Source organism: Rattus rattus, chromosome X (assembly GCF_011064425.1).
Source record: "Rattus rattus isolate New Zealand chromosome X, Rrattus_CSIRO_v1, whole genome shotgun sequence".
Lineage (NCBI taxonomy): Eukaryota > Metazoa > Chordata > Mammalia > Rodentia > Muridae > Rattus > Rattus rattus.
Window position 1 is genome coordinate 125,893,053 of NC_046172.1, and position 72,089 is coordinate 125,965,141.

The 72,089-nt window shown below is 35.5% G+C and overlaps 1 protein-coding gene across 1 annotated transcript; it reads right to left on the reverse strand.

The window, feature by feature from the left end:
- Nucleotides 1-31,922: 31,922 nt before the first annotated feature.
- LOC116888196 (RNA polymerase II elongation factor ELL2-like) lies at nt 31,923-41,308 on the reverse strand. The gene is made up of 2 exons (XM_032889503.1): nt 41,236-41,308; nt 31,923-33,708 (listed from the first exon to the last, which is right to left on the reverse strand). Exons 1-2 carry the CDS (start codon nt 41,241-41,243, stop codon nt 31,923-31,925), a joined length of 1,794 nt encoding a protein of 597 aa, XP_032745394.1. The 5' UTR covers nt 41,244-41,308.
- Between the last annotated feature and the right edge of the window lie 30,781 nt (nt 41,309-72,089).

The following is a 72,089-nucleotide window of genomic DNA, read 5'->3' on the forward strand; positions in this document are numbered from 1 at the left end:
TCATGAAAACCAAAATCAGAGAAATACTAAAATCAAACAACATGAACAAGCCTATTTTATTCCAGAGATACAAAAATGGTTCAATATAAGTGAATGAATGAATGATTGAATGAATGATAGATAGATAAATAAATAAATAAATGACTATTCAAGTAATATAGATAATATAAAGGGAATTAAAGACTAGAGAGATGGCTCAGTGGCTAAGAGGGCTTATTTCTCTTACAGAGGATTCTAGTTTGATTTATAACACCCAATGACAGATAATATACAATTACCTATAACTCCAGTTTCAGGGGGATTTGATGCTTCTGGCCTCAACAGCCACCCATATTTTTGTATAGACATACTTCTACATATGCAATTATAATAAAATATTTTCAAAAGGAAATTATGTCCATATATCTTAAGTTGGAAAGTAATTCACTATGAATCATAGATGACTATTTTATACCACAAATATGAAACTTCTAGAGGAATAGACTTTAATATATAGACTTAGTCAATTACTGCATGAAAAAAAAGGGAAAAAATACTTCCAATAGGAAACCACACCACAAAATAACAAATGAAATTCTATGAAATTAAAATCTTCTATGAAACAAAGAAAGTATTTATAATCTTTATATCTGACATAGTAATAATACTTATAAATCTTTAAAGAACTTTATAAAGAACTCTGATGGTTTAAATAGGAATGGCCCTCATATACTCCTGTATTTGAATGTTTGCCTCCATAGGAAGTGGCATTATTAGGAGTCATGGCCTGGCCTTGTTGGAGCAGGTATAGCCTTGTTAAGAAAACTGTTTCACGTTGGGGGTGGGATTTGAGGTCTCAGAAGTTCAAGCCAGTTCTTTTCCTGCTTCCTACCAATCTAGATGTAGAACTCCAACACCATGTCTGCCAGCATGTGGTCTTGCTTCCTACCATGGTGACAATGGACTAAATCACTGAAACTGTAAGCTAGACACAGTTAAATGTTTGCCGTTTAAAAGTTGCCTTGGTCACAGTGTCTCTTCGTAGCAATAAAATCCTAAGACAGAAATTGGTACCAGGGACTGGGATATTGCTGTGATAACCTGACCATGTTTTTGTTTGGAGGGATGTGAATTTTGGGTTTTTCCTTAGAAGAGTAGTTGAATGTTTGAGTAGGGCTTAGAGGTAGATTTGAACTGTGAGAGCCTAACTAAAGATGTTCCAGAGGGGAGGAATTTTAGTATGTGCCCTAGAGTCTTTTCTTGTGATATTTTGGCTAAGAATGTGGCAGCTTTTTACCCTTGTTCAAAAAGTCTGCCTGAGGCTAATGTGAAAAGTTTGGATTAATTCCATTGGCACAGGAAATTTCCGAACATCTTAGTATTAACTCTGTTGTGTGTGGTTATAGTGTTCACTCTTATGAAGATTTATTATAAAAAAGGAGCAAACTAAGCAAATAAAGAGAGAGAGAGAGAGAGAGAGAGAGAGAGAGAGAGAGAGAGAGATAGAGAGAGAGAGAGAGAGAGAGAGACCAGAAAAAGGACACCAGGAAGTACAATGGAGCCAAATTCCATAGTAAAGTAGATGAGTAGATTAAAGAAAAGCCTTGTGTTAACTAGAACAAAGGAAGTGGTGACCTCAGAGAAAGTTCCCACTCAAATAAGGATCCAACAAGTGAAAATGAAGTAAAGAAAAACTTCGACCCAGGTATATTGCTACATGCCTTTAATCTGCCAATCCATGAGAATGGGAAGTCTTTTGATCTTTGGAGATCTTCAATTTCTTTCTTCAGAGACTTAAAGTTCTTGTCATACAGATCTTTCACTTGTTGGTTAGAGTCACACCGAGGTATTTTATATTATTTGGGACTATTGTGAAGCGTGTCATTTCCCTAATTTCTTTCTCAGCCTGTTTATCCTTTGAGTAAAGAATGCTACTGATTTGTTTGGGTTAATTTTATACCCAGCCACTTTGATGAAGTTGTTTATCTGGCTTAGTAGTTCTCTGGTGGAACCTTTGGGGTCACTTAAGTATACTATCATATCATATCAGTGATATTTTGATTTCTTCCTTCCCTGTTTGTACTTCTTTGACCTCCTTTCATTGTCTGATTGTTCTGGCTAGAACTTTGACACTATATTGAATTAGTAGGGAGAGAGTGGGCAGCCATGTCTAGTCCCTGATTTTAGTGGGATTGCTTCAAGTTTCTCTCCATTTAGTTTAATGTTAGCAACTGGTTTGCTGTATATGGCTTTTACTATGTTTAGTTATGGGCCTTGAATTCCTGTTCTTTCCAGGACTTTTATCATGAAATGGTGTTGAATTTTGTCAAATGCTTTCTCAGCATTTAATGAAATGATCAGATGGTTCTTATCTTTTCGTTTGTTTACATAGTGGATATTGAACCATCCCTACATCCCTGGAATGAAGCCCACTTGATCATGATGGATGCTAGTTTTGATGTGTTCTTCGACTCGGTTGGTGACAATTTTATTGAGTATTTTTGCTTGAATATTCATAAGGGAAATTGGTTTGAAGTTCTCTTTCTTTGTTGGGCCTTTGTTTGGTTTAGATATAAGTAATTGTGGCTTCATAGAAGGAATTGGTAGTGCTCTTTCTGTTTCTATTTTGACGAATAGTTTGGAGAGTATTGGTATGAGGTCTTCTATGAAGTTCTGATAGAATTCTGCACTAAACTCATCTGGGCCTAGTCTCTTTTTGCTTGAAAACTTTTAATATCTGTTTCTATTTTCTTAGGAGTTATGGGGTTGTTTAGAAGCTTTATCTGTTCCTGATTTAACTTTGATACCTTGTATTTGTCTAGAAAATTTTCCATTTCATCCAGATTTTCAGTTTTGTTGAATATAGGCTTTTGTAGTAGGATCTGATGATTTTTTTTAATTTCCTCTGATATTATTATGCCTCCCTTTTCATTTTTGCTTTTTAATTTTCATTTTCATTTATGATTTGGTTAATTTGGATATACTCTCTGTGCCCTCTGCTTAGTCTGGCTAAGCGTTTATTTATCCTTTTGATTTCTCAAAGAATTAGTACCTCATTTTGTTGATTTCTTTGTATACTCCTTTTTGTTTGTACTTGGTTGATTTCACCCCTGAGTTTGAGTATTTCCTGCCTTCTACTCCTCTTAGGTGTATTTGCTTCTTTTTGTTCTAGAGCTTTTAGGTGTTCTGTCAAGCTGCTATTGTATGGTCTCTCCAGTTTCTTTTTGGAGGCACTCAGAGCTTTGAGTTTTCCTCTCAGCACTGCTTTCATCGTGTCCCATAAGGTTGAGTATGTTGTACCTTTGTTGTCATTAAATTCTAAAAAGTCTTTAATTTCTTTATTGACTAATTTATCATTGAGTAAAGTGTTGTCAAACTTCCATGTATATGTGGGTTTTCTGTCCTTATTGTTGTTATTGAAGACCACCCTTGGTCTGTTGTGATCTGATAAGATGTATGGGACTATTTCAATCTTCTTGTATCTCATGAGGCCTGCTTTGTGAACAATTATATGGTCAATTTTGGAGAAGGTACTAAGAGGAACTGAGAAGAATGTATATTCTTTTGTTTTAGGATGGAATATTCCATAAATATCTTCTAAATCCATTTGTTCATAACTTCTGTTAGTTTCTCTATGTCTCTGTTTAGTTTCTGTTTCCATGATGAGAGTAGAAACAATGCTTTGAGCATTAATAAGGTTTCTTTTATGAATGTAGGTGCCCTTGCATTTGGAGCATAGATATTTAAGATTGAGAGTTCATTTTGGTGGATTTTTCCTTTGATGAATATGAAATGTCCTTCCTTATCTTTTTTGATAACTTTTGGTTCAAAATTGATTTTATTCGATATTAGAATGGCTACTCCAGCTTGCTTCTTCTGACCATTTGCTTGGAAATTTGTTTTCCAGCCTTTCACTCTGAGTAGTATACTGTCTTTTGTCTCCCAGGAATTGTGTTTCCTGGATATGGAGCAAGTACTAAATTTTATGTATCTGATCTTTTAATCTATATTTTTGTTGAAATTAGGTCCATTGATATTCAAGATATTGAAATGATGATTGTTTTTTCCTGGTTTTTTATTGTTGTTGTTATTAGATGAATTATGTTTTACTTGACTCTTTTTTCAGTTTTGTTGGAGAGGAGATTACTTTTTTGCTTTTCTAGGGTGTAGTTCTCTCATGTTGGGTTTCAATCTATTTATCCTTTGTAGAGGCCTGGTTGTGAAAGATATGATGTAAATTATGTTTTGTCAGGGAATATCTTGGTTTCTCCATGTATGTTAATTGTGAGCTTTGCTGGAGAGTAGCTGGGTGGGCATTTGTGTTCTTTTAGGGTCTGTATGACATGTGCCTAGCATCTTCTGACTTTCGTAGACTCTGGTGAGAAGTCTGGTGTAATTCTGATAGGTCTGCCTGTATATGTTACTTGACCTTTTCACTTTACTGCTTTTAATATTCTTTCTTTCTCTGTGCATTTGGTGTTTTGACTATTATGTGATGGGAGGAATTTCTTTTCTGGTTCAATCATTTGGAGTTCTGTAGGCTTCTTGTATGTTTATGTGCATCTCTTTCTTTAGGTTAGAGAAGTTTTCTTCTATAATTTTGTTGAAGATATTTACTGACCCTTTAAGTTGGGAGTCTTTGCCCTCTTCCATACCTATGATCTTTACACTTGATCATCTCATTGTGTTCTGGATTTCCTGGATGTTTTGGGTTAGGAGCTTTTTGCATTTTACATTATCTTTGATGGTTGTGTCAATGTTTTCTATGGTATCTTCTGTCCCTTAGATTCTTTCTTCTGTCTCTCGTTTTCTGTTGGTGATGTTTGCATCTATGACTCCTGATCTCTTTTCTAGGTTTTCTGTCTCCATGGTTTGTGCATCCTTTGTGCTTTCTTTATTGTTTTTCATTTCTCTTTTATATCCTAGATTTTTTTTTTCACTTCTTCATCTGTTTGGTTGTGATTTCCTGTAATTCTTTAAGGGATTTTTGTGTTTCCTCTTTAAGGGCTTCTAGTTGTTTACTTGTGTTGTCCTGTATTCCTTTAAGGGAGTTATTTATGTCTTTCTTAAAGTCCTCCATTATTATCTTAAAATGTGATTTTAAATCTAAATCTAGCTTTTCTGGTTTGTTTGGGTATCCAGTATTTTCTTTGGTGGGAGAGGGCTCTGATGATGCCAAACAGCCTTTGTTTCTGTTGCTTAGTATCCTGAGCTTGCCTCTCTCCATCAGGTTTTCTCTGGTCTTAGCTTGTCTTTCTGTATCTGACAGTGGTTTGACTCTCCTATAAGCCTGTGTGTCAATATTACTGTACACCTGTTTTCTTTCAGCCAGATCTAAGAACAGAGAGCTGCTCCTGAGTTTGTTTGTCCTAAAGCAACTATGAGGGTGCTTGAAGCAGAAGAGTTTGCCTTACCTTTGCTCTCACGTGTGTAGGCACTCCTGGCAACTGGCTTTCAGCTCTTGGAACAGGAAGAAACTGGAAGGGTCCTGCCCCTGACTGTTCCTAGGTCCCTGTGCCCAGAAGGCACAAAGGGCAATAGGCAGGTTCATCTTGGGTCAGGAATATGGTCAGAAGTAGTTGCCTCCTCTGAGCTCTCAGGATTGTCTGCAGTTCTGAGAGTCCAGCTCTCTCCCGTATGGAATTTGGGTGCCTATTTATTTTCTTTAAATCCCAACCACAGCCTCCTACCCTCTCCTCTGAGAAGTCACCCTCTCACAAATCCCCTTCTCTGCTCTCCCTCCCCTTTTTCTCTAAGAACAGTAAAACTATGTGACTTAAAGCTCATGTTAATATTTTAATGTAGTAAATTGAACAATATAAAATATTTAATTAATATTCACATGTATATAAAGATAAAGAACATATACTTATGTTCTTTAGTAATTTTTATTTGATGCTATTTTTAATTTTTTTCTTCTGTTTTTTCAACTGTTCTGGGGATTGAACCATGGGTCCTTTGCACGATGTCAGTATTCTACAATTTGAGTTATATCCTAATGCTAAATTTTAAATATTCCTATATTACCATATTTGTTCTCATGTAAAGAAAAATACATCATGATATTTGGAAAGGTTCTATGTATATATGATAATTGAGTTTCATTTATGAGTATTCTTGACACTATGTTAAATCTATTTTGACAATGATGAATGTCTTGACTAAGTCTTCAATCAAGGAATGACAGTCTGCATCCTACATGCTCTCCATCAAAACTAATTATTATGTGTTGGTACTTTCTATATATCTCAACAGTTTGCAGTTTTCTTTGATGCTACTTACAATGTCTAGTAATTGTTTATTTAAACTTGAGTTCTTTAAATTCCATTATTCTAACAAGATTCTCTCATGAACACTATTATATCAGAGTCAGAGACTATTTTACCCATTTAGTCACACTAACCTGCTATACAATGGATAATACTTTGTCATTTTCTCTATACCACATGGATAGAAATGGTGATCATAATATTAAGTAAAATAAGCTAAGCACAGAAAGACAAATGTCCCATAATATTTCTTTGAAATAGAATTTAAACAAGTTAATCTCTTAGACATTGAGGGTAGAGTGCTGGTTACTAGAGTGTGAGAACAGGAGAAGGAGAAATGGATTGATATTGATAATGAAGTCAATATTAATAGGTACTCTGCCATATGAAATAAGAATAAGAATCTAGTGTGATAATACCCAATATTTGTAAACATAGAAAATATGATATGGGGAATATTGTAAAAATTTAAAAGGATGGGTTATAATTTTTACTACAATGAAATTATGAATGTACAATATTAATCATATAGTATAAGACAAGCTATTAAATGTACAACATTCATGGATTGGTATTTAAGTTAATAATTAAAAAAAAAAAGTAAAACAAAAGAACAGGTACAGTACTTGCCCAAGATGTACAAGTGAAAGGCTGTACTATTGATGATTCTAGATTTAGGCTGATGTGTATCTTTTCATATTAATTTTTAAATTTTTGTTTGTGTATATATATATATGTGTGTGTGTGTATGTGTGTGTGTGTGTGTACATGCATACACACACATGTCCATGTCATGTACGTGTCATGTGTATGATCAAGGAAAGCAGAATGGTCTCCTGGAACTAAAGCAACAGGATGTTATGAGCTACCTGAAGTAGGTTCTGGGTACTGAACTCAGGTCTTCTGGAAGACAAAGAGCAAGTGCTCTTAGCTGCTAAACTCCCTTTCTAATCCTGTATTTTAGCTTTTAGCAAAGCAAAATGTTAGATACTGAAGTGTATTTAGAAGTATGTAGATAGACAAGAAAGTGTAGGTATAAACATTCCTAGATGGCTGATTCTTCTTCCGAGAAAACACTCTGCAGAAAAAACTGCTGAAATGCATATGGGCTAGTATCTAGACTGGATCAATAGGAAAAAGGGGAATACCTAATGGACTCCAATATAGTGACATCTAGAATTTTTTTGACAACCTTTTATAGATGGTCCTACAGATGAAATCTCAGATGTAATGATGATCACTACAGCACCCAGGACAAGCATCAGCAGCCTGGTTTATAAGAGTCCCCCTCTCTCTTCTACCTATGCTCTGTTCCTTCTCATCTATAAATAGTAAGAGTGGTCATTCCCCAACACTAGTCACTGTCAGTCTCTGAGAGGGAGAATAAAACACAGTTAGAGGGACATAGGTAGACAAGGATAGTGTAAGTGGGCTCCCTGTGGTAGCTACGTCTGGTGCCCAGAAAACATTGTGAGAAGAAGTAACTGGAAGTGATGGGGACGTGTATCTATAAAGTATCAATAGGGCATAGGTGATGATCAAGGGCCCTATAAAATAACATGGCAGCATTCTTTTAACAGAGTTGCAATATTGAGCTTTTCCCATCCTACATGTATAAAGCTGTTATTCTTCCTTTCTTTTATAGCTTGATCCTCTATCTTTCCAGTTTGTGCAATCATTTTTTCATGCCAAAGAACAAAACCAGCAATTTCTTAGACAACTACTATTATCCTATTACAATACCAAAAATTTAAAAAATATTAAGTATACTCTATATATCTGCATTTGTAGATATTGTGCATGATATATTTGTATAAAAGCATTTGCCATTTATATAATAACAGAATCATTTACTACTATATTTTTGGGACATATTCAGAATAATAGAAATTAATATTATTCAAACACCAATATAAAGAGAAAGTTTTTGCTTTTTACTTTATAAGCTATGATCTTACTATATTTCCTTGTTTAGCCAGGAATTTTCTATGTACCAGACTGCTTCAAATTTGTACTGATATTCCTGCCTCTTTCTGTCAAATGCTGAAATTACAAGCATAGGAGCACAGACAGTATATATATTTTATCATTATAAAATGTCATTTTTAAAGTCATTTAATGTATTGGATGCTTGAATTACACTTTTAATATTAAGTTATGTTGAGTCCTCATTCTTTATTCCTTTTATGTTTCTGTGTACTTGGTATGTATTCATCTTTTAGTTGAGACTTTTCAAATCAAAATATTTTACAACTGTTTCCTGGGTATATTGTATATTCAAGGTGATTTAAACATATACTATGACAATTTTGCTCTTAACTAATACATTACACACAATTAAACCCCATAATATGATAAATATATTTCGTATTTTATTGTCATTTTGCTTTCATTATGCACTGTACTTATTTTTTCCAAAATTGTATGCCTCTAACAGAAAGTAACATTTTCATTTTGAGATTTATCTTTACAAATAAACTCTTATATAATTATACTTGATGTACCACATTATTACAAGAAAAAAAATTCTATTTGGTAAATGTATCACTTTTATCTATTCATTAATATAATACAATCTAAATAAAAGCAAGCAGAGGTTTACACCTAGAACAAAACAAGTTAATTCTATTGTTCTTATGTAAACATTTTTTATAAAGATATTAAGTATAGTATCATATGAGTGGAACAATGTAAAGGAATTTCTAAGAAAAAAAAGGAGCACATTTTAGTTTGAAAAATTAAATTTTAGTAAAATACTTCAAAACAAATTCACACACACACACACACACACACACACACACATGCCCGCACATGCACACACACACACACATTCTCAGCTATATTTACCCTTGCTAGCATCCTTAGAAAAGACTAATAACCCAGTTCTTGGTTTGTCTGTGCTACTCTAACAAACCCAGATATGAAGTAATTTATAAAGTATGAAAATACATTTCTAACAGTCATGGAGGTTACAAGTCCTATATTAAAACACTAGAATCCAAGTATCTTCAGGAAAGTACAAAATGTGTGTTCTCATATGGTGGAGAGATAAGTTTTGGATACTTTTGCTGTATATGAATGAAGACAAAAATATCCTGTCATTATTCCATGTAACAAAGAAGGTAATTCTAAATAGCTGGAGAGAAGTTGTTAAAATCTCTGAAACTCTTAGAAGAAAGCATAAGTACAAAAGAAATTCTTAATATATAATAAGAAAGAATATAAGGTAAAATTTTAATATACCAGAAACATATAGCACATCCCCAGACAAACATCAACTATGATTGTTTTCAGTACTCCAGTATTTGGGAAAACAATTTTCTTTTTTGTTTTCATATCCACGAATTTAATCTGCTGAAGAAAAAAGTTTAAAGCCCCCTCTAAAATTTCAATATTGTTATCAGTAAATACATTGAAACTAGATTAAGTTTAAGATCTGATTCTACAAGCATAATTCCTGTTTGTGTCTGCCTTAAGCGTTCTTTTTGACTTTTGTCAGAGTCAACCTCAAGTGTCATTTTATTATATAGATATTAAAATTCCCATTTCCCCTTTTTGGTCAAAATTATAAAAATGTTTACAAAACACAACTTTTAAGATTCATTGACTGTAGGCTAGTGCAAAAGTATGATAAGATTAGAGATTTTAGGCTTTATATCTTCATGGTAATGTTAGATTTTAGATTAAAGATAATTTAAAAAGTTCAGTTTTTTCTAAGGATAATCAAATATGAGAATTAAAACCATATAGCAACCCATTTAATATGTTGCATTAGAATTGTGTTGTTTATATTGTTTGAAAGAAAGACATAATATAAACCTTCAAGTTAGTGGTCCAGTGATTCTTGGAATCAGTATCCATGTATGTATGCTATAAATTGTCTTCTCTAATATGGATGTAAATGTTGTTTCAATGTATCCAAACAAAACTGTGTTAAGTATCAGTATCTGACTTTCAAGATAGTGATGAAAACATTGAGATTTCCACATTGGAACCCTTCAAAACACTCAGCAGTCATGATAGAACACTGCTGCTACTTTGTGGAAACAATGTAAAGGGGAAAAAAGAATTTCAGGTTTGAAATTGTTGTAAACTCCAAGCCCTGTGTAAGTAGCCTTCAGATAAACCTTCGATGGGTGGTGGGCAGCTGTGATTAATCCCTAGGTGGTAAATCTGGAACCATAACCGTTCTATAAAATGTTTCTAGAATTCCTAAGGCATAGAAAATAAGAATTGATAAAAAACATTATAAGCAATGAATACTAGTTATTAATAGGTACCAATAAATCAATCTATAAGAAAATGTGTCTGATCTATCAGTGTTAGTATTCAATAACATTTTATGATGAATAAGTGAATGAATATTAGTAGAAATACTCTGTAAAATCTGTATTAATCTACAAAAATGACTTTTTCATAGTTTACTGCAAGTTTATCGAACAGTCTAGAATATATGAAGTTGGACAGCAAGATCTGGAAACATAATTGATTAGAAAAATTATGAATATATAAAATTTTAATTTATTATTCACCTGAAGCTATTATTTCCTTTGCTTTTTTGTATTTTGTTTTTTGAAAGGCCTTACCTTCTTTTTTTTTTTTTTTTTTTTTTTTTGAGCTGAGGACTGAACCTAGGGTCTTGTGCTTGCTAGGGCAAGCGCCTCACCAATGAGCTAAATCCTAACCCCATCTTCTTTTTTAAATGTTCTTTTTCTTAGTAATACTTTTCATATCTCTATTATATAACCAGTCATCATGTTCACCTTTGCATTTTAGTTTTTTGAAACTTGTGTTACCGTTTTTAGCCATGTATCATACCAAGATTGTCAAACTTGGGTCCTATATTTTATCCTATAGTTGTCCAAACCTTTTCAGCAGACAGGCTGAAGTTATTGAAAGATGTTTTTGTTTGTCCTTGAAATGACACAGCAAAGTCAAAACCATCTTCAAACGTTCTCTTGCTTCTCTTAGTCACTTAGAGGGACTTCTGGGTCTGACAATCTTTGGACAAAAGACCACAGCCAACCTTACCAGCATTGTTTGAATCAAGTGTTTCTTTCCTGGTCATCCCTGTCTTATTGTATCCATTTGCTGTCTATGATGTTGGAAAATATCTTAAATTTTATGGTCCTGAAGTACTTTGCAGGTACAATAAATGGTGCTTGGTTATTTTGGAAACTTTTTCTTCATTTGACTATTTTCTTTATTTAAGTTAAATCTCTCTAGTTTTGATAAAATTAAATTATTTAATGAAACTATTTTATGTGGAAGAGAATCTTTCCATTATTTCTAAATGGAAATATTTCCTCATGGAAAGCAATCACTGATACTCCATATTTACTGAAAATTATCCCAGAGTTCTAATATGATTATGAAACTTGCCTTAAAAGAATCTGAAGAATCAAGTCCCAAGATAGTCATTCAATAATTTGACTGAATAAAGTTGCCAACTCAACAAGTAGTCAATTCACCAAACCGATATTTTTGTTTGGGTTTAATGCTTTTATTAATCATAGACAAAGTCAACAGAATAGACTAGATGCTTACATTCACAAAAAAGACTACCTAAAATAAATAATATCTTAATTATACTTTAGTGATATCAAAATGCATATTCACTCGTAGACCTTTATTTAAATATTATACACTACATCAGTGGTTCCCTTCTTCATCTGGTATTTATTAATTTAATTTGTTATTTGAAATAAGCATACGAATATAAAATAAATAATATATCCATCAATCATCCTATTATAAATTGACATTTTATGTTGTTCCTGAGTTTTGGATATTCAGACTGATATGGTATGAAATCATAGAATATGCCTTAGGGGCAGTTTCCCAATATTTTTCAGAAATCATGTTCTTCAATACACAAGAATAACTGTTGAGAGGAGGTGTCTGTTTCTACAGTTCTGCTGTCCACCAAGGGCTTTCTGGTGTTGTGTCAGTCAATATCCTCATTAAAACATAGTTTGAATGGCTTATGTTTTGTTAATGTGGAAACAAATATTTTTCTCTTTAAAAGATCAATTATGTCCAAGAAAGAGATGCAATTTCTAATGAGGTGGTAAGACATTAAGAAATAATTTAATTATCTGTAAAACAAAAGGATATGTCATTAAAAAAACATTGGAAAATGGTTTCTGAAAAAAGGTTTAGTGGAGAGATTATTTGGGTTAGTGAACATTTAAAGATTTTGGTTAAGATATCTATTTAAGTTCATAATATGTTTCTAAAAATATAAGCAATTATAGCATGAAAAATGGTAAAGACAGGTGCTGAACTCCTTAACCGTTTCAGAACACAGTCCATGAGTGAAGTGATGAGATTTCTGAGAGTTTGTGGAAAAACTCCAAGTAAGCCAGACAAGAGGCTTGTAAACTCTGTTTTTTCCCTAACACGGATTTGTTCTTAGACTGTGCTGTTTTTCTCTACCCAGGTGTAACAATAAGAGTAGATTTGCCTCCGATTACATACTACTGTTTACTTTTGTTATTCAAAAATATTTCCAAGTAGAGTCTTCCCTTGTGACTGTATATAGCATAAACTCATGTGATTTTTTTGCCTAACCTTCAGAATACAAATTGCCTGATGATCTGAATGAAGTTGGCATGAGACTTTAATCCACCTCATTTTTAGGCTTAACTCTCTCAGGTTCATGCAGGCAACTTGAGCTGTAACACCCACAAGTTGCAACTATTCTTTGAAAGAAGCTCTTCAGTTACAGTATCATAAGGAAAAGCAAAAAGCACTTTTTTTGCAAGAGAAGTATACAGCCTGATATTTGTATCTTTAAGCAGTTATCTTCCTTCGTAATATATGTATTTGTACTATATGTGCAGCAAAAACTTCTGACCAAATTCAATTAACATTAATTCTACAATCATCATAAAATTTAAGTATGAAAAGAATATAGCTCTAAACAATATAGTTCATCTATCATAAGCCAAAGAACTATCATTGACAGTAAGGAAAACTTTATCTTTAAGAGAAGAGAAAGTACCAATCTAACTATTTTTACCCCTTGTTTTTGGCACTGTGTTTGCTGTGTTTTTCATTCCATTTTGAAGCACTCTTACTATGCAGTCCAGGGTGACCTCAACCTCTTGGCAATCTTACCACTTTTATTCAGCATTATATTCTAAATTCTAGCCAAAGAAACTAAGGTAATAAGAAAAAGTAAATGCTATTCTAATTAAATTGTTTCTCTTTTTAGAGAACATGTTTTTATATGTAGCCAATCCAACCCACCACCATCATCACCACCAAAAAACTAACCCAGCAAATAAATTCAGTAAAGTTACAGGATACAGAACAAATACAAAAACGGTAGCATTTATGTATACTAGCAATAGTTTATTCAAGAAGGAATTCAAGAAGACAGGACTTCCTAAAATTAACTTCCCTCTCCCCAAAACTTATTGGAATACATTTGAGGAAAGAGGATAAAGACTTGGATTACTCTTACTTTGTTTATTGAGGCAGAACCACTAGCTGAAAACTTTAAAATATAAAATATTTGTGGGTATAATAGAAGATTTAACAAAAATCAGAAAGCTACCTATTGGTACTCAACCTTTCTACAGTTGCAACCCTCTAATACTGTTCCTTATGTTATGGTGACCCCAACAATAAAATTATTTTTGTTGCTATTTCATAACTGTAATTTTGCTAACATTTTGAACCATAATGTACATGGTTTTAGAGATAGAGATTTGCCAATGGGGTGACAACCCAAAGAAGAGAACCATCGTACTGAAAGACCACCAGGGTGGGGAAGGCCCCTACTCAAATCTCGAGACGATGCAACCCCCCAAGAACGAACGAGAAACAGGTCTTGATGTAATAAATAAGAGGTGTATTTGAGGAACCAGAGCTCTGGGGACGACATGTATCTCACACAGGAGACAGAGGAGTCGACCCCGAGCCCAATTAGGGGAAGGTATTTATAGGGAAAATTACATAGGCAGTTGGCAACAGTCACACAAAGCACACAAAGTTTGTAACTTGGGCTCAGTTCAACTCTAGGCCACCCTGCTTCTGGAGCAAGCTGACCCTAATTCTCGTTATTCTCAGGACTGTTGAGTCAGGCCTTATCGAGGCCAGATGGTTTGTGGTGGCTATAGCCAGGCTACATCCCCAAAACATTCTATGTTATTCTTTGCTATGAGGTGCACTTGTCCTCACAGCAGGGTCAGTGGGGGAGAGTTTAAAATCTTTATTCTTTCAGTACTATACTATTCATAGATTAGAATAACTAACACTGCTAAAGTATCAATACTATAAAAGTAAATCTGTAAATTCAGTGCATACTCTATAAAATTTCATATCATTTTCTCTTAAAACATCATACAAATACATATACAAACACAAAAAAGACCTCAAATAATTAAAAGTCATCTTGGCTAAAAATAATAATGCCACAGACATCATATTATCTTTCTTCAAAACATTTGAAATCAAACCAGCACTAGACTGTTGGATTGAGTCAGATCAATAAACAAACCAGTACAGTGGTCTCAAAATTAAATCCAAGTATTTCTGGTTTTTGGATTTGACAACACTACCAAGAGATGGCAATAAATAATGTTTGGAAAATGAGATATCCTCATTCAGAAGATTAGAACAAGGACTTCATCTTACATAAACCAAACTAAACTGAAAGGGATTAAATGTTTAAACTTAAGACATGATCCTATAAAACTTCTTCAAGAAAACCAAAGGAACCTCTCCAACTTTGGTCCAGGCAAAGACTTTTGAAAGTGTCCAAAGAAACATTAACAATTAAAATAAAAATAAGATTATTCAAAACCAAAAAACTTTTGAACAGCCACACGGGGAAAAAATTGGCACTGGGAAGGTAGAACCCACAGAATAGGATACAATTACAATTTATAGACCTCATATGGGATGAATATCACAGAGAAGCCTGGAGAATTTTATAATAAGAAAAATTGGCTCAACAGAAGTGAGCAGGGTTCTTCAGTAAATATTCTTCAAAAGATACTAAACTACATGACCCCATCCCAGACATAGTAGATTATCCAGCTCAAACTTAATTGTTCCAAGACCCTGAGAAACTAGGAGTTAGACAGACTCTTTATTATGCAGACAGTTAAGGAGGGGGCCCATGGCTAGGTAACAAAGGTCTGGAACTTCCGAGAGAGGGCCTGGTTCTTCCTCAACCTCCTGACTCAAAGCAAAGACCTCCCTCCTGTGTGGGCTTTTGTCTCCCACCAGCAGCCCCCCTGCTGATGGACCTGCTCAATGAGTTCAAGACATGATTGCTACATATAACACCACAGCTCTGCACCAATCAAACATCCTATCTGTTTTCAAACTGATCAATTCTAAAGTAGGAGAAAGAACTCTTCAGGGACTTTAAAATCCCCAGCCTAAAAGGACAGGAGAGAGAGAGAGAGAAGAAGAGAGAGAGAGAGAGAGAGATTGGTTTTCTGAGTCCCTGCTCTGCCTTTCAGTCTTTTTTGTTTCTTTGTCTGATGTGTGCATACATTTCCTCACCCTGCTCCAAGACCATTGCACCCCTGCCAATAAAAAAGAAAACACCTTCCTTCAACTGCTGATTCTCTGTGTTGCGCTGATAGTTTTTCTTTGCTACGCGCCTTGCTTCAGATTTTTACTGACTTTTAGTTCTTTTTCTTTTTAAATCTATCTTTTTTAATTCATAAAATGAGATCCATTTCTTTTCAGCATTTGGCTACAGTCATGCATTGTTGGCAGGTTACAGTTCACAAAAGTGAATCGATATCTCTTACTCCAAACCTACATGCTCAGTTACCGTGCTTCCCTGTGACCACCCCACATGTTTCTCCTTTCTCCCAAGAGAGCTGTGGAGATACCTCAGTGGATCAAGTCACTATTCTAACCTGCAAACACTATAAGACTAATCATCTAGAAATGTGAAAGAACTCACCATGACTTCTTATCATTTTGGAAAAAAAATTCAAGTTAACGTTGCACTGTTAATGAGGTCAATGACTATGTATTTTCCCCCATTTTCAGTATTTCTAAAGATTATTTAAATAAACATAATAGGTGGAGTCTTTTTTAAATTAATGATGCATGTGTGCAGATTCATTTAATCCTAGAATTATTATCATGCTCCACTGGTTTTTAATCAATATTTCTAACAAGAGAAGTGCACCACAGAAAGCAATGGTGCCTATAAGCCAATAGCCTGTATAGCACACAAGGTCCACAGAGTTTGCTGCTTCCAAGTATCTTTTCCATAAAGAGTGGATTGTGGATCTGGCCTGACACGTTTCCTGTAACAATTGTAGTTTTTAATTAAAAATAATTAATAATTTATATATTTATACATTTATACACGCCAATGTCATGTACATGTGAATTCCCCATGAATGTATCTGTTGTGTGCATATGTGGAGGCTGGAGATTGATATTTTTCCATTGATCCTCACCTTAATTCCAGAGACAGACTCTCTCACTGAATTGAACTTGCTGTTTTGGTCCAATTGCCTTTCCAGCAAGGCCCAGCCATGCTTCTGCCTCTGTCTTCACTGTAGAACTAGAGTAACAGAGGAGTATTGCCACGCTACAGTTTTTTTTTTTCATCTTTATTAACTTGGGTATTTCTTATTTACATTTTGATTGTTATTCCCCTTCCTGGTTTCTGGACCAACATCCCCCTAATCCCTCCCCATCCCCTTCTCTATGGGTGTTCTCCTCCCCATCCTCCCCCCATTACTGCCCTCCCCCTTAGGTGTGTGCTAGCAATCTGATATCAGGGCCTCATGCTTACTCATCAGACACTTTCCCCTTCAACCCAACTTCCTAACCCAAGCATTAGGTTCTTTAAAAATATATTATGAAGTTATCAAATGCAGTTACTTTCAGATATGCTCTGTCTACTAAAAATAAAAATGTACTATCTTAAATTCTTAATTTCCCTTCTTTTTCTTTTATTGGATATTTTTATTTATATTTCAAATGTTATTCCCTTTCCTGGTTTCCCAGACATAAACCACCCCATCCCACACCCTTCTTCTATAAGGGTGTTCTCCTCCCCATCCACCCCCTTCCCCTCCCTTTCTACATTCCCCTGACTTTTAGTTCTTAAACTGGAAGAGAAAATGAACCCATTTCAAGATATCTAGACTATATCATTTCTACAGAGCTTTCATTTTCTTTTATTTGTAAGATTTAAGAAGTATTTCAGAAATGCTTCAATGACCCCAATAGTTAAAATGAATTCTACCCATGGAAGAATACTAGATATTTCATATTTGTTTTTTAACCTATTTAAAAAGAATTTTAACAAGAATTTTAGCCTATTTAACACAGAGACAGGGAAAAATGACTGCTGAAAAAAAAGCTGGTAAAGAAATAGAATGTTGGTCTCTGGAGTCCTCAGTCAACTGGGCTGTCAGTTTCATCACACTATTTCCAAGAGGCAATGTGACTCCACAAGAAATGTCAAACTGCTAATATTTGCTGACATTTGGGTCATAAACCACAACAACATCCATTTTTATTCTGTTATGAAATTTTTCTTCTTTTGGAGTTGCTTTTAAAGATCTTTGCTACTTCAGTTCCTCAAACAATCTATTTCAGTTTTATTTTATTTTCTGCTAACTCATGTGTTTTGTTATAAATCCCAAGGTACTCCATTAAATAATTGATTAGCTAGGGACTTTTTAATGTTTCTTTTATTATTGAAATTTTTATCTGATATATGCTGTTCATGGTTTCAGTTTTACAAATAAGCATCAAAAGTTAATGCCACATGGCAAATTCTTAAATTTAAACATTGTGTGGCATATTTATTATCTGTTACTGAGTTGACAAAACTCTAGCTAAGAATTGAGCATATGAATATGTATCTTATAAACTGTAATCATCCAAGAAGCAGTATAAATTTAATTATATTAGGTCCCAGGGATAAGCATTAGAAGCCCAGTGAAGATTATAACTTACAATGCTCTGCTGTTGAAATTAAGTTTTTGCAATTTACAAGTGCTTCCATTTTGTGATACAGATGAAAGATTTTAGAAGTATGTCATACCTAAGCAGTCAACTTTCTATGATAGGTTCACAGGAAGCAAAGGTTACCAGTTATCATCTCTATGTTGGAGCTGATTTATCCTTATCAAAAGCTAGATAAACCATGAAAAGTGTCAAAAGAGTAATTATAGGTTTTCCATGAAGTAACTGTACCAAATGCTTGGTTTTAATTAGAAATTTACTCATTATTTGATATTTTTAAAATGTTACTGGAACAAGTAGGTGAAACATAACTCTTTCTCATCTGCTTAATTTTTTGGTAGAAGTTAATTTAAGGTGATGTAAGAAATAAAGGCAGAAAGAAACTCTTCAAGTTCAACACCATTAATAAGCAAGAAAAATCAATTCTGTCTCAAATAAGCACCTAATTAGACATATGGACAATGAGGACATGGATCTAAAAATGGTGATTTTTAAGTCAAATTGTGAAATCTCATCTTGCTGAGAGGGTGACTGAGAGTGCATTTAGGAAGTTCCTTGCTGGACTAACAAGGAGATGGCAATGCTAAATGTAGTTATATTTGGGAAGACTCTATTCACCAAAGAGAGAAGACAGTAAAAACTGCAATTGAATTTATTACAAAACAAGTGAAATTAGGAATCATTTACTAAACTCTGATGCTGTACACAGAAAGCACTGAATTTTCATATCATTCAAAAACTATCACAGTTTACAAAACAGAGAAAAGCAGCATGCTTGACTGGTTTAGATTGTTCACCACTGTGATGGTTTGAATATGCTTGGCCCAAGGAGTGGCACTATTAGGAGGTGTGGACTTGTTGGAGGAAGTGTGTCACTATAGGAATGGACTTAAAGAGCCTCATCTTAGCTGCCTGTAAGCCAGTCTTCTATCTGTCTTTGGACAGAGATGTAGCACTCTCAGCTCCTCCTGTACCATGTCTGCCTTAATGCTGCCATGTTCCTACCTTGATGATGATGGACTATACCTCTGAACCTGTAAGCAGCCCCAATTAAATGTTGTCGTTCATAAGAGTTGCCTTGGTCAGAGTGTCTCTTCACAGCAATGGAAATCCTAACTAAGACAAACAATGAATATAATATTCAATCAGCTAATATCTCATAAGTTTTTATTAATTAGAAAATGTATGATTTATTTTTTCATTTACACTCAGGCTTAGAAATTTTCAAACATTGTTCAATGAGTATGATAGCAGCAAAATTACACATATTTGTAAAAATGGAAGTATAGTGATGAAATTTATTCATTACCAAAATAATAAACAAAATCCTGATTAAATTATATCAGACCAAACCTTTTCCTTTCTAATTTGTTGGGGTCATAGTATTTTATCACATCAATGGAAAAATAACTAAGATATAGATCAAATAGACTTAACAGACATCTACAGATGTCTGTTCATCCAAATGTGAGAAATTAACATAGTTTCTAGTAGTTCCTGAGATTATTCTAAAATAGATCATATCGCGCGTGTTTTAAAAATATAAACAAGATTGATTAACCATTGTCAAAGTAACCAAAGGACCAAAACTTTTAATTAGTCATAGTGAACACATTGTCACATATATGAATGAAATTCAGAATATCATGAAAACATGTATTAAAACCATATACCACAGAAAATTGGAAAATCTGAAAATATAGGTAAATTTTTCAGGTGTGCAACATACCAAAATTTTACCAAGTTTTGATAAAATTTAAATAAACATATAATAAGTAATGCTTTCAACAGTAAATAAGTTTCCTGTCTAAAAGTCTAGATCCAGATGGATTTTCTATTAAAGTCTGTGGAATCTTCAAAGAATAGTTAAAACTGGTGATTCTCTAATTTCATAAATTAGAGGAGGAAAGAACATTTCTAATGTCTATTAATGGGGCCATGATTGTGTTGATACCAAAACCAGATAAAGGCATAATAACAATGAAAACTATAAAACAATCTTCACGATAAAGGCATAAAATATATAAATACATTTCTTTTCAGCTAAATACAAGACCATTTCACAAAGTAATAATGCAGAAAGGTAACAAGATCTTACAGGGTCCTACTGCTAGACAAAAACAAAACAGCAGCAACAAACCTATAGGTAACTAGTGATGGCTGAGAGTCGAAATAACTAAGGACGAAACACCTGATTGGTTTTCCAATAAAAAAAAAAGTGTTGTGGGATGTTTCTGTACACTGTGTATTTGAATGGTGATTTCTATACCCCAGAGGTTAGTTTGTATTTGAACTTGGTATTATCAGTTTTATGAAACATTTCCTGACTCAGTATTTTGTAAAACATTGTTTTTATCATCTTCTGATTGGTCAATAAAGAGCTGATCAACCCGTAACTGGGCAGAAAAGGGTAAGAAGGGACTTCAGTGCCCTTAATGGGGGAAGAGCAAGTGGGAAGTCACCATAAGAACATATATGAATGAAGAAGGTACCAGAGCAGGACTATGATAGTAGGTAATGCAATGTGGCTGGGAAATGGATTGTAAATAGTTTAGGGCAGCATAGGTTTATTAGAATAGACCAGAAAGCCCCCATCTATAGGGCAAGAAGCTTAATCATAAAATTTTCATGTCATTATTCAAAACAAAAGAAGGTATAGAAAAGCCCCTTTTACAAAATAGTATGCCCTGAAATTATATACACATAAACAATAAAAATGGATTCAGCAGGCTATATTTATATATTTGTGTGTGTGTGATCAAAAATTATTATCAAAGAAAACTTGATATCAAAGTTTTGCTATCAATTTAGAGTGAGGAAATGTAGGATGACTTAGAGCAAAGGGCTATAGAAGGGTCTGAAAAGAATAAACAGAAATAAGTAATTTAATTACATTTTAATTAAATGTAAAAGTAAAGGAAGAAAGAATAGAGAATGATGATAAGTATGACATGCATGTGTGCATGCACAAACACACACACACACACACACACACACACACACACACATGAGCGGCTAACATGGTCAAGTTGCCCTCATTTTCAGAGATACAAACTGTTCAACATGCATACATCAGTTAATTAATTCAACACATAAATGGCTTCGAGGACAGAAATTAGTGATATTTGAAGAGATACAAAATTTATTTTTTAAAGATAAAAGTATCTACAAAATAAAATCCATAAAGAGATAAAGGAGGCAGGTAAAAGCAATATGACAAACTCACAGTAAACATCTTGCTAAATACAGATAACAATGAATTTCCGCTAAAATCAGGAACAATATAGGGTGTCCACTTTATTGAATCTTACTCTGTCAAGGACTAGCCTTGGCTTGAAGAGGGATTCTGAAAAAATGATTGTCTGGGAGCAGTGAAAACAAACTTCTGGAAGTCTAATCCTGGGTCCAAGTTGATGGCCCATGTTCCGCTTTTTCTGCTTGTTTTCTCTCTGTTCTGCTTTCTCTGGAGATCTCTAACCAGCTCTCTTTAAGTTCAGCTTGAGACAGTTCTCCAAGCAGTTCTCTCTTGCTGTTCTTAGAAAAAGAAAAAAAAAAGAAAAATAATTCTCTGGATTGCTCATCTCTTGCAAAGCATAAGACTAGTCTTTTATTTTACATATCAATCCACTTATTTACTTCAGGTTTCTTTATTATTATCCTATAAAATCAACGTCTGGTTGACCCCAGCCCATTAGTTATTAGGGGACAGCAAGCACACATTTTCTTTTAACATTTCAAAATAATACAGAAATCTGTCTGCCTCTGCTAAACACAAATGCTAAGCTAGCTGGGTAGGACCCTGTCCCGAAATTATAATCTAGCACACCTGTGACTAACCTTGGCGTAGTCAAGGCTGACCTTGAACAAAACACTTTGCCTGCCTATGTATCTAAATACTTTTGTATTTTTCTAGCAAGCTGACTCATTAATACAGTTGTCTTTCATCATTTAGATTCATGAAGTCACTCACAATTCATATTGCATCCTTCTTTTTTTTTGCATAGTTGAGAAATTATATATTTTTAAACATATTTTAGAGTTCTTTTTTTGACAAGGCATAATCAATATATTCCTGTTTCAATTTTTTGGCTTATTAGATAATTTTTATTTATTTACATTTCAAATGTTATCCCCTTTCTCTGTTTCCTGTCCCATTCCCTCCTATCCCATTCCCTCCTATCCCTTCTTCTGTGACGATGTTCCCCAACTCTTTCCCACCTCCCCACCTTCCCACCCTGACATTCCCCTACACTGGGGGCTCCAGCCTTGGCAGGGCCAAGGGCTTCTCCTCCCATTGGTGCCCAACAAGTCCATCCTCTGCTACATATGCAGCTGGAATCATGAGTCTGTCCATGTGTACTCTTTGGGTGGTTGTTTAGCCCCTGGGAGCTCTGGTTGGTTAGCATTGTTGTTCTTATGGGGTTGCAAGCACCTTCAGCTCTTTCAATACTTCCTCTAACTCCTACAAAGAGCATCTCAAGAGATATCAATATCAGGCATGCACTTCTTGGCATCAGCAATTCTATCTGGGTTTGGTGGCTGTATGTCTATGCGGGCTGGATGGCCAGATGGGGCAGTCACTGGATGGTCTTTCCTGCAGTCCCTGCTCCAATCTTTGTCTCCGTATTTCCTCCAATGAATATTTTTGTTTCCCCTTCTAAGGACTGAAGTATCTGCACTTTGGTCATCCTTCTTCTTAAGCTTCATGTGGTATGTGGGTTGTATCTTGAGAAATTTGAGCTTTTGATAATATCCACTTCTCAATGAGTGCAAACCATGTATGTTTTTTTGTGATTGGATTACCTCACTCAGGATATTTTCTTTTTTTTTTTTTTTGTTCTTTTCTTTTTACTTTTTTTAATTTATTTTTTATTTGATATTTTATTTACATTTCAAATGTTATTCCCATTCCCGGCTTCCTGTCCATAAACCCTTATCCCATCCCCACCCCCTTCTTCTATGAGGGTGTTCCCCATCCCCAACCACTCACCCCTTTCCACCTCCCTGCCCTGACATACCCCTACACTCGAGGGTCCAGCCTTAGCAGAACCAAAGGCTTCTCCTCCCATTAGTGCCCAACAAGGCCATTCTCTGCTACAAATGCAGCTAGAGCCATGGATCTGTCCATGTATACTCTTTGGGTAGTGGTTTAGTCCCTGGGAGCTCTGGTTAGTTGGCATTGTTGTTCTTATGGGGTTGCGAGCCCCTTCAGCTCCTTCAATCCTTCCTCTAACTGCTCCAACAGGGATTCCATTCTCAGTTCAATGGTTGGCCGCTGGCATCTGCCTCTGTATTTGTCATGCTCTGGCAGAGCCTCACAGGATGTCTCTATCAGGTTCTGCCAGCATCCACTTCTTGGCATCGAGATATTGTCTGAGTTTGGTGGTTGATATATGGGCTGAATCCCCAGGTGGGGCAGGCTCTGAATGGCCATTCCTTCAGTCTCTATTCCAAGTTTTATCTCCATATTTCCTCCTATGAATATTTTTGTTCCCCCTTTTAAGAAGGACTGAAGCATTAGCACTTTGGTTGTCCTTCTTGAGCTTCATGTTGTCTGTGGATTGTATCTTGGTTATTCTGTGCTTTTGGGCTAATATCCACTTATCAGTGAGTGCATACCATGTGCGTTTTTGTGATTGGGTTCCCTCACTCAGGATATTTTCTAGTTCCATCCATTGGCCTATGAATTTCATGAAGTCATTTTTTTAATATATGAATAGTGCTCCATTGTATAAATGTACCACATTTTGTACAGGTTGTCCTAAAGCTCCCTGTGTTTACCACTTTGATAAGAAATTAGCCATACCTTCACCTCCTAGACTCCTATTGTCTGGTTATCATGGAGTCATTAACATTAACAGGGAGGACATTACTTAAAGCAGGAATGTAAAGTATGTGCACCATTTATGCAAACAAGCCTCATGCCCAGGGCAGTCATTGATACTCTTGGAGGCCAAGTCTGCTGGCCCTGTCCCTGGGGTAGGCACTATGTCATTATGTTCCCACCAAGGCCATGCCAGACCCTGAATTTTTCAGTACCATTTGTGAAGTCAGAACAACAATGAGACAAGAAGAAGACGTTCCATGGATAACAATAGGAAAGAAAGAGTCAAAGTAGCCTCATTTGTAGATGTTATCATTCTGCAAGTAAGAGACCCTACAGACTCCACCAGAAAACTTTCATGAAAATGTAAGAACAAAAAATTTTACGGGGTTACTGGGAGATGTGACTATAACCACCAGGAGCAGATGCTGGGAAGTGAGCAGAGTCCTTAGCAAGAGAGATGCAAGAGAGCAGCTGCTGCCAAGCTCAGAGAGTAGTCAGTGGCAGTTTATGAGGTGGGTTGATGAGTTGGGTTGAGACACTTTGCTCTTTAAGATGAAAATACCCTGCAGGTGCCATGTGGCCCAATGGAGCCCACACTAGAGTGGGATGATGAATTTCTTTTTTAATATTTATGGCAATAGGTGGTGAATTAATATGTTAGGCAAGAATCTACTAAAAAATTAATATCAACCTGAGAGTTAGACTTTTTTTTATTATTTGAGTATTTTTATTTACATTTGAGTGTTATTCCTTTCCGGTTTCGGGCAAACATCCCCTAATCCTCCCCCCTCCCTTCTTTATGGGTGTTCCCTCCCCATCCTCTCCCCATTGCCGCCTCCCCCCAACAATCTAGTTCACTGGGGGTTCAGTCTTAGCAGGACCCAGGGCTTTCCCTTCCACTGATATCTTACTAGGATATTCATTGCTACCTATGAGGTCAGAGTCCAGGGTCAGTCCATGTATAGTCTTTGGGTAGTGGCTTAGTCCCTGGAAGTTCTGGTTGCTTGGCATTGTTGTACATATGGGGTCTCGAGCCCCTTCAAGCTCTTCCAGTTCTTTCTCTGAGAGTTAGACTTTTATTTTATTTTATTTTATTTTCTAAGTCAAAAAGGTGATGCTGCCAAGACGAGTCACGTGGACTCAAGCGTGGGAATCTTGAAACAAAGGAACAGAGGGGGAATCTGTTCACAGATTCTAGGTCCCCGGCTGTGAAAAGAAGTCTCTGTACCATCCCATACTACCAGGATTAACTGGGTTTACATTTTGCACCAACCCAGTCCAGCTGAATGTACAAGCTCATCAGCTACCTGTGTCATCCCTACACTTTCAGAAGGTCCAACTTGAGACACATAGCTTTGCACACTAACTCCGCCTGGTGAGTGACCCCAGCCTCCAGATGCCATCCTTAACCTTCCAGGCCTAGCTTGGATAGTACAGCTTGTATATTAGCCAAGGCAGATATAGCCAGAAATCACATTTGGACATTTTCTGTGTTACCACTAAAATGAAATCACCCCAATCTTATTCGATTAAAATATCAGTACTATGAAAGAGATTGACCTAACAACTCTTCATATATGTTCAGAAATCAAACAAACTTGGGAAAAACCAAAAATAGAACCTAACTTCCATTTCAGAATCAGGTTAGACTCTTAGAGTTGACACATACCAATGAAAGAAGTCTACATGCCCTGGCACATAAAACACACACACACACACACACACACACACACACACACACACACACACACACATTATGACCCACTTTACCCAAAAAGTGCATTAGTCTTTATAAATGTTTCTCAGTGAGAATCATCTATATGAATCCAGGACATTACTCTTAAACAAAAGAAAACAAACATGATCAAAAATTTCAATGAGTTTAAAGAAGGAATGAATATAGAGATGTTAGGGTATGTCTAAGAAAACAAAATTATATAGATGAATGACATGATGATAACAATTCTGGTTTTGAAAACATAATTTATTAAAGAAAGTAAATACTGAAGAAAATTGAAGCTAAAATGAAAGCGGAGCTAAAACGTTTAATAACTCAATTTGAAAACTCAAGTAAAGCCTTAACAGAAATACAGAGTGAGAAAAGCCTAGATGAGCAGGACTTGAAGATAAAGTAGAGGAACTGAACTACTCAAGTAGAGAGGTAAAATACACGAAGGGACATTGGGCAGTTAGAGCTTGATTTCTATTTTGATTGTGACTGTGTCCTGATACATTTCCCTCTTGAAGGAAGAAAGTATTTTACTGGAGACCACAGTTAAGAGACTTTGAATTTTGAAATGACTTTGAATTTTAAAAGATAATAGAAATTTGAAAAGGATTGAACTTTTAATATGCAAAGACTGTGGGACTTTTAAAGTTATTTATATCTTGGGGATGAATAAGAAAGTAAGGGTTGAGGCTTAATAGTGATGTGTTTGTGTGGCAAGTTGACAAGGGTTGTACTGGCTGGTTTCATATGTCAACTTGATACAAGCTGAAGTTATCAGGGAGAAAGGAGCCTCAGTTGAGGAAATGCCTCCATAAGACTCAGCCCTAAAGCATGTTTTTCAACTAGTGATCAAAGGGGGCAGGGCCCAGGCCATTGTGGGTGGTGCCATCCCTGGGCTGGTAGTCTTGGGTTCTATAAGAGAACAAGCTGAGCAGGCCAGAGGAAGCAAGCTACCAGTAAGTAACATCCCTTCATGGCCTCTGCACCAGTTCCTGCTTCCTGAGCTGCTTAAGTTCCAGTCCTGACTTCCTTTAGTGATGAACAGCAATGTGGAAGTGTAAACTGAATAAACCCTTCCGTCCTTGACTTGCTTCTTGGTCATAATGTTTTGTGCAGGAATAGAAACCCTGACTAAGATAATATGGAAGCTCATTACTACAAAAAGTAAAAATATGACAAAAATCTTTTAAAGAAACAACTTAAATGTTTTGATAATTTGGTAATATTGATCTAGAAGCTATACTTTCTTAAATACCCCAGTTCTGGGTATAGTATATTTCCCTATGAGTTGTTGACTAAAGAGACCCAGAAGCTTTCCAATCAATTATTTATTGTTGTTACTCTTTGTTGTATATCAGGATTAGATAATAAAAATTATCTAATCTTATTGCTGAAAATACAACATACACTGGGTACAGGACATCTTGAGAACTCAAGATGGAACTGCGCTTCATGACTTGTCAACTAGCAATCATAGTGTTAAAAGGTGTCAAGAAGTCTGGAGATAGAGGACAGAGTACAAAGAGAAGTATCATTAGTAGTCTTATCCAGCAAACTTTGAGGCATATTTTCTTACTGCTGAAATAGAAGTGCAACTGTCATAGGTATGGCCATCACTTTATGATTGAGTTTGTGGTCTAATATACTTCATACTTTAAACCTGGTTTGTAATCTTAAGGTAATTTTTAAATATAATACAAAAATATATGACTGTATAGGTAACAGGTCCTCTTAGAGGATGTATTTCAATTGTTTCACTAAGCGAACATGTAACCAAACTGTCTCCTAAATATTTATGTTTATATTTATAGTATAGTGCTACTGTGAACCTGAATCTAGAAAATTTTGTTTTTGATTGCATGCTATATTTAATGCATAGGCTTGCAACTGTTGTGAATGCTAAGAATAAGTGATGGTTAAGCATTTAGTCTTAAAATAGACATCTAAAAAATTCAATCTAAGGCCCAGGAGGCATCATAGAAGAGAAGCCAAAAAGATTATAAGACTCATAGGAAAGAGAAGAAAGAGGCTTACATAACACTATCTTCTGGATGTAGCATAGCCATCACATTTACCAGCACATAGTAGATGTGGTTACTTATAGAAGGCCCACACAAAGATAAAGACATAGGGTAGAAATAGGAATATTTGGAAAGTATTTGAGCCAGTAAGAGCAGAAAAGGTAAAAATTTGGGCCATAGAAAGGTGAATATGATTTTAATACAGTCTATAGATGTATATAATTGTCAAAATAAAAATAATGTAAAATTAAATTAAAAAAAGAACAAGAAATACATTTTAGATTGGCTATTAGGATTCGGTTTTTATACCTCAAATGTTACTACTTTTCCAAGACAACACTAATTATTTGCTTATTTCTCTACATTGTCTCTCTCAGCAGTTACATTTTCTTATTTGATACTTAAGCAATCCACCATGATTAGTAGAAAATCTGTCATCTTTCTTTTCTGTATAATATAGTCACCACTACATTGTCAGGTCAACATGCCCTTATCAAATGGCTCACTTGAGAAAATTCAGCAAAAGAAAGAGATCATTGGCTCACTAATCAAAAGGCACATTGCACCTAAGAGATGTGAGAGTGTAAGAAAATGCATGGCTTTTATGCATTGTGTATTCATTGATCATAAACTAAAACTTGTTTACAGGCTTTTCTCTGTATAACTCTAGGGAAGATTCCTTTCACAAAATTAAATTGATTTCACAGACATCAATCATACAACTCCATGTTATCAATCTGTTTTATTTTTTTCTAAGGTGTTCACTCCACTGTCTCAGTATAAATCCCAAATTATAGTAAATATTTTTGTTTTAAGGAAAATTTTGGAGCCAATTCTACTGGCAGCTGGTGTGCAATTTATATTTAGCCATCTTTGTTGCCATAAATATATCTGTGAAAGAGGTAGTAACAAAATCAGCTATATAACACTGCATATTATCCTTGTATCAAATACAACATATTATATATTATTACTATTATTATAAAAATATAGGTAGGAAAATTAATCTTACATACATCAAGTAAAAATGTCTCAATTTTCACAGACAGTAACAAGAGTTAGGAATTAGTTCACTCTTTAGTACAACATCTAGCTTCTTGCCACAGTGCTGGAATAGTTGTTTATTTCAAACTCATTTGAAATCAGTAGTATTCCTTCTTTGACTTAGTGCTTTCTAATGACTTTGTACTGGAAAATAACTGAATTTATATTTTAACATGTAAAATGTTGTTTTAATTTGTGTAGTAAAGATCAAATCAAGTTTAATAGTGCATGTACCACCTCAACACATGTATTATTTAATTGTAGTGACAATACCAAGCAGTTTTTAGTCATTTTTATGTAAATCTAAAACCACTGATTTCATAGAAGTTGATAGTAGAGTATGAGCTATGAGGTGCTAGGGGGAAGCTGAGAAAAAAATAATGAGAAAAGATTGGTCAATGAGGACAAATTTAGACAAGAACAAGAAGTTTAAGTATTTTGTACTTCACACTAGAGTGGAATTGGTTAGCAGTAAAATCAGTGTGTACCTAACTTAATTTTTGTAGAGAATGAAGTCATGAGTGAATATATTGTTTGGCATGGACAAAGAGATGTCAATGGCTGAAATGACTCCGTGCCATAGGAATGATGAGGTTCAGTGAAATGATAAATAAAGCCTTCCTCTTGTCCAAGTGAATACATTAACAGTAACTGAAGAAAATACCCACCATCACCTTTCTCCTTCTCCTATCAATGTTAATGGCCTGAAGACTGTTCTTCTATAGAGACAGCTCCTGTGAATATTATTTATATCTAAAAATTAAGATGAATAATTTAGCTTAGTACCAGGAACAAACTCTGTGGAAGTCAATTTTTACAAATATTCTTCCCTACCTTTCCTGCTTCCCTAGTAAAACATGATGCCCTTTTGATTACAGCAGTGCAATTCATTACTACTTTAACCCATGGAAAGGCTGTGAATTAGCAAATATTGTTGTTCTCTTAAGCACCCAAACCATTGACAGGCATAGAAAACTTTTCGGAACAATTTTCCTTGCAACTGTAATAAAAACCTTTATGTAGGAAATATGTTTTTGCCTCCATTTACTGACAGTTTAGGCTATATCTGCATTTTCATGTATTTAATAGCTATACAGCCCTATATTTTGCCTCAATTTTTGTATTATTAAGTATTGATACTCCCCCTTACCTGTCCTTCTGAACAGGCTACTAAAATTAAGTAAAGAAATATGCATTCCACTTTCAGATAAAATACTTCTTGTTGAAGAAATCCTCAAGTAGGTTAAATATGAGCTTTGAGATGCACACATAGACGTCAGAAATTGGACTCTCAGGTAAAGCTTCTTGGACTGAATGTATAAAGATTGAATGACATTGGCTTCAAATCTCATCTTGGAAAAATAAGGTCAAAGAATATGGCTTGTCAGGCAAAACAAGCTACCTTGCCCTTTTGGAAACAGCACAGATATTTTGTTAAGTGTATAGATAATTTTAGTATCACTTTATGGGATATAAATACAATTGTCAATAAATAAATATTTAGCCTGAATACATTCTTACTTTTAATGAGTCTAGCATGATAATATTTTAATAGTTTCATTCAATGAGTGAAAATATTGTTTTCATTTTAAGAGGGGACAAGGAGTTGATTATCTACAAAATAAGAAATATGTTGGTATTGTTTTATACTGATTCTCAAAAACTAAGCAAAAGGTACAAGTCTTCAAAATTCACATTCTAGGTGTTCCAGGACAGTCAGAGCTACACAGAGATGTCTCTTTTACCTGATTTTGGGACGCTTTTCCTCCTACTGGGTTACATTGCCCAGTTTGAGGATTTGTGCCCAGTCTTATTGTATTTTTTTATACCAAGGTCCATTGATATCTCTGGTTGACTTGCTCTCTTCTAAAGGGAAACCAAACAGCAATAGAGGGAAAAGGATTGGGTGTGTGGGTGTGGGGGATTGAGAGGAGTGGGTGAAGAATAGTCTACAATCTGGATCTATTCTGTGAGAGAATAAATAAAAAGAAAACAAACAAATTATGTCCTGTAATACAATAATACAATGACTTAAGGGCTGGGTAGAAGCTCCTCTTTTTTTTTTTTTTTTTTTTACTTTTCAAAGCTAAAATAAATGATACACTGTCCAAAAACACTTTTAGAAGAAAATACATTTATTATTCAGGTGAAGTTTAAAGGGATGCTCTAATAAGCTGTGGTTAAAAGAAGTACAAGTAAAAATGAGAATTGTTTTCACTTATTAACTATTATAGAAAGGACCATAAGAGAAATATGCTTTTATGTGTTAGAGAATGTTTACTAAACATAAAATTCTAAATTTTTAATTATTTTATTTTAGACATAAAAGGGCAATCATGTATACTTTGGCTTATTTTCATCTATTACATCATTGTTGATATTGTTCATCCTATGACAGGATTCAGTGTTGGAAGATACATCCCTAAAAGAATAAGTATTTTTTTTTAAAGAAAGTCGGACAGTTTCATGGAAGTGTAAACCAATTGAGCTCTTTCCTCTCCCAAGTTGTGTTTACCAAAATATTTCTTCTTGCCAATAGTAACACTAAGATAGCCTCCATAGTTCAAAATCTTTAGGTGTTTGACTATGTAACTCATGTTCTCTCAGAATATAAAGGAGTACTATGAATAATTTCCAAACCTCTATTTGAAGTTTAAGACTGTCCAGAGAAAAGACTAATTATCCAAAAGTATTTCAACTTGCTCATTTTATTTTCATATGTGTAGAACTTTATTTCATAGACATTGGGTTCACAATATTATGGGATATGTAGCAGACACACAAATATTGGTGGTTTAAGAACCGTATAATGCAACTTCAATATTGTAGGAAAGCACAAAAAGAATATAAAGACAAATTACATACTGTTACAAGGATTTTTAAAAAAAATGGCAAATGCCATACCTTTAGAAACTTGGAGCAAGTTATTTGTAATTTCAGTAAACAATATTTATTCTTGTCTAAACCCTCTATTATTGTGTTGATTTTACTTCTTGATGGTCAAAATCATTTATTAATTTTTAATGTGAACCAGCTTGTTGTAAAGAAACACACATTTATTTTTTTCTTCACAAAATTTAGGATTAAGCTGTCGCATTTTCTGATACTCTATTGAGATTTTTTTTAGTAATATCTTGGTATTCTTTTGATCCTGGGGAAAATCCCTTCCTTTCTGAATCTAGGTCAATGATTGGTGTACATGAAATCTGTATCTTGTCATACATGGCCTGATATTCACTGTAGTCTGCCCGGAATTCATCCTCATAATACTGATGTTGGTCAGAGGAAACTATTATGGAATAATTAGACAAATACTCTGGAGTCCCACATGTAGTAACAAACTTTCCAGAATCAGCAAAAGCTTTTTTAACTTCTTTGTTGGAATTTGACTCCATAATTTCGTCTTGTTTGTTAAAATCAATCTTCGGTATTTCCTTCATGCTGGTAATGTAATTTGGGATGGTTGTTTTGCGCTTTGCAAATGCACATTTGAACTTCTTGGGCATAAAATGTTGCATTTCAATCGGCTTTGAATGCTTTTTTTGAACAGAAGCACAGGATGAGGTTTCTGAAGACGTGCATTTATTCATCTCTCTTTCAATTGTGCTGCCATCATGGTGGATGCTGTCACATGTGTATTGACTCTCAGATCTTTCTGGAGAACAGGAAATATTACTATTGGATTTGATGAGCAGTGGTGAATTCGAAATTGGCAGGTGAGAGTTAGGCAGTGGTAAAGTAACATATTTGGTAGGAGCTGCAGAGCATGGCAGAATCATAGACGTCTCACTGCTTACATAGCCGTTTGATGCTAACTGCACAGCAGATTTAGGGGAACAGAGTCCTCCTTTGTTTTTAATTAAAGGGTCAATATCAGATAAATGAAGAAAATGATCCTTTGAGGATGATGTATCATCTGTTTTAGAAATTACAGATGTTTCTTTGCTATGGGTGACCTCGGTAGCATTGTGAAATGGATGCAGTTTTCTGGAAAGTACCAAATCCAGTGACTGCTTGTCTTCCTTATTATAACCAGGCCAATCTCTCTGGACCTCTTTAAAGATACTGTCCTTTAAAGTATACGACAAAGTAGTGGCATTCAGATTAGCCACCTGCAGCAGAATCTTTCCAAGAAAATTGGTGTCATTGATTTTGATGCCATCTTTTTGCAATTGAACAAGAAGTTCTGGTTTCTTGTAGTCTTTCAGTGCCAGTAGGTGTATCACCCTATCCCTAAATGACCGCATATGGATACCATTAATCATCCGTGACTTTCGGATGGCATATGCAGGATTGAGGGGGCTTGTTTTTTTCCTCTCAGGTGCTTGATCAGGAACAAAATGAGGCACTTTTTGAGCTGATACTTTTTTCTGTACATATGATTTTCTAATGTTCTTCCATGTGTTGCTGGATTTCTCTTCTGCTTCTGTCATTCTCTCTGGAGTCATCTGAACAGACATCCCAGATCTACTTACTGTCATTTGGTCTTGAATTGATTGCAGGCAGTTGAATTGTGGGCGAGAGTTTGAGATATTTGGTTGGGGGTTTCCAATTTTCTCTTCTTGGCTATCATTACTCATACTAGATAATTGAAAGTTAAAGGCTTTTATGTCTGTAGATGAATGGGTTGGTGTGGTTTTGTTAAGCTGTTGAAATCCTTGAAACTGAGAAACTTGAGAAGGGGATGGATGCTTATTGCTCTGGTACAGAGGACTTGCCTGGAAGATTGACCTTGAAATCCCCATAGGCAGCCTACTGACATTGACTAGCCCTGGGTCTATGTTGTCGGCCTCCATCACAGGCATCTGTCCTTCTGGGTGCATGATTTTTCCTGTTCCTTTTCCTCCAAAGGCAGCCACATAGTCATATCTGTGAAGATTAAAGTTTGAAAGAAAAAAATGATTTTACTCTCCTTAGCATATATGAAATATTATTACTTTTGTTTATAAAAATATACTTATAAAAGATTTTTATTGCAGTTGAACAAATAAGAGAAATAGTTGCCTGAGGAAAATTTGAAGAAGGTAAATTTGTTTGTAAAAAAAAACGTCTTTGATTTACCTTTCATCTTTATAGCTTTTCTTCAGGAGAATCTTTTGCCTTAAACTGAAAATTATGTGTTACTTCCTGATTCTATACGTAAAAAGTATCTCTTCCTCAGAAACTCAAGTAAAAGTGGTTGATAGTGGAATCCAGAGGATCTACAAATTATAGGAAAAGGTTTCTCTGTGACATGATTAAATCAAGTTTATGCTACACTTAGTCTCTTCTGCAAGAAATACTTTGAGTATTTGTGGAATTGAAGCAGCAAAGGGAAAAAGTCAAGTAACATATAAAGGCAGACCTATCAGAATCACACCAGACTTATCGCCAGAGACTATGAAAGCATGAAGATCATGGGCAGATGTCATATAGACACTAAGAGAACACAAGTGCTAGCCCAGGCTACAATATCCAGCAAAACTCTAAATTAATATATATGAGGGAAACCAAGATATTCCATGACAAAACCAAATTTAAACAATAGCTTTCCACATAGCCAGCCCTACAAAGGGTAATAAAGAGTAAAACTCCAACACAAGGAAAGAAACTACCCTAGAAAAATCAATAAATTAATCTCCTTGCAACAAACACAAAAGAAGAGAGACACACAAACAATTCCACTGCTAACAACAAAAACAACAGGAAACAACAGTCACTATTCCTTAATCTATCTAAACATCAATGGACTCAATTCCCCAACAAAAAGACTAACAGACTGGATACATAAGGGGACCAAGCATTTTGCTGCATACAAGAAATACACCTCAGAGACAAAGACAGACACTATCTCAGAGGAAAAGTCTGGAAAACAACTTGCCAACCAAATGGTACAAAGAAACAAGCTGGATTAGCATTTCTCATCTTGAATAAGATCAACTGTCAACCAACAGTTATCAAAAAAGATAAGGAAGGACACTTCATATTCAGAAAAGTAAAAATCTAACAAGATGAACTCTCATTCCAAATATCTATGCTCCAAATTCAAGGTCACCTGCATTCATAAAAGAAACCTTACTAAAGCTCAAAGCACACATTGTACCTCACACAATAATAGTAAGAGATTTCGACACCCCATTCTCATCAAAGAAATCATTGAAACAGAAAGTAAACAGAGACATAGAAGAACTAATAGAAATTATGAGTCAAATGCATTTAACAGATATTTATAGAATATTTTATCCTAAAGCAAAAGAATATACCTTCTCAGCACCTCATGGTACCTGCTCTAAAATTGACCATATAATCAGTCACAAAAACAGCCTCAACAGATACAAAAAGGATGAAATAATCCCATGCATCCTATCAGATCACCATGGACTAAGGCTGGTCTTCAATACCAACAATAACAACAGAAAGCCCACACATACATGGAAGTTGAACAAAACTCTACTCAATGATAACTTGGTCAAAGAAGAAATAATGAAAGAAATTAAAGACTCCTTAGAATTTAATGAAAATTAAGGCACAGCATACCCAAATTTATGGGACACAATGAAAGCAGTGCTAAGAGGAAAAGTCATAGCTCTGACTAACTCCAAAATGAAACTGGAGAGAGCATACATGAGCAGCTTGATAGCACACCTTAAAGTTCTACAACAAAAAGAAGCAAATACACCCAGGAGGAGTAGAAGGCAGGAAATAATCAAACTCAGGGCTGAAATCAATCAGTCAAAACAAAACCATGAGCTGGTTCTTTGAGAAAATCAACAAGATAGATAAACCCTTAGCCAGACTAAACAGAGTGAACAGAGAGTATATCCAAATTAACAAAATTAGAAGTGAAATGGGAAACAAAACAACAGAATCTGAGGAAATTGAAAAAACCATCAGATCCTACTACATAAGCCTATTTTCAACAAAACTGGAAAATCTGAATGAAATGGACAATTTTCTAGACAAATACCAGGTACCAAAGTTAAATCAGGAACAAATAAACCATCTAAACCACTCCATAACTGCTAAAGAAATAGAAGCAATTGTTAAAAGTCACCCAACCAAAAGAGCCCAGGACCAGATAGGTTTAGTGTGAAATTCTATCAGACGCTCATAAAAAACCTGATACCAATACAGTCCAAAATATTCCACAAAGTAGAACAGAAAGAACAATAACCAATTCCTTCTGTGAAGCCACAATTATGCTTATACCTAAACCACACGAAGACCCAACAAAGAAAGGACTTCAGACTAATTTCCCTTATGAATATCAATGCAGAAATACTCAATAAAATGATCACAAATTGAATCCAAGATCACATCGAAATGATCGCCCATTATGAGCAAGTAGGCTTCATCCATGGATACAGGGATGGCTCCATATACGGAACTCTATTAGTGTAATCCACTATGAAAACAAATGCAAAGCAAAAAACCACATGACATTTCATTAGATGCTGAGAAAGCATTTGACAAAATTCAACACACTTACATGATAAAAGTCCTGGAAAGATCAGTAATACAAAGTCCATACTTAAACATACTAAAAGAAATATAGAGCAAACCACAAGACATTAAACTAAATGGAGAGAAACTTGAAGCAATCCCAGTAAAATCAGGGACTAAACAAGGCAGCCCACTCTCTCCCTACTTATTCAATATAGTACTTGAAGTCCTAGCCAGAGCAATCAGACAACAAAGGGAGGTGAAAGGGATACAAATTGGAAAGGAAGAAGTCAAATATCACTATTTTCAGATGATATGATAGTATACTTAAGTGATCCCAAAAGTTCCACCAGAGAATAGCTAAGCCCAGTTAACAAGTTCAGTAAAGTGTCTGGGTATAAAATTAACTCATAAATCAGTAGCCTCCTCCTACTCAAAGGATAAACAGGCTGAGAAAGAAATTAGGGAAATGATAGTCACGAATAACATAAAAAACCTTGGTGTAACCAAGAAAGTGAAAGATCTGTATGACAAGAACTTTAAGTCTCTGAAGAAAGAAATTGAAGAAGATCTCAGTACATGAAAAGACCTCCCATGCACATGGATTGACAAGATCAATACAGTAAAAATGTCCATTTTGCCAAAAGTTATCTACAGATTCAAAGCAATCCCCATCAAAATTCCAACTCAGTTCCTCATAGAGTCAGAAAAAGCAATTTGCAAATTTATTTGGAATAAGATAAAACCCAGGAGAATGAAAACTAATCTCCATGTTAAAGGAATGGATACAGAAAATATAGTACATCTACACAACGCACTACGACTCAGCTATTAAAAATGACTATGAAATTCATAGGCAAATGGATGGAACTAGAAAATATCATCCTGAGAGAGGTAACCCAATCACAATAAAACACACATGCAATGCACTTACTGATAATTGGATATTAGTCAAAAATTCTAATTACCCAAGATACAATTCACAGACCACATGTAGCTCAAGAAGGACAACCAAATTGCAGATGCTTCAGTCCTTCTTAAAAGCAGAACAAAAATATTCATAGGAGGAGATATGAAGACAAAGTTTGGAGCAGAGACTGAAAGAATGGCCATTCAGAGCCTGTTCTACCTGGCGAACCAGCCCATTTACATACAGCCACCAAACCCAGACAATATTGCTGATGTCAAGAAGTACATGTTGACAGTAGCCTGATATAGCTGTCTCCTGAGAGTCTCTGCCAGAGCATGACAAATACAGATGCAAATGCTCACAGCCAACCTTTGAACTGAGAATGGGGTCTCTGTTGGAGGAATTAGAGAAAGGCTTGAAGGACCTGTAGGGTCTTGCAACCCCATAAGAACAACAATGTCAACCAACCAGAGCTTCCAGGGACTAAACAACCACCCAATGTCTACACATGAACAGGTCCATGGCTCTATCTGCTGCGTATGTAGCAGAGGATGTCCTTGTTGGGCACCAAGGGGAGGAGGAGCCCATGTTCCTACCAAGGCTGGAATCCCCAGTGTAGGGGAATGTCAATGTGGCAAAGTGGGAAGGGGTGGTATTTGGTGAGGGGGAACTCCCTTAAAGAAGAAGGGAATAACATTTGAAATGTAAATAAAAAATATCCAATAATAAATGAAAAATTAAACCAGCAAATAAAAAAATAAAATAAAATAAAGCTTAGCCTATCAACGGAGCTTACTTGAGGCCACATAATTTATATTATTAGTAATAGATAAAAAAGAATTTAGAGGTGCTTATTTTTAATTCTTAATTCACCATACATCACTAATAAGGGGAACTGTTTTGCTTAATTTTTCTTCTATCAGCCTTTTACTTGATATTGTTTTTTCTCTCTATTGCTCTTTTCCATTATTCTTTCTTGCATTATTCCTCATCTTTATTTAGACTATTCATGCAACCATTCTACTCTAAGATAGTGTCCTAACACTCCACTCACTATGGAATTCTCTTTTTCATTGTCTTATATAGAGTACCTGGAATCAGATTACATTTGCTTATTTGTTTCATGTAAGTTAATTTGACCAGGATATGAATTTAATAAGGGATTGGGTTTTGTCATTTTTTACATTGCTTTGACTCTAGAATCTAGAGTTATCCCTCAAAGATATAAGAAGGCAATTCTTTAACAAATTAATGTCAATTATATTCCCTATTAAGTCTTACTTTTCATAAATTTACTCTGCTAAATTTCTGTTCAATATTAGAAATCTAGCTCAAAGTTAAGTTCATTTGTAAAATCTATCTCTCATCAAAAAGAATTATTTCCTTCATTATTATCCCAGAGAATATTGTAAAAGTTTTATTAAATATAGCACATGTTATATCATTATCATTTACATTTTTGTAGTTCTACTAGTCTATAACCTTTAGAATCATAAAACTTAATTTATGTTCAATTTTATTGACCCTTGACTTTTTGTCCCTAATATATACTTTTTAATCAATAGGTGCATATGAATGGTAATTTTTAAATGTCAAGAGAATGACTAGTAGTACTTTATGCATTTCTTAAGCCAAAGATGTAGTAGTAGCATATTAACAAGTATATGAGTTTATTAGTGTCAGAGATATGCTTCATTCCTCCTTGATCTTTTCCATGCTCCCATAACTTCACAATACACTTCTATAAATAAAGGAATGAAATGCCTGATGCAGAGGTAAAATAAAACCAGCGCAATGCAGAGGTACACTCAGAAATATCATGACTTCATACATACATAAATATTATTTCATACTTGATGAAGATCCTTAGTGAATATATACAGAAATGAGTTGTATTTCCTGTACTTATGTCTAAAATCTTTTAGATATTAAAAACATATCCCACTTATTTCCAGAAAAAAACAAGATGTCTTCTGGAAAAATAAAATAAAACAAGATTGGAAGAGAGTCATTTTGTGACAAAATATAAAATTTTATATAAATAAAAAACTTGAATATGGACAATTCAAGACCTCCAAGAAGAAATTGAACAATATATGTATCTCAGTTCAAAATTACCACATATCTTTAGTATAATTTTAATAAAAATCTCCACAAGGACTTTATTTCAGTCTACCAAAACTGTTCTGAGAACTAAAAGAATTTGCAAATGATAATGAGAGTGGAGAGTTTTTTTACCTAATAATAGAACATAACCCAGCAATAATTAACAAAATGAGGAATTAGGAGACAGTCCAGACAAATAGATGACAATGTGCAAAGTGCCAGAACTTACTAGAGGATAAACAAAACTATTACCATCAATGGATACATGGTAGATTATTAGAGAAGGCTTATTAAATACAACTTATAAACATTTTAGCAAAGATATCACATTAAAATTTTCCTTTATAATATGGGTACATTCTGTATATTTCATAAGTTAAATATAAAATTATATTATATGACAACAAAGGACTTTATATTTCAAAGGGTGCTGTAATTATGTAAAATATATATCTTGCTATATAAAATTGTTTTTTCATATAGTGAATACTCAAGTTTCATTTCATCAACCATCGAAACTTGCTACCAAATTATAAAAAGGCAAAAAATGACAAGAATTATATAACATAATTTTGAGTTGTGAAGAATTGACTTATTTGCACAGATCTTAATGCTAATTATTCAAATTATTGAACATATTTCTAACAAACTCCTCATTAATCTGGTGGCAAAAATGTTGTTGCAGGAATGGTGGAGCCACCTCTATGGAAATTCTGGGGGTCGTGTAGCTGCAAAAGCATCTCCTGCATGAGGACCTAGTTGAGGACTGCCCAAGAGACCAAGGAATCCTGGTGCAGAAAATGCTAGCCAATTGGGAACTGGTTTAGAAGAGATGCTTTATTGGGGCCAAGGGCACACAGATAGAGGGTATTAAAGGAGTTTGCAGCAGTGCTCAGAGAGAGGATTTCTCACCTGTTCCGGGAAGTTGACTCTGTGCCAACTCGCCTCCAACCCCCAAGCGCAGGTAAGGTCAGGCAGCAAGTAGTCCAGGGTACAGGCAACAAAATATATTTTTAAAATATATAAAAATTTGTCATTATTAAAGAGGTCTAGTTTGTCACATTGTTACTAATACATTAAATGTGTATCTCTGAAGGGATTGTGGGAGTGAAAAAGAAAAACATAAAAAATGTCCCTGTGCACATGTTTAAAGGACCTTAAATAATTTCCAGTATCACATGTAAGTTTTATCTAGATACCATTTTGTGTCTGATGAGAACCTTCTTTCTGATTCACAGGCTGTATCTAGATAGTTTGTGCTAGGATATCAAAAAGTGCATAAGGATCTATTTGGAGCTCCCTTTATAAGAACACTAATATAATTTATAAGGACTCATTGTGTTCTGTAGCAGTGAGAATGACAAAACTTTGTTCATCAATCCAACTTATGTACTATGAAACATGTACCAACATTTGTATAACACTAGCTTCCAGTTTGACAGTATCTCAAAACATAGCTTTGATCATTATAGACACCCTGTGTAAACTAACAAGACCACTGATACCCAAACATTGAGCAATTTTATGTGTGAAAGGAGGAGACATTTATAGCAGGTGTCTAGTTATCACTTGTATCCATTATATAGCACATGTTCTGTTTTCAGGGTCAAAGAAGGAACTTCACAAACACAAGTTCAAACAACTGTTGTTAATTTTCAACACCCTTGATATCTAACAAAATTTAGAAATAGGTCCCAACCTCTATTTAAGTTTCTATCCTTATTTCAATCTGGTGTGGATATAATCTTTTTTCAAACTCCACCTCACCTTTGGTAGCCTAGATTATATAAAAATATCCCATAACCTATAAATTATCTCTAGAGACTTGCAAAAACTGAAGTCAAACAGAGCCAGATGTATGATAACCACACCCACAAACATGTGGGAAATGCAGCTAAAATAAACTGAGCTAAAAAAAAAAAAAGAAAAGAAAAGAAATAGGTCTACACTTTTCTTACCTGTCCATCGATCTTTGTCACCATCTAGGTTATGAGCTTTCTGGAGCACTATATTTTCTGTGGTGTGCCTTCACACTGCTCTTAAAGTTCTTTGCTCTGTAACTAACAACATATCGATGCTTCTAGAACTCTGACACCACAATCACTAATCTCTAAAGTTCTCTATCTTAAAGTAACATTCTCCATCTTAAGGTAAAACTTCAGTTTCCTTAAGAATACAACTTTCCTACAGCCCTATCAAATCAGTGTTTTTGTTGCTGTTTTATTTTATGTGTGTAGGTGCTTTGCCTCTATGTATGTCTATACACTACTTGCATACCTGGTACCCTTTGAGGCTGGGATATAGTCAGATTTCCTAGAACTGAAGTTGTAAGTAGTTGGGAGCCAAAGTTTTGGTCTAGAGAATTGAACTGGCATCCTCTAGAAGAGGATCCTTCTCTCTTAACCATTCAGCCATTATCTCAACCCAATATAGATTTTGTCTTGTTTAAAGGTTTTTATAAATCAGCTTGAGTGTCTTAGCTAGAGCTGCTATACCAATCACAGATTAGGTGGTTTATAAATAACAACAATCTGTAGGTGAGAATGTGTAGAAGTTAAGCCCCACAGACTCTATTTTGTTCTTTCTCTTTGGCAATTTTGTGCCTGTGGCCTAGAACTGGAATTTGTTCTATGGTCACTGCTATCTCACGACTTTCCACAACAACGCAGTGCCTTGATTTAATACCTGAGAATCCTCTAGGCTGACATAGTATAGTTATAGTTAGTTCTACCTAAGTGTGACTCCTGACCACACTATATATAGTACCAACAAAATGTACTGGTTAGTTTTTATTGTCACCTTGATGTAAGCTTGACAAACCTAGGAAGACAGAAAGTCAATTGAGGAATTACCTAAATCAGATTTTCCAATGGGTGTAACTGTAGGGCATTTTCTTGATTATAAACTGATGTAGGAGTGTCCAGCTCAATCTTTTTTTTTTTTTTGCACTTTCATTAAATTGGGTATTTCTTATTTACATTTCAAATGTTATTCCCTTTCCCAGTTTCCAGTCCATCAGCCCTCCAACCCCTCCCCCTCCCCTTCAACATGGATGTTCCCCTCCTCATCCACTCCTCATTACCATGCCCCCCAACAATCCCCTACACTGGGGGTCAAAACTTGGAAAGACAAAGGGTTTCCCTTTCCACTGGTGCCCCAACAAGGCTATTCACTGCTACATATAAAGTTGGAGCCCAGGGTCCATCCATGTATAACCTTTGAGTAGTGGGTTAGTCCCTGGAAGCTCTAGTTGGTTGGCATTGTTGTTCTTATGGGGTCGCAAGCCCCTTCAGCTCCTTCAGACCTTACTCTAATTCATCCAATGTGGGTCCCGTTCTCAGTTTAGTGGTTTGCTGCTGGCATTCGCCTCTGTATTTGACATGTTCTGGCTGCGTCTCTGAGGAAAGACCAATATCTGGTTCCTGTCAGCATGCACTCCTTAGCTTCATCCAGCTTATCTAGTTTTGGAGGCTGTATATATATGGGCCAAATGTGGGGCTGGCTCTGAATTGCCATTCCTTCAGTCTCTGCTCAGAACTTTGCCTCCCAATCCCCTCCTATGGATATTTTTGTTCCCCCTTTAAAGAAGGAGTGAAGCGTCCACATTTTGATCATCCTTCTTGAGTTTCATATGGTCTGTGCATCTTGGGTAATTCGAGCATTTGAGCTAATATCTACTTATCAATGAGAGCATACCATGTGTGTTTTTCTGTGATTGGGTTACCTCACTCAGGGTGATATTTTCTAGTAACATCCATTTGCCTATGAATTCCATGAAATCATTGGTTTTGATAGCTGAGTAGTATTCCATTGTGTAGATGTACTAGGTTTTCTTTATCTATTCCTTTGTTGAAGGGCATTTGGGTTCATTCCAGCTTGTGGCTATTATAAATAAGGCAGCAATGGACATGGTGGAGCATGTGTCTTTGCTATATGTTGGAGCATCTTTTGGGTATATGCCCAGGAATGGTATAGCTGGATCCTCAGGTAGTGTAATGTCCAATTTTCTGAGGAACCTCCAGACTGATTTCCAGAGTGGCTGTACCAGTTTGCAATCCCACCAACAATGGAGGAGTGTTCCTCTTTCTCTACATATTCACCAGCATCTGCTGTCATCGGAGTTTTTGATCTTAGCCCTTCTGACTGGTATGAGGTAGAATCTCAGGTTTGTTTTGATTTGCATTTCTCTGATGACTAAGGATGTTGAACATTTCTTTAGGTGTTTCTCAGCCATTTGATATTCCTCAACTGTGAACTCTTTGTTTATCTCTGTACCCCATATTTAATAGGGTTATTTGGCTCTCTGGAGGCTAACTTCGTGAGTTCTTTGTATATTTTAGATATTAGCCCTCTATCGGATGTATGATTGGTAAAGATCTTTTCCCAGTCTGTTGGTTGCCGTTTTGTCCTAATGACAGTCTTTTGCCTTACAGAAGCTTTGTAGTTTTATGAAGTCCCATTTGTTGATTTTTGATCTCACGGCATAAGCCATTGGTGTTTTGTTCAGGAAATTTTCCCCAGTGCCCATGTGTTTGAGACTCTTCCCCACTTTTTCTTCTATTAGTTTTAGTGTATCTGGTTTTATATGGAGGTCCTTGATCCACTTGGAATTGAGCTTTGTACATGTTGATAAGAATGGATCAATTTGCATTCTTCTATATGCTGACCTGCAGTTGAACCAGCACCATTTGTTGAAAATGCTCTTTCTTCCATTGGATGGTTTTAGCTCCTTTGTCAAAGATCAAGTGAACATAGGTGTGTGGGTTCACTTCTGGATCTTCAATTCTCTTCCACTGATCTATCTGCATGTCTCTGTACCAATACCATAAATTTAAATGGCTATTGCTCTGTAATACTGTTTGAAGTCAGGGATGATGATTTCCCCCAGAAGTTTTTTTCTTTCTATCTGTAAAGAATTGTGTAGGAATTTTGATGGGGCTTGCATTGAATCTGTAGATTGCTTTTGGCAAAATGGCGATCTTTACTATATTTATTCTGCCAAACCTTGAGCATGGAAGATCTTTAAATCTTCTGAGATCTTTCTCAATTTCTTTCTACAGAGACTTGAAGTTCTTATCACACAGATCTTTCACTTGCTTGGTTAGAATCACAACAAGATATTTTATATTATTTGGAACTATTGAGAAGGGTGTAATTTCCTTAATTTCTTTATCAGCCTATTTATCTTTTGAGTAGAGGAAGGCTACTGATTTGTTTGAGTTAATTTTATACCCAGACATTTGCTGAAATTGTTTATCAGGTTAAGTTGTTCTCTGGTGGAACTTTTGGGGTCACTTAAGTACACTATCATATCATCTGAAAATAGTGATATTTGACTTCTTCCCTTCCAATTTGTATCCCTTTGACCTCCTTTCGCTGTCTGATTGCATTGGCTAGAATTTTGAGTACTATATTGAATAAGTAGGGAGAGAGTGGGCAGCCTTGTCTAGTCCCAGAATTTAGTGGGATTGTTTCAAGTTTCTCTCCATTTAGTTTTATGTTAGCTAGTGGTTTGCTGTATATTGTTTTTACTATGTTTAGACATGAGCCTGGAATTCCTCATCTTTCCAGGACTTTTATCATGAAGGGGTGTTGAATTTTGTCAAATGCCTTCTCAGCATCTAATAAAATGATCATGTGGTTCTTATCTTTGAGTTGTTTATGTAGTAGATTACATTGATTGATTTTCATATATTAAACCATCCCTGTATCCCTTGGATGAAGCCTACTTGATCATGATGGATGATCATTTAGATGTGTTCTTGGATCCAGTTTGCAAGAATTTTATTGAGTATTTTTGTGTCAATATTCATAAGGGGAATTGGTCTGAAGTTCTCTTTCTTTGTTGGGTCTTTGTGTTGTGTCTGTATAAGAGTAATTGTAGCTTCATAGAAGGAATTTGGTAGTGCTCTGTCTGTTTCAATTTTGTGGGATAGTTTGGACAGTATTGGTATGGTGTCTTCTATGAAGGTCTAATAGAATTCTGCACTGAACCCATCTGGACCTGGGGTCTTTTTGGTTGGGAGACTTTTAATAACTGCTTCTATTTCTTTAGGAGTTATGGGGTTGTTTAGATGGTTTATTTGTTCCTGATTTAACTTTGGTACCTTGTATCTGTCTAGAAAATTGTCCATTTCCCCCAGATTTCCCAGTTTTGTTGAATATAGGCTTTCGTAGTAGGATCTAATGATTTTTTTTAATTTCTTCAGATTCTGTTGTTATGTCTCCCTTTTCATTTCTGACTTTGTTAATTTGGATATGCTCTCTGTGCCCTCCAGTTAGTCTGGCTAAGCCTTTATCTATCTTGTTGAGTTTCTCAAAGAACCAGCTTCTGGTTTTCTTGATTCTTTGTATAGATCTTTTTGTTTCAACTGGTTGATTTCAGTCCTGTATTTGATTATTTCTTGCCTTCTGCTCCTCTTGGGTATATTTGCTTCTTTTTGTTCTGGAGGTTTTAGGTGTTCTGTCAAGCTGCTAATGTATGCTCTCTCCAGTTTCTTTTTGGAGGCACTCAGAGCTATGAGATTTCCTCTTGCTTTTGATTTGAGTGTATCCTATAAATTTGGTATGCTGTGTCTTCATTTTCCTTAAATTGTAAAATGTCTTTAATTTCTTTCTTTATTTCTTCCTTGATGAAGTTATCATTGAGTAGAGTGTTGTTTAACTTCCATGTATATGTGGGCTTTCCATCTTTTTTTTTGTTTATTTTGTTTTGTTTTGTTTTTGTTTTTGTTGTTATTTTATGTTATTGAAGACCAGCCTTAGTCCATGGTGATCTAATAGGATGCATGGGATTATTTCAATCTCCTTGTATTTATTAAGGTCTGTTTTATGACCAATTATATAGCCATTTTTGGAGAAGGTACTATGAGGTACTGAGAAAAAGGTGTATTCTTTTGTTTTCAGATGAAATGTTCTATAAATACCTGTTAAATCCATTTATTTCATAACTTCTTTTAGTTTCTCTATGTCTCTGTTAATTTTTTTCCTATGATGTGTCCATTGATGAGAGTGTGGTGTTGAAATATGCTACTATTATTGTGTGAGTTGCAATGTGTGCTTTGAGGTTGAGTAAGGTTTCTTTTATGAATGTAGGTGCCATTGCATTTGGAGCATAGATACTCAGGTTTGAGAGTCCATCTTTGGGATTTTTTCCTTTGATGTATATGAAGTGTCCTTCCTTATCTTTTTTGATATCTTTTGGTTGAAAGTCGATTTTATTGAGATTAGAATGGCTACTCCAGTTTGTTTCTTTGGACCATTTGCTTTGAACATTGTTTCCAGTCTTTTTACTCTGAGGTAGTGTCTCTATTGGTCTCTGATGTGTGTTTCCTGTATGAAGTAAAATACTGGGTCCTCTTTTTGTATCCAGTCTGTTAATCTCTGTCTTTTTAATGGGGAATTGAGTCCATTCATGTTAAGAGATATTAAGGAATAATAATTGTTATTTTTTTGTTAGAGGTGGAATTATGTTTGTGTGTCTCTCTTCTTTTGGTTTCATTGCAAGATTACTTTCTGGCTTTTTCTATGATCTTGTCTTCTTTGTGTTGGTGTTTTGCATCTATTATCCTTTGTAGGGCTGGATTCATAGAAAGATATTTTGTAAATTTGTTTTTGTCATGGAGTATCTTGGTTTCTCTATACATGGCAATTTAGAGTTTTGCTGGATATAGTAGCCTGGACTGCCATTTGTGCTCTCTTAGTATCTGTATGACATCTACCCAAGATCTTCAGGCTTTCATAGTCTCTGTGGAGAAATCTATTGTAATTCTGATAGGTCTGCCTTTATATGTTACTTGACCTCTTGCCTTTATTCCTTTAAATATTCTTTCTTTGTTTTGTGCGTTTGGTGTTTTGAATATTATGTGACAGGAGGAATTTCTTTTCTGGTCCAATCTTTTTGGAGTTCTGTAGGCTTCTTGTATGTTTATGAACATCTCTTTCTTTAGATTAGGGAAGTTTTCTTCTATGATTTTGTTGAAGATATTTACTGGTCCTTTAATTGGTCGTCTTCACTCTCTTCTACACCTATTATCCTTAGGTTTAATCTTCTCAGTGTGTCCTTTATTTTCTGGATGTTTTGGTTTAGGTGCTTTTTGCATTTTACATTATCTTTGATGGTTGTGTCAATGTTTTCTATGGTTTCTTCTGCCCGTTAGGTTCTTTTTTCTGTCTCTTGTATTCTGTTGGTGATGCTTGCACCTGATCTCTTTCCTTGGGACCTTCTTGTACCTTGACTCCTGATCTCTTTCATAGGTTTTCTATCTCCATGGTCTTCTTCCTTTGTGCTTCCTTTATTGCTTCTATTTCCTGTTTTATATCCTGGAATTTTTTTTAATTCCTTCACCTGTTTGGTTGTATTTTCCTTTAATTCTTTAAGGGATTTTTGTGTTTCCTCTTTAACAGCTTCTACTTGTTTACTTGTGTTTTCCTGTATTTCTTTAAGGGAGTTATTTATGTCCTTCTTAAAGTCTTCTTTCACCGTCGTAAGATGTGATTTTTAAATCAAAATCTTTCCTTTTTGGTGTGCTTGGATATTCAGTATTTACTTTGGTGGGAGAACTGGGCTCTGATGATGTCAAGTAGTTTTGGTTTCTGTTGCTTAGTTTCCTGCGCTTGCCTCATGCCATCAGGTTTACTCTGATGTTAGCTTGTTTTGCTGTCTCTGACAGTGGCTTGACCCTCCTGTAGGCCTCTGTGTCAGCACTCCTGTAGACTTGTTTTCTTTCAGCCATATCTGGGAGTAGAGAGCGGCTCCTGGGTCTATGTGACCAGAAGCCTCCAGGTGGGTGGCTTGAGGCAGAAGAGTTGGTCTTACCTCTGCTTTCAAATATTTAGGTTTTCCTGGATACTGGCTTTCAGCTCTAGGCACAGGTAGAAACCCAAAGTGTCGTGCCCCTGTCTGCTCCTAGGTTCCTGTGCCCATAGGATAAAGAGGGCTCTAGGCGGGTTGGTTAGGGAATGTGGGCAGAAGTAGTTGTCACTTCTGACGCCCCAGGATTGTTCGAACTTCTTGGATTCAGGAAGCTGTGGGACTGGTTCAGTTCAGTTCTGTGCACAGGCAGAAACCAGCAGGTTCCTGCTGCCAACTGCTCTTTTATTCCTGTATCCAGAGGCAACTAGGCAGGTTCCTCTTGGGCCAGGAATATGAACAGAAGTGACAATCTCCTCTGAGATCTCAGGATTGTTTGCATCTCTGAGGGTCTAGCTCTCTCCTCCTGGGGATTTGCTTACAGGGAGCTGTGGGAATGTTTCAGTTCAGTTTCAGGAACAGCCAGAAACCAGAAGTATCCTGTCCAAGACAACTTCTGCCTTTTTGTGCCCTGCAGCAACCAGGCAGGTTGCTTAGAGCAGAAAAGTTGATTTTACCTCTGCTCTCAGGTGTGTAGGCACTCCTGGTGACTGGATTTCAGCTCTTGATGGAGGCAGAAACCCAAATGGTCTTTCACCTGCCGGCTCCTAGGACCCTGTGCCCAAGGGCACAGAGGGCGCTAAGCCGATTGGGTTGGAAACGTGGGAGGGGGAACATTTTCATATATCATGAATGAGTGTTTTGGTCAAAAGTGCCATGAGACTCGTTTTATCTACTGATTATTATTTCACGGGGCCTCTCATGTCAAATCTGCGTTTAGTGGACATTGTATCTGTTTGAAAACTATGCATTTATTACTTTCAGGAACCCAAGGCATAAAAATGCATAAAATGTTCAAGGGCACTAATATTAGTCCCTTATGTATTCAAAATGAACACTGAAGTTAATACATTTGTAAGAATCTTGTCAGGAATTTAGAGAAAATTTAAATAAATGCCAAATTATATTCAAACAGTATCCTAGTTGCAGTTATTCAATACTTTTATTACCATTTTAAAAGAACTTAATAATGACAATACAAAAACAAAACTGATGGAATTCTAGAACAAAAGGAAGCTTCTATTCAGCCATTAAAAATTAAAAGAGGCTTCTTAAAAGTATATTTGTAACTTTAAAATAAAAGAGTAAAAAAATAGTTGAGAAAGTATATGGTTAACACACAAAAGTGCTTCAAATCTCAATATAGCACCAAAATTTTTCAATAATTTCAATATTATACAAAACATCAAAAACACTCTATCTTTCCTTTTTTTTTTTTTTTTTTTTTCGGAGCTGGGGACCCGAATCCAGGGCCTTGCGCTTGCTGAATAAGCACTCTACCATTGAGCTAAATCCCCAACCCCAAAAACACTCTATCTTAATGCCAGCATTATAATATGAATTTTCAACCTGTCTGTTCTCACTATCTCCCTAGAAGTCAAAAAGCCACTAAGGAAGAACATAGCTTTAATAATTAACATGAGTGTCTTTTGATATTCCAATTTATAGTAATCATAATTATCTCCTGATTGATAACACTTTATAAACCAATAGAAAATGCTTTACTTAGTAAATGGAATTGTCAAGAGAATGTTTTCTTAAAAATTTTTCTGGACACTATTTTTGAGATTGTAACTACAGTATGGAAGGTTTTACTAATCACTTTGTATCTACATGGAGTGAAATGGAAGAGTAGATGATGGTATTATAAACAATTCAGAGAAAGTTTTGGTTGAAAACAGAAATGTATTTAATTAAGCAGGAATTCTTAGAAATCATGATCAAAATCACTACTTAATCTAATCAAATTTCATTCTTATTTTTCTGGATTTCTCAGAATGCCCACCAAAGGTTATAGACTCTTTAACAACATCCCAAGTGTCAAGCATGGAAATCATCCATTTGATGGTCAAGGGAATCTAAAAAAACTTCCAAAACATACAGTTTATCACTATTGCCCTTGGTGGCCTCTCAGAGGTTGATCTAAGTCAATATTGTAGAAGACACTGTATTTCAAACACAAACCTTAAAGAGTACCTGATCTGATCTGAAAGCCTCTCTGAGGACTAGTTTTCATACTACCAGAAGATGCTATACAAACTGCCAAGGGAGGGAAGCAAATGACAGTCCTACCTCTGTTGCCTATACTCTCATGGTAACCAATGGCTGTCAGTTGAACTTAAATGCCTGCTCAACAGAAGGAATGCCATATCTGTAAGGCAAGAAAACAACCAATGGTTTGTGAGGTCACAGATCTCAGAATAAGATAAATGCCCACTCTTTAATAAACTAGTATAATCCCTTCCTGCATTCTAAATATTTACTCTTATATCTGCACATTACAAAGAAAGCTTTCTGATACTGGTCTTGGCAAACATTTAACTATTTATTTGTGAGTATGACACCAAAAGCACAATCAAAAATATGTGACAACATCATAAACTAAAAAACAAATTTTACACAACTAAGTATATGATTAAAAGAGTAGAAGACAACTTACAGAAGAGGACAAAATATTTGTGAGTTATATATCTGGTAAATTATTCACATTCAAAGTATATAAAAATGAAATAAAGTTATATGTATCAGTTTAAAAATAAATAAATAAATAAATAAATAAAGGACTAGAATGGACATTCTCCTAAGGATATCCAGTGGATAGGCATGGCCCCCAGTTGAGGAATGGGGCCATCCACCCACCTCAAAAATACTAATCCAGAATTCCTGCTGTCAAAAGGAAATGCAGGGACAAAGAGTGGAGCAGAAACTGAAGGAAAGGCCATTGAGAGACTGCTCCACCTAGGAATCCATCCTATTTGCTGACACAAAACCCAGACACTATTGCTGTTGCCAAGAAGCGCTTACTGACAGGAGACTGGTATAACTGTCCTCTGAGAGGCTCTGCCAGAGCTGGACCAATTCAGATGCAGACACTCACAGCCAACCATTGAACAGAGTGTGGGGCCCACAATGTGGAAGTTAGGGCAAGGACTGTAGGAGCTGAAGGAGTTTGCAACCTTATGGGAAGAACAACATCAAGCAACAAGACCCTCCCCCAATTCTACTAGGGACAAAACCATCAACCAAAGAGTACAGAAGGAATACCCATTGCTCCAGCTGGATATTTAGCAAAATATTGCCTTATCTAGCTTGGGGAGGGGAGCCCCTTGGTCCTGTGGAGGCTTGATAACCCAGGATAGGTGACCACTAGGTTGCTGAGGCAGGAGTGGCTAGGAGTAGGGGAGCACCCTCATAGAGGCAAGGGGAAGAAGGAGGAGATAGGGGACTTGTGGATGGGAAACTGGAAAGGCACATAACTTTTGAAATGTAAATAAATAAAAAACCAATAAAAAGGAATAAAATAAATAAATAAATGAGAGTTATACTGTAATTTGCAAGAGTATGCATTTTTGGAGGATATTATTCTAATTGAAGCAATTTACACAAGAAATACCTTATGATGTCACTAACATTTCTATGTGAAATTAACAAAGCCAATTTCATTAAATCAGAGTAAAATGGCATGGATATGCTGTGTTTAGCAAGGAGATATTGATCAAAAGATAAATCTTGGCAAAAAGATAAATTCTGGTGATTTAATGTAGAACAGTATTACTACAATTAATAATCTTGTATTATTTGTTGGAATATGAAAATTTGAAGTATTTTTATCACACATACATAGAAAATAACAACTATGAGTGGTAATGATATATTTATCTCTTGCAATTGCTGCACAATGCACTGGTATTCCAAATAATTTTATTTTATACCTTGAATACATATGACTTTTATTATTTAATTAAAAAGTATTATCTCATTCTAATATTTTAGTAACCAGAATTGACAATCCTTTAGCCACAGAAACAACTATTAGATTTTGAGTGTTTATAAATCATTAGATATTTTCAACTGCCATTTTCACAGGTAAGGACAGTAGCTCAGTACATTTAATGGATGAAAAAATATTCCTTACTCACTATAGTGGAATTAATAGATGGAACATTGGGGAGGTGATTAAATGGTATCATTCCTTATTCTCTTTTTTCTTTTGTTTTATTGGATATTTTCTTTATTTATATTACAAATGTTATCCACTTTCTTTCCCCTTGGGAAACCCCCTATCCCATCCATTCTCCCCCTGCCTCCATGAGGACTCTCCCCCACCCACCTACCCACACATTCCCTCTTGCCTCCCTACCCTGGCAGCATTCACACTGGGACATCTAGCCTTCATAGGATCAAAGGCATCTCCTCCCATTGATGCCCAACAAGGCCCATCCTTGGCTACATACATGGCTAGAGCCATGGGTCTCTCCCTGTGTACTCTTTGGTTACTGGTTTAGTCCCTGGGAACTCTGGGTTGTCTGGTTGGTTAATACTGTTGTTTTTCCTACGGGGTTGCTAACCCCTTAAGCTACCTCAGTCCTTTAACTAACTCCCCTATTGGGGACCCCATTTGCAGTCCAATTGTTGGCTGAGAGCATCTGCCTCTGTATTTGTCAGGCTCTGGCATAGCCTCTCAGGAGGAACATATATCAGGCTCCTGTCAGCATGCACCTCTCGGCATTCCCAATAGTGACTGGATTTGGTGACTGCATAGGGATGGATGCCCATGTGTCACAGTCTCTGGATGGACTCTTATTCTATATTTTTGAATGGTTTTTTTCTCTATTGCTCTTATAAAAGAGATTTAAGGAACGCCCTAATTTCTTTTGGAATCTTCAAACATAGGAAGTCTGTGAGAAAGTGCTGTCTGTGAAGAATTGTGCTCCTGTCAACTACCAAATATAGTTGTCATTTGATGTGAAAATTCCATCCCCTAGAAATATAAGAAATGCATTTGTTATTTATGAATTATTCATTTAACTAAAACAAACACTCAGTTATCTGAATATGAAGTCCAATTTTCTTCTTGAAATTAGATCCTTGAACATTGGTCTTATTTCTCACTTCTCTCACACCATCAATATTGGATCCTCACCAGGATTCCTCCCAGTTATCCTATTGTTTCCTCATGTCATGGAGATCCTATAGCTTTGGATCAGCAGGACTGATTCTTTTAAGCACCCGAACAGTTCACATATGATGTAGACTTGGGAGCGTGCCAACTCAAAGGCCAAGATCAAGTCCTGAATGGCTGCTGAGCTGGTCAGTTTGCAGTCTCTCTCTTATCCATACCACCAGGGCAAGTTCTTCAGTATTACTCTGTCTTGACCACCAATACTGCCATTGGCCAGAGCCAGCTATACTGTGCTGATCAATCAAGGTGCCAGGTTCACTTTCCCAAGTGCTATAGCTGGCAAGGAGCTAGGCTGGCTTTCCTACTGGGCAGGCAGGCATCTGTGTGTCTAAGACCAACCATAGCCATGTGAAGACAGGCAGTTCTCGGGCACTTCACAGTAGCATCATGGTCAGCAGGTCTCCTGACTTTACTTTGAACCTGCACTGCCATCAGCATAGCCACGGGATACTGTAAAGAACTCCTTGTCACTGACATCATTCAGCACACCAGCCAGAGATCCCAACCCAAGTCTAGTCATTGTAAACAGTGTATTATATTATAATATATAAGCATCAGTCTTGTGACACAATTTCTACTTAAGGAAATCTTACAACCATCCTTTAATACTCCTCTTGGATCTTTTATTTTTTATAAATTTCTCTCTGTCTCTCTGTCTCTGTCTCTCTGTCTCTGTCTCTGCATCTCTGTCTCTGTCTTTGTCTCTGTCTGTCTGTCTCTCTCTGTCTCTCTGTCTCTCTCTCTGTCTCTCTCTCTGTCTCTGTCTCTCTCTGTCTCTCTCTCTCTCTCTCTCTCTCTCTCTCTCTTTCCTTTCTTGTTTGCTTGCTTGATAGCATTTGTTCTTTGTTTTTTAAAGTAAAGATCTCTTTGTGTTGCTCATGCTGGCATAGAATGTTCCATTCACTCCAGGATTCGCTCCAATCATGCTTTTCTTATCTGGATTACAGGTGTTTGCTATCATGCTGTACCATTTCTAAAAATATTTAAAGAACAATTCTGCTTTCATGCTTTAAAGAAGGTGAGCTTTTGTTCATTTGTTGTTTTATTTATATGAAAAAATATGCCCAAAGATTTTTTGAATGAGTCATTACAGTTTAAGGATAGAAAATGTTGATTATTTGTAATTTTTCTAGAAAAATATTAATATAACATTATACTCATTCTTTAACGTAAAAGCTTATGCAACTTTCCAAAAATCAGTAGTACATATTATTTAAAAGACAATGTATATTATCACTGTGTTTTCCTGATTAGAAGAATGTTGAGATGATTTCTAAAATTTTTGTTCTTAGTGCTGGGATAGAACCCAGCACATGCTGGTCAAACATTTTACTGCTGAGTCAAATACTCAGCCCTTCTGTGAAATATTAAATGACAACATTTTCCTTCAAAACAATTGAAGGAAACAAAACAATTTGTATTAACATTATAAAGCTGGGTATTATAAATTCCATGAGTCTATTTTAAGGTAGAATCTCTAAATCTGTGGATTTATGTGACGTTGGTTTTGTTTTGTTTCATTTATACCTCCTTTGGACTCAGTTTTTGGGGTGGTTAGACTAGATTGTCTCTATGGACACTTTTAGTACTGCAGTACAATGAATAGGTTATAAATATTTAATTTCAGTTTCTGAGTCATCTGTAAAAATAGTTTCAAAAACAAGCTTTGCAGCATGAATCCTTTCCCTACCATAGCAACTACTCTAGGATCGTGTTACATTGTGGCACAGCAGAGCTAGAAGTTTTCAGCATACATGAAGATGCTAATTATTGCACTTCTGCCTCACATCATCAATCTAGGTGGATGACATTCCTGAATCAGAGGCTCTAAAATAAAGGATTACAAACAAAGGAGGAAAACATCTCTCTGCATTACTGAGTTAATAAGAATAGATGTTAGTTAACATAATCAATAATTTTCAAATGTTGGGTTTGGGGAGTTCAGTCAGAAATATTCCTTGCTTTTTGAGTCTTGTGAGGGAATAAAATACAAATTGCTGCTCCAGAGAAGGGTTCAATGATAAGTTATCCATCTACTGGTCAGCCACAAACACATACACACACACAGGCACAACATAAAATGGACTCTGCGTCCATTTATATAGAGTATATGTGTAACAATAATAGTGGTTGTGGGAGAAGTCGTGAAATTGAGAGGGACTGAGAAGGGGACACAGGAGGAAATGGAATGGGGACAGAATGATGAAAGTGTAAAAGAGGGTTCATATATTAATATCTCAAAAATATTAAATTAAAAAGAATATAAAATTTTAAAAATCTCAGTATGATAATTATGTAAAAAGTGATTCTACATTTTATCTTTAAGGTAACTTTAGGGCAAAATAAGGTCAATTAGATGGATTTCAGAGAACAGACATTATCAACCTTTCTTGCTTCATAAATTTTTCTGTGCCAAGCCTATGTGGCTTATATATAGTCAGCACAAAATAGATAAAATAAGAACCACTACAATTTTGTAACAGAGGGAGAAACTGTGAAAAGCTATATTAAGGATATTTATTTCTATAGTTTCTAGTCAATGAATGGTTTTATTTTCAATTTTTATCAGAACTGATACGAATTATCTTATTCAAGGTAAGTTGTCTTTTTAATATAAAATTTTAACATGAAAATTTTTAGAAATAAATATAAAGTAGGCTATAATTTGAGAAATAAACATTTTTAAAACTATGTAGTATAGAGATCAGCTAACCTTGTAAACATACAAATAAGGATGAGAAAAACTACGTGGCAAATACATTTGTGACATTCAAGTTACTGTAGGCAGAATGATGAAGAATTCACAGCAATCAGTGTGCATAAAAACAATAATATCTAAGGGTTGAAAAATTAAATTTAAGTACAAATGCTAGTGAATAAATAATTGTTAAAATAGGCTCAAGTTTAAGCAGGCAGTTTTGGGGAAGTTTCATCATAAATACTTACTTAATGAAAGCTTGACCTTCGGTCCAGGGAGACGTCTCAGCAAGTAAAGTCACATGGCAGGAATCGGAGCCACGGACAGTTGTCAGCAGCCTTGTGGTAGCTGGAAACTGAACCAAGCTTCTGCAAGAACATAAGCGCTTGAACTGCCCAAAGCCTCTTTCCAGTTCCAGGTGTTCTTGATTTATAAAGAAAACAGTCAGGGCCAGTCTCCCAGAAATTATTGAAAGTATTAGTTGATATTCATTCACTACTTCATATTCTCTCTTTGCACATCTTTTATATAAAATAAGTCCAAGTTATCTGCAATGTGTCATTCCTCATAGCCTTTAACTAAAGTGCTGCTGTGCACAGCTTACTTCTTCCTGCAGGTCCACTGGATCTTACACTATCCTACATTTTTCTTCTACAGCAAATACTATAATTTCCTACTAGTTTAGCTGTGTATTCTAGCAAGATATTGTCTGTAGGATTGAAGTAGAATTAGCTTCTACTTTATTTTCTATTCTGGTGACTGATTGATACCTCCTTCACTAACACTACCAACTGAAATGTTAATTATTGTATAGACAACTTAATTTATAAATAATATTCAACAGGCTATCTGTACAAATCAGACAAGAGGATACATAATATCAACAATCACAAACACTGATTTCTAAAACCTTTTGAGCCTCATTTGTTTACATGGGACCTGAAAAACAGATATCAAGATGAGATTGCATATGAGTACTATGTTTTAAAAGACACAGTGTTAATGAAGCAAGCATAGGTGAGAATATCTTTGAGACTAAAATTTATTCTAACATTTGTTAAAGAAGAAAACTAAAGAATAAATTTCATTATAGTCCTTTAGAAAAATGCAGTTATATACCATTCTCAGATAGGTTAATGGGAGATTGTTCCTTGAAAAATTCCATGATGATTAAAAAAGGCCTGTCACTAGTACAACATCAGCACTCAATCACTTACTGGCTTATAGCCATGCAGAAACAATCATAATAAGACTAACACAGTAAATCAAAAGGGACAGCAACAGACACTCGAATCAACTCTGCTCCCTGCAGCAAGAATCAAAGTGATATTAACTGTTACCACCGAAATCTGCTACATTGGTTGCACAGATACACTCCTGGGTGTTTGTGTATATTTTTTTCTTTATTCTTGAAAATGGCAATTGTTTTGAGGTTTTAAAAAAAGTATTAATAAAACTACCATCCAGGAATAGATTGCATCATGGTATATCTCTTTCTATTGCTTGACTTTTTAATTTTTGTCAATTTTTGCATTCAATTGCAGTTTCATACAGATAGCATAAATGTGGGAGAAGTTTTATCCAATTTAATAATTTTTATTGATATAGAATAAATAAAATTGCCCAATAAAATATGAAAAATTGTTAATCATCTTAGCAAATTAGGCTATAATCATTCTGTCTCATTCCAGTGAGAGTGGTAACTACCAAAAAATGATGTCATTGCAGGAAAAGATTAAGAGAAAAGGGAGCACTTGTACATTGTTTTAAAGAATCTCAAATAGCACAATAACTATATAAATCAGTATGAGGGATCCTAAAAGTGCTGAAATTATTGTACTACTATGTAATCCAGTTGGACCATCATTGTTTACATACAAAAGCTAAGTCAACATATCACAAAGGTTCTTGCATAGTCATGTTTACAGCATCATTTCTCACAAGAATAAAAATATTGTACCAGGGGTTGGAAACATGGCTCAGTGGTTAAGGTCATTGACTGCTCTTCCAGAGAACCTAGATTCAGTTCCCTGCAACCACATGGTGGCTCACAACCATCTGTAACTCCAGGATGCAACACTCTCATACAAACATACATGCTGGAAAAACATCAATGTACATTAATTTTTTTAAAAAAAAACTATCAAACCAGCCTAGATGCTACATTTGTGGATAAAGAAATAGTTGTCTATAATGGGTAGATAATGGGACCATATTCATCCATAAAGAAAAATGAAATTATATTATTGGCAGGAAAATACCTTTAACTTCAGACTATTATAATAGTATAAACTCAGAACGACAAATATTTCTGCTTTTTTTCCACATGTAGAATCTGTTATAAATGTATCTATATATAGGTAAATATAGGTGGTACATATATAGATTTATGATACTCTTAAATAAAAGGGACTATGTAGAAGAAAACTGTCTAAACAGAGGTATTTACAACAGAGGAGAATAAAAGTAAAGTAAAAACAACAATAAATGCATGTTTTACTATCATGTAGAACACATATCAAATAAAAAGCATAAAACATTCATATATTTAATATCATAAATATAAATATACATGATACCAAATTATGAGGCAAAAAATGAAAAAAGACAGGAATAAAACTGGAGAGCATTGAGTTTTACAGTTTCCAGTATATAATATTTGTCATGTATGCTGATATATATATATCAAGATAGGTTGCTACAGAGGGGTGAGATTTGAGAAAGCAAAGCAGAAATAGAAATGTGACAAGGAAAGATGATGGGATATGCATATAAATAAAGTTGTGCTGTCTGGGGAGACACTTATGCAAATCATAGCATTGTCATACCTGGAATTTTCTGGGCTTAAACCTAGTTTAGAAGTTACCAACAATAAAAAGATGGGGGCTATTCATGGTGCAAATACATGTTTCCTTCTGTGAAACTACAATTGCTTCAGCTGTTATTTCTTAATCATACTTACATTTAAAAATCTTTTATAGACTACCAATTCTACTTTATGAATGAAAAGTCAGTATTCTTTTTAGTATTGCCCATCTCTTTCAAAATGGCAGAATATTTGTCTTTTCATTAATTAATTTATCTATTCATTTTACATCCCAAACACAACCCCTCCCTCCTCTCCTCCCAGTCTTACTCTCACATTCCCTCTTTCCCTTCTCCTCAGAGAGGGGTATCAATCCACACTGAAGCATCAAGTCACAGCAGAACTAAGTGCATCCTGTTCCACTGAGTCCATACAAGGCTTCCCAGCTAGCAGCAAAGAATTCACAGGCAAGATACAGAGTCTGTCAACCCCTGCTCCAATATGTAGGGGACCCACCTGGAGACCTTGCTGCATATCTGCCACAAATTTGTAAGAGGCCCAGGTCCAGCCCCTATACACTCTTTTGTTTCCATCCTCTCTCCTAACCCCATCCCCTGCTTTCCCTCTCTCAACACCTGATCCCCATCCCCATTCCCCTTCTCACCCCCTCTCTCACCCAGGCCCCTCTCCATCCACTTTGGATATCCATTTCATTTCCCCTTCTGAGTGAGATCCAAGCATCCTCCCTTGGGAACTTATTATTTAGCTTCTTTGGGTCTGTGCTGTTTTGGTGCTTATCCTATAGTTTATGGCTAATATGCATTTATACATACACACACACACACAAACACACACAAACACACACACACACACACACACACACACACACACACACATATATATATATATATATATATATATATTCAGGATGATATTTTCTAGTTCCATCCACTTGCCTGAAAATTTCACGATTCCCTTGTACTATATCATAGTATAAGTGTACCATGATCATTTTAATTCAGTTTTTGGTTGAGGGTTAAGATGAATATCACAAGTGATCACTCCTACTGGTGAGGCTGTGGATCAAGGGGAAAACTCCTCGCTTGGTGGGACTTTTAGTGGGAATGCAAAATTATTCATTTATGTGGAAATCAGTATGGAAGTTTCTCAGAAAACAGGGAATAATTCTACCACAAGAGCCAGCTATACCACTCCTGAGTATATACTCAAAAGATGCCCCACTATACCACAAGGATACTTGCTCAACCCTGTTTATAGTAGCTTTAGTCGTAATAGCCATTTTGAATTACAGATTCCTCTGAGAAGTTGACAGAAATAGTGATAAGGGCAGATACAATCAAAAACAAAACATTAAATTGTATTTCTGAGTTTTATTGCAACAGACTAAGAAAAAATTCTCAAGCAGACCAATGAAATAACACCATGCAAAGCTTGCTACTATGGGAGTTCTGCCCATATCAAATAGAGATGTACTGGCATTGATGCATCTGTTGTGTTCAGTATTTGTGTGGGGAAATCTGTGAGAAATACCAGATCCTTGGACACTGGCAAGTGCCATGGTAAATTCGAAATAAACAGTGTAGCAGAAGCTCTTATTCTACTGTGTTCCCTGTAAAATTCTCTTGAAGATTTGAGCAGTGCAGTGTACATTCATGTCTGTAACATCTGGAAAATATTTCATACCATTTCCCAAGAAAATACCAGATGTTGCACAAATGGATCTATTTTTAGTTTATTCTCCAGATGGGAAAGGCTTCTCCTTCAAAACTACACTTTAACATTTTAATCATGAAGAGAGAAATCAGTCACTATATTAAACATAATGCAGTATGTTCAGATTAGGAATCAGAAAATTGCTGAATCAGTTTTCAGCATAATTTTCTAAGCCATAAGCACTATCTTTACTAATACATGGCTTAGATTGAGCAAAAAACATCCCAGTACCAATAAGTTCAGACCAAAATGAACAAAAAGAATTCAGATAGGAAAAATAAAGTATAGTCAATCTCAAAATCTTTCTTTTAGCAAGAATATTTTAAAGATTATAAAATATAATTTCTATAGAATATTGGGACCTGATCCCAGAATAAGTCCATGAATAGCCAAGATAAAGGGGGGAATGGCAGTAACAGGAGGCAGTTGTTCTTCATAAAAGTCATCTTTTGCTGCTTTAGTGACCTTGCTAATTAACCACACCAAGCTACAAGCTACTGTAGAGGTGCTGAGCAGAGAAACCAAGCCTCTTACAGGGATTCCATCTAATGGAAGGTCAATAATTAGTTTGTTTAGCACATTTTAAAAACAGTTCAGAATGGAATCAGGCAACATTAGGAGGTAGGAGGTGGGAGCACCCTCTATAATGTACCACAGGCCAGGGAGGTGAGACTTTCAGGAATCAAATGCCCAACAGAGGGAACTTGTAGAGTCAACCCCCAGTAGAAAGACAGAGCATCAAGTGGAGGAAAGGGGTTGCCATCCCACAGTCAAAAACTTGGACCAAGAATTGTCCCTGTCTAAAAGAATGTAGGAACAAAAAATGAAGAAGAGTCTGAGGGAAGGAGGTTCAGTGACCGGCCAACTTGGGGATCCACCTCAAAGGGAAGCCCTCCAAGGCCAGACACTATTACAGGATTCTATGGTGCTTATAGACAGAACCAACATGGCTGCACTTGAGAGGCTGGGCAAGCAGATGAAAGGGTCAGGATGCAGATACTTACATCCAACCAATGGACAGAAGCCAGGGATCCCTGTGGCTGAATTAGGGAAAGTCTTGAAGCTGAGGAGGAAAACAAGCCCTTAGGAAGACCAGCAGTCTCAACTAACCTGAACCCCTGAGATCTCTCAGACACTGGATCACTAACCAGGCAGTATGCACTGTCTGATATGAGACCCCCAACACATATACAGCAGAGGACTGCATACCTCAGTGAGAAAAGGTGCACCTAACCCTCCAGAGACTTGAAGCCCCAGGGAGTGGGGAGGTCTGGTGGGTGGAATTGGGGGTGTTGAGGAAATCCTCCTAGAGATGGAGGAAGAAGAATGGGATGAGGAACTGTTGTAGAGTGAAAAGTGAGGGAGATAAAGACTAGACTGTAAAAATTATAATGATGGTGATGGTGGTAGTGAAAAACAGAACAAAAACAGACAAACAAAGCAAGTAATTCCTGCACTCTGAATTGGAAAGTGGACACAAGGACACATGACTTCCAGGAGGTAAATGTGATTTGCTGGTAGATGGTTAGCTAGATAGAAATTGATAGGCATGATTTGCCTTATAATTTTTCTAGAGAAAGGACTGAAGGAGCTGAATGGGTTTGCAATCCCATAAGAATAACAAAAATCAACCAACCAGAGCTTCCAGGGACTAAACCATCACCAAAGACATGGACAGACCCATGGCTCCAGCTGCATATGTAGCAGAGGATGGCCTTGTTGGATACCAATGAAGGAGAAGCCCTTGGTTCTGTTAAGGTTGTACCCCCAGTGGAGGGGAATATCAGGGTAGGGAGGCAGGAAGCAGTGGGTGGTTGGATGAGGGAACACCCTCATAGAAGAAGCGTGGGGGGGATGGGATAGGTGGTTTGTGGATGAGAAACCGGGAAAGGGGATAACATTTGAAATGTAAATTAAAAAATCCAATAAAAATGAATAAAAATCACTTTCTTTGTTTCTGAATCAAATGTGATAACAGTGTGAAAAATATGTAAAAAACTAGGAAGATCTATAAGTGTTTGAGGAGATATTTCTCATAATGACTATGATTATTATTAGGAAAACTTATATATTTAGTTAAGCTCCCAAATATTGACAATGTAACATTTGGTTGGTCATTGTTGAATTATTAATTCTATATTTTATACTCATAAATATGGAATATAATTTATAGATAATTTGAAAATATAAATGTTTTCCTTCAAGTGGTTTTTGACAAAAGGAATGCAAATAAAATGTATTTCAAAGCCATGTGATTAATGAAAAGGAAGGGAATGTGAAAAGGCTATATGAAACCTACAGTCATGTCACACACACACACACACACACACACACACACACACACACACACATATATATATATATATATATATATATATATATATGACACACACACACAGACACAAGGAGTTACCCTACATAGCTAGAAAGTGCTTTATTAGAAGCTGTTGCTTACTAATCAAAATTTCCAGTCCCAGGAATGGAATAGTACCATAAGTGTTGGTCAGGGAGGCACCAAGTTTCCCTGAAACAGCATAGATTCGTGCCATTATTCCTGATGGCTTTTCAAAACTAGATAGCTCCATTTTTGAAATAGCACAGTTGAAGGCTTCGCCCTAAACAAAACATTTTTACTGCTTTCTCTCAAGCTCAGGTAACATTACAGAAGAAGGAAAAGGGTAAGAATCAACTTCTAAATGTTGTCCACTGACTACCACATGTGAACCAAACACAATAATGTCTAATAATTTTTAAAAGTCATGCTCAATGATTAAATGTATTTTCTACTTATAACATGTTAAGAGAAGTGGTAGCTTCTTTTAATTCTTACACAAACACAGACATTGATGAGCTATGTGAGGGTAGAACAAAGTTTCTGTGAATTCTCTGTCTAGAATCAAAGGGACATTCCCATTCTCAAAGAGGAATTCTGTTTATGAGTTGATCACTTTATAGCAGAAAATGATTGAAAATGATGTAATATATGTTTTATTGAGATACAAGTTTAAAATTCAGTTTTTACTGACCTTATATTTTCTTCTAATAATTGTTTGAAAAGGAAGTGACCCTTCAGAGTTACAAGAAATACATATGTATGTATACACACGTTTCGGTATACTAGACTTAAGAATTCTTTCTAAGGAATAGACCTCTTTCATTAGCATACTCATAGCAATTTGGCAAGGTAGGTCTGGAACATTCCCTTTGATTGGAGGATTATTTAGTTTTCATTGTGCCTGCTTGAGGTTCTACTTTTAATTTATACAGTTAGTTATCTTTGTCACAGCATGAGGTCTTACAGCTGAGCAAGCAGCTTTGGCAAAAAGTCTAAGGCACTGGTGTTGAAGAGGGACAAAGGGAATTAAGTTGGCTAGAGGCCCGAGTACCTCAAGGGCATGTAACATGAAATCAGTTAATTTTCAGGACTCATATAGACATTAGTCACTTCCTGTCTGTTTCCAAATGACACAGGAAGTGTTGGCTATCTGTGAACTTGTCATAGCAACAAAGAGCAATTTCATTCATCTTCCCTAGGAATAGTTTCTGCTGTGTATGTATACAGAGTGACAGAAGCTCGTTCAAATGAATATTGGTTTGGGAGCTTTGGGGATGCTGAAAGGGGGCACAGCTGAGATTCTTCAGTGGCTAGGTGAAGGAAGGCAGCCATTTAAGAAGGGTGGGAGAGCCAGCTGGAATGAAAGCGCCGGCAGTAGTGGCAGGAAAAAGAAAGCTTTAAGACCCTGAGAACCAATGCACACAGGCTTCCCTCTAGCTCTTGGCTGTTAAGTAGATTTCCATTGGAGGGTGTCCAGAAGAGATTCCAACCTATTACACACCCCCTTCCAGTAGTGGCTTGGGGAGCAGTAACTAGGAAAAGCTAAAGAAATATCAGATATAGAATTAGAACAGAAGAAAAAAGGACTGGCTTGACTTACAGAGATTTGGTCAAATCAGCCCTTCTTTCTTAACTACATATATCCTCATAGGAAAAAATACCTAGATTTAATGAAACAAGAGTATGAAATCTGTTGATATAATTTTCATTAATAAGTGTCAAAAACCGTTGTACACAGATACAGTTATTTCAATTTATATGAAGAACAATGTGTGACAAGGATCGTAATTCAAAATTACTTAACAAAAATATTCCTAATATGAATGTAGTAAGTATATGCAGTTCTATTTTTACAGAAGAAATTCAGTTGTTCATAACTTATCATTTATTTATTTGTTATATGTATATTGTATATTTCCAAAATATAAGATTATGTAGATATCATATTAAAGATGTCCTTTATTAAACTCCAGGACTGGAGTGTCTTATAATTTGAAAATTTTAGAAGTGGCAGTATCAGGGAATTGGGATCTAGAATATGAAAACTCACTTCCTCTTCCTCTCCTCATTTTTCATAGAAGACAACTATCAATGAGAGGGAGAATGAAAACATTGGGACATAGGCTGGCCTACAGCTTGATCATAAGTACATAAACTACATCAAGAAGGCAAGGATTTAACATCACATCTCGTGGATTTGGAATATACTCTAGGACAATTAAGTATTGCCTTTGTTCCCATCTCTATTTCTGTATTCCAGATTAGAGAGTTCACCACAACAAAAAGGACTATAGTTCTTCCTGTGTAGAATAATTTTCTTTTAAACAGTGGATGGGAAATATCACAGATCAAATATTGCAAAACTAGCAATGGGGTCTTGCTAGTAATGAAAATGAATATCAGTTAAGAAGAATCAAACTGTAAAGCAAATCAAGACAAACAAAAACCAAAAATCAAGCCAAAAAAAAATATATGGAATCATGACAAGGCTCAAAGACTGCAAACATCCTATCCTTAAAATGAGGCAAAACAACCTGGGGCAGATAGAGTTGACTCAGAAGTTAGGAAAGCCTACTGATCTTGCACAAAACTTATATGAGGTTCCAGGCATACATGTTGTGCCACTTGGCATTGCCTATGACCCTAGGTCTATAGGATACCATGCCCTATTGTGGCCCCAAAGGGCACGTGCACCCATATGTACATAACCCCCTTCACACACACACACACACACACACACACACACACACACACACACACACTGAAAATAAAATAAATTATATTTTTAAAAGGAGTATAATGTTTTAATTGCATTAAATCATTGAATAATTTTTGTCCCAGGAAATGTCAAAAACCTGCCATAAAGCAATAAGTGTGATCTAATAATGACAGACTAGCCTGATAAGAGAGATTAAGGGAAAAAACAGAGGATTTGATGAAAATTAGTCATCTTTAGTTGTCATAGTGACTGTATATTTTTAGGAAGCTGTTCAGTCCGTAACTTCATCCACTGTAGAGCTTGGTGAAATAAATTCTACTCACTGTTTCAGATAAATCAGTAAAATTAAGAACAATTCTAAGTAATGAACAAATTAACAGAAACATGCACAAATGGTATAGAAATGCTAGAACATATATTGCTGACTCTTTATACATATGTAGTACTTGAGGTCAACCCATACCCAAATGAGATAAGTAAATAATACATTATCTTTAAGGTTAACTACATATCCACAAATGACAAAATATGTGAAACAATGAACCATATACATATAAAAAAGGAAGTAGAAATTGTCCTTGAAGAAAAATAGGTACAAGACTAGAAAACTGCCAATGTAAATATATTCAATGAACTAAAGGAATAAAAAGATTTTAGCTTTTAATAAATTATAATTCTGATTATGTGCCCTTATTTAAATGGATGATACCAATTAATTCATTAAAATAACATAAGGAAACAAATTGAAAATTTGAAGTTGACAAGATCTTCATCATTCATCACATTAAAATGAAAGCCTGAAATATATTTTATAGGCCTATAATATAGAATAATCATTAAGTTTTTTGAAAGAAGAAATGTATGTATGTATGTTCACTTTAAATTAATATGAAAATTACATTTCATAATAGGAAATATTCACTGAAGTGAAAAGTATACACCAAATCAAGAACAGGACAGAAAGCTATGAAACACACAGGAAAAAATTGATACTTTTAAAAGATAAGTTAATTTTACATACAATAAAATCCAACCACATTAGTAATAAAATTAAATGAAGAATTTAAACAATATTAGAGATAAATATGTCACTAATATTTTAGAAAAAGACAACTCTTTGCTGTCTTTATTAGACACATAGCAGTATCAAATACAAATCTAGAGGAAAGAAGTATGTAAGAAAAATATAGAAGTAAATTTGTCAGGATAACACCAACCATAAGAAACCGTCAATCGCTATAACTCTATTTTATAAAATACATTTTAAATGAGGCTTCTTTAAAAGAAGCAAGTAGAATATGAAGAAATAAAATCAATGAAAGCAACAGAAGCAAACAAAAGCAATATGAAAATTCAGTGAAATGAAAGCTTTCTTCAAAAACTTCAACAAGACTGACAAACCTTTAGCTAAACTAACTGAAAGAGGGAGAAACCCAAATTAAAAAGCAGATATTAGTATAGAAAACTTAAAATAAATGGATGCATCTCTTGATATATGTGACCTACCAAAGTTAAATCATTATTAAATAAACACTTTTAGCCTACAAAGCTAAGTGACACTATGAATCCTAGCTGTATTAGCCCTAAAGCTTGGAATAACCAAGATAAAATTCAGAGACCACATGAACCTCAAGAAGAAGGATGACCAAATATGGATACTTTAGAATTGAGAACAAAAATACTCACAGGAGAAAATATGGAGACTAAGTGTGGAACAGAGCCCGAAGGAAAGGCCATCCAGAGCCTGCCCCATCTGGGGATCCATCCCATATACAGCCACCAAACCCAGACCATCTTGCTGATGCCAAGAAGTGCGTGCTGACAGGAGCCTCATATAGCTGTCTTCTTAGAGGCTCTACCAGAGCCTGACAATTACAGAGGCAGATGCTCACAGCCAACCACTGAACTGAAAACAGGGTCCCCGATGGAGATGTTAGATAAAGGACTGAAAGAGCTGAAGGGGTTTGCAACACCATAAGAACAGCAATATCAACCAACTAGACCCTTCAGATCTCCCAGGGACTAAATTACCATCCAAAGAGGACACAGGGATGAATTTAAGGCTCCACACAGATAAGTAGCAGAGGATAGTTTTGTCCAGCATCGATGGGAGGAGAGGCCTTTGGTCCTTTCAAGGCTTGGTGCCCCAATGTGGGGAAATATCAGGGCAGGGAGGTGGGATGGAGTGGTGGATGGGTGGGGAAGCACCCTCATAAAATCAGAGAGAGAGAGAGAGAGAGAGAGAGAGAGAGAGAGAGAGAGAGAGAGAGAGAGAGAGAGAGAGAGTTAGTTTCTGGAGGGGAAACCAGGAAAGGGGATAGCATTTGAAATGTAACTTTTAAAAGTCCAATAAAGGAGAAAAATAAGAAGGATGCTTCCACTCTAAGTTCCAGTTTGATTTCTATGTTCTATAACTGCAGTGTCTTTAGCAATAGGGTCTTTCAACAAGACCAATGGCTATAAAACCTGTATTGCTTGGGAAGTGTTTAGGGTCTTCCCAGCCATCAACTTATAAGGAGATGGACCACACCTGGAGGTAGAATTTTTAGCCACCTATGGTTTCTAACAAGAACATCAAGAACGTTATATTATCCATGAAAAGATACCTCCATTAAAGATTTTTTTTTAAATTTCAGTCTTTATAACACCGTATGAGGAATTCTACTACTTAAACTTTTACTATTTTCCTAAATGTTCATACTCAAGTTGCCTAATAAATACTCATGTTTATACTTATATATTGGTAGTGAACCCTGACTTTATCAGAGAAGCTTCCTATTGCAGCAGGCAAAGGTTAATGCCCTTAAATAGGACATTTATATCACTATATACTACCACACAGAAAACACTTTGGGAGACAGTGAAACAAATACAAGAATCAGACTAAAAAAAAAAAAAAAAAAACAAAAAACTTGGAGCAGAAAGTAGCTATTATATTCAAAGCCTCACTGTACCCGAGTATCTGCAAAAGAGCTTTATGAGACTAGGCCCCTTAACATATCATTATGGATTGAGGTGGGGTTCATGAATCCCTTCTCCTACCTCAGAGACTACTTACAATTAACAGTTGTGGGATAAGTTGCCATTTTCTTCAGTGGCATAGGCACTGATAATTTACTCTTAGTATTAAATAACCTCCCATTCATGCTTAGACAAGAAACTCTAAATTCTACGGATCACACAAATAAAGAAAAAAATGAAAGTAGAAAAGAGACTTTTTGTAAAGAAATATTTCAAAGAGAGAAGGAGGAGGAAGAGACACAGGAAAGAAGTGAAAATGGCTAAATTTTACTTTATAAATATGTACGTATATTTTAATATATATTTAATTTAGTTAAAATAGGAATAAATCAATATCTTAAATTCCTACATTAAAAAACTAGGAAAATTATATCAATCTAATATCAATGAATCAGAAGAAAGAAAATAAGATTCAAGTAGAAATTAATGAAGTAGAGAACAAAAAAATTGTTGGAACTAAAAAGCTGGTGTGTTGATCAAAGCAAATAAATGACCAAACTTTACCTAGACTGCAAAAGCAATAAAAGGAAGCCAGAAAACACCTAAATCTAAAATAATACATGGCAACCGAAAATATTTTAAAAGAATATAATGAGGTATTTTATGCCTTACAATCATGTAACGTAGAAAAATTATGCAATGAACAAAGACATGGACTGCAAAGCATGTATATACCCAACATTAAGTTGTCAGCCCTGAAAACACACACACACACTCACAGAGAAAGAGAGACGGTAAATGTGTGTGTGTGTGTGTGTGTGTGTGTGTGTGTGTGTGTGTGTGTGTGTGTATTAGAAAAAGACCGTGAATTTAAGAAAGAACAAGAAAGTAGATGGAGTTAGGAGGAAAGGGAAGGTGGAGATGAAATTACATTTTAATTGTAAAAAGATAAAAATATAAAGAAACAAAGAACTAGAAATATGTATACAAGGCTTGGGGGATGGCTAAGTGGACAAAGCACTTGCAACACAAGCATGAGGACCTGAGTTCAGATCGTCAGCACCTGTACAGAAGCCAGGCAGATATGCTGGCCCCTTGGATTTATAGCAGTAAGAAAGCAGAGACAGGGGAAGCTGTGAGGCAAAATAGCAAGACTAGCCAGATTGGCAAGCTACAGGTTTAGTAGTGGGAAGCAATGATGGAAAGACACAGCTTCAAACTCTGGCTTCTGCATGAATATGTACACACACACATACACACAAATGCATGTATGCTTACACACGTATGAACCTGAACATATATATGCATATCACACTAATATACACATGCAAAAATAGAATACAAATTAAATACAAAGATAAGAAAATAGATAAACTATAAACTAACCAATGTTTACAAACTTCCGTCAAAGAAAAAGTTTTGAGCCAAATGCCTCCATCTAGACATTTTCTCCAATCATTTCAATATGCATTCAATCTGCTTATTCACAAGGTTATTTCAAATAGAAGAAAATGTAATCCTTTCTAGTTCATTCTATGAATCGTATCACCCGTTACACAAACCAGATAAAGACATGGTGAGGAAAGGGGACTAGCATTCAGTTTGCATTAGAGTTACAAAAATCTACACAAAGTATTAACAAATGAAATCCTAAAACACATAGCAATCATTGTATAGCATAATCAAGTGACACTTCTTTTAAGAAGCCAAGGTTGAAGTTTAAGATCTGAACATCAAATTTCAATGATTTCATTTTATAGCATAGAAAATGGATAAAATTTATGTGGTCATCTTCAAAGATATATAAAAATCACTAGATAGACACCAAAATGTTTAAATAAAACAAATTTAAATGTGTGGAGAGACTTCAATACATCAAGACCAATTTGAAAACCCACTAGCTAACATTACATATGTTATATAAATAAGTAAAAGCCTCAATGCATAGCCTTTTTGTTGTTTACTTTATAGGAGGCTAAGAACATCAACTCAAAATTCACTAGCAACAGACACAAACTTTAACACATCTAGTTGCTTTAAATATAGTCCTCAGTGACCTATTTTTAATCATGTAGAGCCTGACTGCTTTGCATATTCTGCACATTTACACATAACATCTGCTAGTCATAAAACTACCCTTGTATCTATAAAAGGCCATAAATTGTGCTGTTCTTTGAATATGTCTGACCCAAACTTTTTCCAGTGTTCCATTGAGTGATATTACCCAAATATAAAAGGTATTTCTCTAATTGTCCTCACAAATCCCTCCCATTGTTCATCTGCCTTTTTGAAAGGTCTTTCTCTGCATTTATATCAGTTACTTTGGTGAGTTTGGTCTGATACTGTGTTTCCTAAGAATGTTAGAAGCTATGTCCATAAAGTCTCAGCAACATGACTGTCCAACTATGACCTAAACAAGGACACTATCAATAGAAAGGGCACTATCAATAGAAATACTAAAATGGTCAGGGAAATGTGCAGGAAACCTCAACCACACAAAGAACTACAAGCAATGAAAGAATGCTGACAGCTGGAGAAAGTCTCCCAGGAAAGAAGAAAATGCCAATTGGTTCTCCAACACCAAATGGTCAGCCCTGAAAGCACACATGATAGAAATAGTATACTTACAGAACATGTTCTATTTAGAACATGCATATAGAAACTTTAATGGAGAGATGGAAATGATTTTGAAAGAGACCAAGGACAGACATATGGGAGGGTTTGGAGGGAGGAAAAGGAAAAAGGAAATTGTGTAATTGTATTATAATCTCAGAAAGTAAAGCAAACCCCCTAAAATCTGGTGCTCTGTCTGCTTTTTCCTTGCAAATCCTACGGAACTCTACTATCAATGGCTCCTTCCATACTCAGAATTAGTTCATCCTGTAAATTATAGTTTTCTTTAAACACTCTTTAACAACATGGCCAAATATGTGTTTCTGTGGTGATTTTAAAACCTGTTAAATTGAAAATGGAAATTAAGCATTGTAATGAGAAACTACACTCCAGATTTAATCCTGCCCTGTCCTCATGCAATTTTCTCAATTGGCCCTTAAGTCATCTGATTAAAAATTGAATAGTTTCTTCTTAAGACGTAGTCAAAGACCAGTATATTTTCTCTTCTTTCTTGTATTAGTCTCTTTGTATGTATGTGTGAATAGATAGATAGATAGATAGATAGATAGATAGAGATAGAGAAATCGAGAAATCTAGAAATCGAGAGATAGATCGACTGACCGACAGACCGACCGACAGACACATAGATAATCACCATTAATTGTGTGCATTAAATATCACAGGTATTGTTTTTCATCCCATGTCTATTTAAGTCTGAAATAAAGGTTGCTTTCTTCTAAAAGTGACCTAAAAAGGTCACTTCTAACTCTGCATTGTAGATGTGGCTTGGTGTTTGATCTTCTGTTTCACGTGTATGCATCTGACTCCAAATTTTCTCATTGGATTAAGACACCTTTTAAATTAAATTAATACCCACCTTAATGTCATTTTTAATTTCTTTTCCCTGTAAAGACTACATCTCCCATATGGTCACATTGTGAAACAATAGGAATTCAGATTTTAACACATGAGTTTGGAAAGGGAGAAAAATTAGCTCATGTGTTACCACATTTATTTAAGTACTGTGAAGTTTATTCAGAATCATTAGGTAAGAAAGAGGGATGAATGTGGA